This window comes from Benincasa hispida, chromosome 11, assembly GCF_027475165.1.
Source record: "Benincasa hispida cultivar pf3 chromosome 11, pf3_genome.v1.1, whole genome shotgun sequence".
NCBI classification, from domain to species: domain Eukaryota; kingdom Viridiplantae; phylum Streptophyta; class Magnoliopsida; order Cucurbitales; family Cucurbitaceae; genus Benincasa; species Benincasa hispida.
This window is the reverse complement of record NC_143488.1, coordinates 7,979,263-8,051,351: the sequence shown is the minus strand read 5'-3', so window position 1 is coordinate 8,051,351 and position 72,089 is coordinate 7,979,263. Positions and strand designations below refer to the sequence as shown.

General features: G+C 32.0%; 6 protein-coding genes across 9 annotated transcripts; 3 read left to right on the top strand and 3 right to left on the bottom strand.

The window, feature by feature from the left end:
• Positions 1-3,286: 3,286 nt before the first annotated feature.
• On the bottom strand, positions 3,287-6,810 carry LOC120068991 (Ribosomal L28 family). Its single transcript, XM_039020633.2, has 3 exons — positions 6,510-6,810; positions 5,189-5,632; positions 3,287-3,978 (listed from the first exon to the last, which is right to left on the bottom strand). Exons 2-3 carry the CDS (start codon positions 5,383-5,385, stop codon positions 3,513-3,515), a joined length of 663 nt encoding a protein of 220 aa, XP_038876561.1. The 5' UTR covers positions 5,386-5,632; positions 6,510-6,810; the 3' UTR covers positions 3,287-3,512.
• Positions 6,811-20,243: 13,433 nt separating this feature from the next.
• Positions 20,244-24,392, top strand: CLPP4 (CLP protease P4). Its single transcript, XM_039020683.2, has 2 exons — positions 20,244-20,849; positions 23,652-24,392. Exons 1-2 carry the CDS (start codon positions 20,449-20,451, stop codon positions 24,133-24,135), a joined length of 885 nt encoding a protein of 294 aa, XP_038876611.1. The 5' UTR covers positions 20,244-20,448; the 3' UTR covers positions 24,136-24,392.
• A 6,047-nt stretch (positions 24,393-30,439) lies between these two features.
• On the top strand, positions 30,440-38,826 carry LOC120068998 (protein CYCLOPS-like). 3 transcript variants are annotated; one of them, XM_039020643.2, is made up of 12 exons: positions 30,440-30,778; positions 31,348-31,811; positions 32,709-32,761; positions 33,723-33,845; positions 34,019-34,067; positions 34,146-34,198; positions 34,874-35,547; positions 35,782-35,825; positions 35,934-35,979; positions 36,855-36,903; positions 37,229-37,357; positions 38,496-38,826. In XM_039020643.2, the coding sequence occupies exons 2-12, from the start codon at positions 31,626-31,628 to the stop codon at positions 38,617-38,619; spliced, it is 1,530 nt and encodes a 509-aa protein (XP_038876571.1). In that variant the 5' UTR covers positions 30,440-30,778; positions 31,348-31,625; the 3' UTR covers positions 38,620-38,826. The 3 variants fall into 3 exon arrangements, with proteins under 3 accessions (XP_038876571.1, XP_038876570.1, XP_090162720.1); XM_039020642.2 differs by having other exon boundaries at positions 30,443-30,778; positions 31,217-31,811; XM_090306594.1 differs by lacking the exon at positions 30,440-30,778 and having other exon boundaries at positions 31,100-31,811; positions 33,753-33,845.
• Positions 38,827-42,412: 3,586 nt separating this feature from the next.
• Positions 42,413-47,363, bottom strand: LOC120069002 (exopolysaccharide production negative regulator). Its single transcript, XM_039020653.2, has 5 exons — positions 46,868-47,363; positions 46,156-46,286; positions 44,130-44,255; positions 43,843-43,970; positions 42,413-42,948 (listed from the first exon to the last, which is right to left on the bottom strand). Exons 1-5 carry the CDS (start codon positions 47,079-47,081, stop codon positions 42,636-42,638), a joined length of 912 nt encoding a protein of 303 aa, XP_038876581.1. The 5' UTR covers positions 47,082-47,363; the 3' UTR covers positions 42,413-42,635.
• Positions 47,364-53,420: 6,057 nt separating this feature from the next.
• On the top strand, positions 53,421-57,794 carry LOC150032361 (replication protein A 70 kDa DNA-binding subunit A-like). The gene is made up of 2 exons (XM_090307432.1): positions 53,421-53,947; positions 55,129-57,794. Exons 1-2 carry the CDS (start codon positions 53,652-53,654, stop codon positions 57,410-57,412), a joined length of 2,580 nt encoding a protein of 859 aa, XP_090163558.1. The 5' UTR covers positions 53,421-53,651; the 3' UTR covers positions 57,413-57,794.
• A 1,165-nt stretch (positions 57,795-58,959) lies between these two features.
• On the bottom strand, positions 58,960-62,788 carry LOC120091115 (uncharacterized). 2 transcript variants are annotated; one of them, XM_039048955.2, is made up of 4 exons: positions 62,343-62,788; positions 60,977-61,141; positions 60,604-60,891; positions 58,960-59,823 (listed from the first exon to the last, which is right to left on the bottom strand). In XM_039048955.2, the coding sequence occupies exons 2-4, from the start codon at positions 61,115-61,117 to the stop codon at positions 59,176-59,178; spliced, it is 1,077 nt and encodes a 358-aa protein (XP_038904883.1). In that variant the 5' UTR covers positions 61,118-61,141; positions 62,343-62,788; the 3' UTR covers positions 58,960-59,175. The 2 variants fall into 2 exon arrangements, with proteins under 2 accessions (XP_038904883.1, XP_038904884.1); XM_039048956.2 differs by having other exon boundaries at positions 62,174-62,478.
• Between the last annotated feature and the right edge of the window lie 9,301 nt (positions 62,789-72,089).

Below are 72,089 nucleotides of genomic sequence, written 5' to 3'. Positions count from 1 at the left end.
CAAAAGTTATTAAACGAGATTTAAATATTGAAGTTGATGTTTATTTAGTTCCTAAACTTTTGAAATTTTTTAAAATTTACGAATCTACCAAACACAAATTTGAAATTTTTGGGTTCCATAAAACAAAATTCAAAATTATATCTAATATATCAATTAATTAAAAAAATGAAATTGTGGAAGATTTATTAGACACAAAAATACAAAATTGAAAGTTAAGGGATCTATTTAACACTAAATTTAATGTTTAGAAACATGTTAAACACTTATGAGATTCAAGACTAAATAAATAGAAATCTTAAAATTTATGGACTAAATTTGTAGTTTAACCTAATTAAAATTATATATATTGAGTTAAATTACAAGTTTAGTTTATTAATTTTTAAAGTTAAATATAATATGCCTTCAAATTTACAAATTTATGTCTAACGTTATTGAAGTTTGAAAATGTTCAAAATGTTTGTGATTTGACGGGTCATTTTAATAAAAATTTAATCGAATCGATCATTTTTTGTTTTTTCCAAATATAAACTAAATATGTCGAATTTAAATTAAACATCCTAACCAAAGTAATATATCACTTAAATAGGCTTTTTTTTTTTTTAGGTGGAAAAATTAGAGCAAAGTCGATATTTAGAAAATTGCGAAACTAAATGATATATTTTTTTAAAAAAATGAAGTAACTAAAATAAGTACCTTAAAAATCATAAAGCTAAAATGATTAAAATATAGGGAAAAGATAGAATTAGAATATTAGAAATTTAATTCCAAGAAATAGCAACTTTAAATTTTGAAATTACAATGGAATTTCCTAGTAGTCAACCAAATATGAAATGCGGGCGCTATGATAATTTAATTATAACGTGTTTCTTTTGTAAGACGTGACCCAAAAAAATAAAATAAATAAAATAAAAAGCTTGTTGTCTAAGTAACAAACATTTTATCGGTTTCCTTATATATATATTATTTAATGGGACATCTAAATGACGTATAATTTAATGATTTCCCTAAAAAAAAAGAAAAAGTACATAAATTTTAATGGTTGTCTAAATAACCACAATTTAAGGAAAAATACTGACTAATATTTTGTAGGGAGGTCAATCTAGACTCACCATCTTTACTAAAATATTTGGTGCAAAATATTAATTAAACTTTTAAACTCTTATAAATGAATCAATTTTGATTCTATAAATCATTAGAATATAAAGTTGATAATTGTCGAATATTTAATAGATCTTAAAAAAAAACAATTTAATAGTTTATAGTTACATCAAAGAAAAGTAAAAATATATTTTAATGGTTGTCTTTAACAAATATTTTAATGTTCTCAGAGAAAATCAAAATCAATATTTTGGTTAAGTTGTTAGACAGGAATTATGTGCTGAGATAATTGGATGGTGTTTGTATAAGATGGATATTATAGACTATTCAATACTCATATAATTTACTCAATCTTCGACTCGAAAGTGAAAGAGAAAAGAGGGAGAAGATTAAAAAAAAAAAAAACAATGAATCTTCAACTTTTAAGAAGGAAAATTATATCAATTATTGTTGAATTAAACTTTTTTTTTTTTTTTTAAATAAACTACTTAATTAGTTCCTACGCTCTAAAGTGTAGGGTCTCGTTTGAAATTACAAAAAAGTCTTATTTGGGATTGGGATTGCAACCACAAAAAACAATTATAGGAAAATATTAACCAATCTAACCTGTTCGGCAAACCAAACTATTAAGAACATTTTTTTGAAGTGATTCTAATATAGTAAAAAAAAATACTTTTATCATTTTTAAAATCATTAAGAAAAATGTTTATAATGATTCAAAACCATTATAAAAATTGTATTGAAAAGTGTAAAGTAAAATATTAAATTGATTTTGAGTGACTAAAGTAGTTTTTAGAATTATTTTAATAATTTCAAAATCACTCTCAAATATACTCTTTTTAATTTATTCTAACATGCAAAAATTCTTAGAGGTAAGCTTTTAGATTTTAACTTTTTATCAATCTCAAATTTATCATTCCATATTAATTTATTTTATCACATCTATTCTCAAATTTTAATGGTTTTGATTCCTTATAGCAATTGTTTAAAAAAAACATTTACCAAATAATCAAGAGTAAATAAAATTAATTGTCATTCAATCATATAAATTTTCAAATAATTATATTAAGTTATAATTTGTTCTAACATTCAGCTTTTAGATTTTATCTATTCACAAATCTCAAATTTATCCTTCCATATTAATTTATTTTATCACTATCTATTCTCAAATTTTAAGGGATTTGATTTCTTATAACAATTTTTTTAAAAATAAACATTTACCACATAATTAAGAGTAAATAAAATTAATTGTCATTCAATCATATAAATTTTCAAATAATTATATTTAAGTTATAATCTAAATATCAATATAAAAATCATTAAAATGATAATTCAGATAATTAAAATCCTATTTGGTAACCATTTCATTTTTTGTTTTTAGTTTTGAAATTTAGGTCTATTTCCTCCCCATTTTTTTACAATGATTTGCATCTTTTTAAGTACAATGATTGAATTCGTAACAAATTTTCAAAAATAAAACAAGTTTTTAAAAGCTACTTTTTTTGTTTTCAGATGTTGACTTGGTTTTTTAAACTAATGATAAAAAGTGGACAACAAAAGAAGAAATTTGGCGGTAGAAGTAGTATCTATAGATTTAATTTTCAAAAATAAAAAAATAAAAACCAAATGATTATCAAACAAAACCGAAATTTATCGTAGCTCCTATATAAATTACCTTCGTTTAGAAATTCCTCAATTTTGATACATTCGTTAACGACACCATTAGTATTAAACAAAACCTAAATTTATCGTAGCTCCTATATAAGTTACCTTCGTTTAGAAATTGCTCAATTTTGATACATTCGTTAACGACACCATTTGTATTATTATACTTAAGTTTTAAATGTTTCTATTTAAAAAATTGTTGCACCAACATTAGAGGAACATTAATGAAAAGACCAAAAATAATATTCGATCTTGAGACCTAAGAATCAAAAAATAATATACGGTAAACTTGGTTGTCTGAAGTATCCCTTTTTATCCACGAGACTAAGAATTATGCACAAGATCAATGTCTCTTTTATCCATGTTCGTCGTTGGAACAATATTCTAGCCCACTCTTTGACGTCCAAGATGTTGGAAAAGTAAGCTTCTGCTCTGCATTTTCCTCTTTACCTGGTGTGGTTTGAATCTTTTCTTTCTTCTGATGTAGTTCTTGAATTGGTTTATTGTTTGTCTCCTAAAAAAATTTGCCACAAACTTCAAATCTCAAATCTTATTGAACAATACTTAGTTTTAAGATTTCACATCTTAATTTCCGAAAACAATTCTCATTTCTAACTGTTTACATTAAACAAAATACAAATAAGCTACAAAAGGTTATAGTGAAAAATGAGGAAACAAATCCTTGGAAAGAGATGAGAAAAAGTCGAGGCTTAAGCTCCCAAGTTGAGAAAAAAGTCATCTATAAATAATTAAGCGTTGGCAACCTTCTGCTGATGACCATCATCGCCATGGGAACCTCCTTCAGAACTTGCAGCTTCCTCACTAGATCCATGGCGGTCTTCTTGGCCCTCTTTGATCTGATCGTGTTTGGTCGAACTGCCATACATCTGTCTTCTTGCCTCCTTTCGCGCTGCCCTTTCAGTTAATTTCAGTTCTCTAAAGCCCTGTTCAAATTTAGCTTCGTCCTCTGGCGAGAAGAAAACGACCTCCATCTGCCCAAGTTCTTCATACATCTTCTCGATCTTTGTCTTCCAAAACAGCCCAATTTCAGTGTCCATTTTGTGGTATGGAGTTTTCAGCAGATACTCGTCAATTCCACCAGCCTTGTCGATGCATCTAAGGGCATGAGTGGTGACTTTAACTCGAATATGGCGGTCTAGAATATAACTGAAAAGTCGCTTCTCTTGGACGTTTGGTTTCCAACTCCTCCTTGACCTATAGTCACCAGCATATAAAGGCTAAATGATCCAAAATTGAAAAATGATTTCATGACAATATTAAAACGGTATAAGATCATATGCCAATATGAAGGTTTGTAAGCAAAAGAATTAAAAAAAAAAAAGGCACCCAACCTTTATATGACATAAAGCCAATAATACAAAGGAAGAACATGAAATTAATAATATTGTGCCTCAAATTTCAGAATACAAGAGAGAGAGGCATACCCTAGACATGTAAATATAGACATGTAAATAAAAGGCTACAAAGATTCAACAAAAACCAATATATAGTTTGCACGCAGAACTCAGAAGGAAACACGAGTTTTTGTTATCAGAAACGACTTCTCATTCTCAGGAAGGGAAATAAACTCTCAAAGGAAGAGAAAAAGAGGGAAAAAATCAACAGATAGAAAATACAACCAAATAAAAAACAGAGAACTAATCTAAGGACGATGAGAACTTGCAAACGAATGCTGAAAGCTCCGCTACCAATACAGCAATACCAATAGCTTCTTCAAACCTCTAAAAGAAAATACCAATGGTAAAAGGAAGAATTTTCTGCCAAATTTCCTTGCCGCCTTCACTTGCCATGCCTTTTTGTTTTCAATAAGAAATAATTTCATCAACGGTATGAAATTACAAAAGATAGAATCCCATTAGGGAGATTTACAAAAGACCTCCAATTAAAGGGACTAAAAGAAAAATAAAGAAATTAAAAGGGAGATTTTGTAAAAGCCTTTTGATGGATAACTTGACAAGAAAAAAACAATCGGATCTTCCAAGATAAGAACTACTCTATCACAGATGTTTTTAAGCTATAGTTAACTTGGTAGCTTTTTAGTGCAACTGTTTCCCCTCTTCCATCCCCATAGCTATTCCTCCCTCCTCTCCAATTGGAGAGATCTTTTGTAATCCATCTCATGACACCTACCTTTTTTGTAATTTCATACCATCAATGAAATTGTTTCTTTTCCAAAAAGAAAAATGAGCTCTCTCTCTTTTGGGGTACAATGAGGGTGTGGAAATTTGAATATGCAACACCCCAAAGAAAGAAGGAGTAGATGTAGATGCCTTAACTCATATTGGCAAAGACACTAATGGTCTAGCACCAAAGAATTTGGCAAATCAGTAAAATGCATTCATATTCAGAGAGAATCTCGACAAAAGATTTTTAAGAAAGTAAAGGAAATAAAAGAGGTTCATACTTGTTGCCACCGTCTTCACTGACACGGTTGCCGAATCGGATGTGACGGCCAGCATAAATACCACGGTTTGCTCTATTCATCACTATTTTGCTGTCTGGAATACATTTCTTCAATGAATCCTTCACTCCAGGCGCCAAATTTTTCTCTCCAACTTTCTTCAGTATCTTCTTCATCATTTCCTTTCCTCTAAAGGCCATTATGGACTCTCTCTCTCGTATAATCAACCGTAATCCAAATATACTCCTAAAAAATAGGAACAGAAGTAAAACAATCTGCAAAAACGACCTTGAATTACTGCCAACAAGCTTCTACAGAAAGAAAATCAAGCTCGATGAAATTCCACTATGTATAGGTTGCGGGCTGTATTTTGAGCAGCAGGATTTGAGAAGGAATAAAGTTCTCATCAGCTATTTGTTTTGTTTCAGTCCATGCGTCTGTATATACCTAGGAAGCAACACAAAAATCATCAGGGAAAAAAAAAACTGCGGAAAGGAAAGAAAAATCCATCAGCTGAAAGGGAAAATATGAGAAATATCCGGTCGAATCAGTCGGAAATCGGAAAATGATGCCATTCACTCAGTTACTATTTTTTTTTATAGGAAACATTCAGAATAATTTCATATATGAAATTACAAAAAGACGTAAAGGTCGTGAATGGTTACATAATCGTAGTCCATTGCATAATAAGAGACGTAAGATTGTAATCACAAAAGTGTGGGGTTAATTTACACAAAGTGAGAGCTGTGTACAAGTGATGATCAAAGAATTGTGAGAAATTTGATACTTTTTCTTCAAAGATCCTATTGTTTCGCTCGTTCCAAATGAGTCAAAGGAAAGCTTTGATGATGAAAGTCCTAAATATCTTCCTTTTAGCTTTGAATGGATGGCCAATAAACAAGGAATTCAATAAGGTGAGAGGGTCTTTAGGAAAGACCATTTGATAGTTGAAGTAATGTAGCATTCTTTCCCAAAAAGATTGAGCGAAATCACAAAAGACCAATAGATGCATAATAGATTCACAACATTGATTCACTCAGTTACCACTTATCACTATCTACACCTTAATCCCCGGCTAGCTATAGTAACAACATCAGATTCGGCCAAATGATCCAAAGTGCAAATCATACTCAAATCCAGAAAAACAGATCAAATTCAACAGAAAACAATCAAAACAGAAATGAATAAAAACCAAGGATCCATTTCCGTTCCAACGAATCACAATAAGAAAGTAATGAAAGCCAGAAACAATAATCTGAAATTCAGATTAGAGGAAGTATGTATTGAGAAAGTGCAGGAGCAATTGGAATTTCAGATATGGTACCTTAGCCCTCTTCGGAATCCCTGAATATGGAAGGATTTCAAATATTTGATGAAGGAAAACAAAAAAAAAAAAAAAGACGAAGACAAGTAACTCTGATTGCTCGGAGAGGCAAGAGAGTGTGAAAGGGAGGGAGCGTCGGAGATTTCGTCGGGAGGCTGAAACAGCGGCGGCTGAGAGTGAGAGGTGAACGGCGAGCGGCGGAGGTGGAGTGCAGTGGCTGGTAATAGAACGGAATGGAGTGGCAAGACGGGAAATAGGGTTTAGGAAGCAAGAAAAACTTAAGATTTAAATCTTATTTTGTATGATAAATGTTCTATTTTGGTCTCTTAATTTTAAAAAATATTCGTTTTAATTTCTAAATTTTAAATATTATTTTTTAGTATCTTAAACTTTAAAAAATGTTGGTTTTAGTTTTTAAATTTTGAATATTGTTTTACTTCGATTTCTAAATTTTTAAAAATATTTGTTTTAGTCTATTTTTAAAAAATATTTATTTTGATTCCTAATATATTAAGATTTTGTTAACCTTTTAATAAAATGTTGAGGTAACTTGTATTTTTTTATGACTAGATTACCAAATAAGTTAACTATACTAAAAAAACTAGTTTTAATTTTGAATAAGAAGGTAAAGCAAGAAAATTTAAAAGACATTTTTAATTCAAAATGTTGAAGAAATAACATAATTTTAATAGATTGACCAAAATAAACACCTTAAAAGTTAAGGGACTAAAACGTACAATTTTTAAAGTTTAGGGACCAAAATAAGCAATATTCAAAGTTTATGGAATAAAAATTTGATTTAAACCAAACATTTATTCTTATTCTTATTATTATTAAAAAAAAAAGTAACTCTAACTTGGTTTTCTTACAAAAATACCCTTAAATTTTCAAATGTTTAAAAAAAATACCCTCAAACTTTTTTAAAGAGTTCAAACATACTTTACCTTTATTTTTGGATAGAAATCATTAAAGTTTTGTTCTAAAACACCATGATTTTTCAAATGTTTCAAAAATATCTTAACTTTAAATATATATATTCCTCCACCATTAGTCTATGAACATAAATCATTAATACACTGATGCAAAAAATAACTTTAAATTTTTTATTAAAAAAAAGGTTAAAAAAGCTCATACAATGGTAATCAATTTGTTGAAGTTTTAAGTTCAAAACGAACGAATTTCAAAACAAATTATGTAAATATCCTAATTTCTTTTCTCATATAGATACCCTCAATTTTCTCTTAATTATTTGATTTTTGACTTACACAAATTTTCTTAGCAACCAAAATTGTAATTTAAAATATAAAATCTAACAAAATCTCACCAAATTTCAAAATCAAAATATTCTCTTAAAATATACCAAAACGATAAATAATCAAATGAAAAGAAAAAATATATATTCTATTAACAAACAGGTACTGAAAAGGGAATTGGAGAAAATTATGAAAAATAGTGAAGTATGATGGTATTAACGGAGAGTGCGGATATTTTTTTTTTAAAGTTTAAGGGTATTTTTAAAATTTTTGAAAGTTCAGATATATTTTTTTACGCAAAGAACTAACTGTTTCTATCTAAAACTAATGATAAGGATATTTGTTAACTCATTTTGGGCATTTTAGAAGTTTATGAGTATTTTTTAAAACTTTTAAGGATATTTTTTTTACGCAAAATATAAAATTTAGGGATATTTTGTATAATTTAACAAGCAAAATAAGTAGACAAATAGATTCATCTTAAAGTTAAATCTCTAAGAGAATCAAGATTTCTCTACCAAGAGATAGTAGAGACTAAAACTCAACATCTGAATAAATTATTTAGGAAATAAATTATTTAGTTCAATGATAATTGGTATGAAATTCTTTGTCGTGATCCTTATCTAAAGTAGTTATACTTTAAAAAAAATGGGGCATTAATGCTATTTTGTACAATTTCGTTCGGTTAGATGACAATACCAATCAACAAGTAGACATTTTCCTTGCAAATTTCCGCAAAGAGATTTTTCATTTGTGGGTTGTGTAAATACGTGTGTTTACTTGAAAAGCTTTTTACAAATTGTTTTATATATTGTCAACCTCATCATTGGATTGGGTCGGGCTAGACCGGCCTAGTCCAAAGAATCAAAGGTCCAAGTTTGGCTCAAGCCTAAGCCCTATGGATCTTAAACATTGATTGGGCCATACTTGGGCTAGCCCAACCTCACCTCTTAAACATAGGCCCATAGTTCAGGACCTTGCTCAATAGGCCAATATTGGATTTGGCTCAAATTGGCCCTTTCGATAGTACTCAAATTGGCCCTTCAAATATATTACATTATTAATTTTTTTTGTAAATTTAAAATTTATCTTGAGGTGACTTATTTACAGAGCATGGATCCTTCGTCGTTCTTCAACTTTTTCAATTTTTCTTTAATGATTTTTACTTTCCAACTCCCACTCACCTTCAAAGTGGACAATATCATACCATACGATTTATGTCCGAACTAGACAATATCATATCATTGCGGAGATAGTTTGAGAGTCTTGTCCCTATCATATATATATATATATATATATATATTATATATATATATATATATATATATATATATTTTGTTACATTGTATTAAGCTTTTGGGCCAGCCTGACGAGCCAATCCAAATACATTGTGTGCCAACCCAATTTTAAAAAGATAGATTCATGTCCAATCCAATTTATGAAAAGACTATATTGGGTCAGGCCGATCAACCGTTGAATTTGGTTGGGCTTGGGCTAGACTTGGATCGACCTTTGGACTTTAGGTTGATTGTATTGATAATTTTAACATGAAAATCAAATGTCTACTATATTAGTAAGTTTAATATGAAATTGTTATTTTGTTCATCTATTGTTCATTAGAATTGTTTGGTATTAGGCTAAAATCACCTTATTTTATGTTTTTTCCCCCTCTTAATGAAGTGTTTGTAGGCATAAGGCTCTGCACTATTCAATAATAATGTTGTAAAGATTTAGGTTCAAAGTCGGAGTGTCGTCGGCATCAATGGGCATTGTTAGACGGCTTTTAAGTATTGTTGCGCTTTTGTGCGAGTCGTTTTCAATATTTTTTAATAATCAATAACGATGATATTTTTTAAGGATTAAATAAAATATGATTTTAAACACGATGTGGGCCCACAAAATCAGAGTATTGTCGTGCTTTTGTGGGAGGATTTGATTTGTAGCTAATATGAGAAGTTAGCAATGAACAAATTGATGATGATGAAATCGACGATGAAGAAACCGACTGTGAGAAATCAACGATGAAATCAAAACACACAATCCTATAACAAATATTCACATCAACAGTAAGTACATATAAATTATTTAAAATGTTAATTTCCAAATTTGGTTCATTGGTTTATAGAAAAGTTAGTTTTTCATCTTATAATTTCATAAATTTGGTATGGACTATTCATGCGATTTTACCAGTCCATTTGAGATGGGATTGGGAAAGCAAGGATGTAAAAAAGAAGGATTTTTTTTTAAAAAAAATATATTAATATACTTATTATTATTTTTTAAAAAAAAAAAAAAAAAACTTATGTATATGTTTTCTGTCCATTTTATACTTATCGAAAAAATGGACAATTTTTTTAAAATTCTAATGTTAATTATAATTAGTATTAAAAATTTACATTTTCTTCCTAATAAGTAATAAATGTGTGTTTTATAAAATAACAATTAATATTTAAAAAAAAAATTACATTTCCTTTATGGTAAGTTTACCGAAAAATTGAATTTGGCAATAAATGTTGTTGTTGTGTGTGCTTTAAAAAAAAAAGTGTAAATCATATATATATTTTTTAATTAATCAGTTAAATTTCACTTAGACCAATTCTACGTTAAAAAAAATTAATAACAAAATCCAATTCCCAATGTTTTAATTTAATTTTTCTTGCCAATTCCAAATTTTTCTGTTAGTTTAAGTTAATTATATTTACACTTAAATTTTCGGGAATTTCTGCAAGATGATATGGTTTTTTTTTTTTTTTTTTCAGTTTTTAAATTTTCATTTACCATTTTTAGTTTTGAGATGAAAAAAAGAAATCTCACAAAACTTTTGTAAAAATTGGAATTTAGTGAATTTCTCCCCATTTTTAAATTCTTAAGGAAAATTTCATGTAAGATTTTATTTTACAAATTGAAGTTGAGTTTGAAAAGTTGTATAGAAAAAAATAAAATGAAAAACACAAAATCACATAAAATAAAATAAGATATATTTTCACCATGTGGAATCCTACACCCAAAATCACAAAATGTAAGAAAGAGATTAGAAAATGTAGTTTTAAAAAAATAGGTTAGTTTTATAAGATGAAAATTTTTTACGTTAAAAATAATCATTTTTGAATAGTAGTGTTATGAATTCTTATAGAAACTAGTATTGATGGTGGGTGGTGGCTAGTCAGTGACCAAGCCAGAATTTCATATAATGTTAAAAATTTAGTGCATGTACTTCTAAATTTATTTCATTATATGGTTCTTAAACTTTAAGAAGTTATGTTATGTTCCTAATCCAAAATTTTTATTGTATTTGATAGATTCTATTGGTTTCGAGTTTATATCCAAGATATCTCTTACATATATTCGAAAAGGTTAAAATCAATTGTTATATAGGAAAAAAATGATTCGAAGCATAATGAAAAATAAAATATAGATTTCAATAATTAAAAAAAATGATTTCGAGTATAACGAAGAAGAGAGGAAAAAAAACATAAAACTTATCCGGAGAATGGAACATCGATGTTTGTATAAATTATTTAAAATAACCAAAGTGAATTTAGTTCAACAATAATTAGTATGACTTGTTTTGAGAGAGATGTTTGTAGAGATGTCCACAAGGCAGGGTAGGGACGGGGACGGGGAAGGCTTCCCTACCCTTATTTCAATCTCATCCCTACGAAATTTTCCACGGAGATTCTCCGAGGTGAGAAAATTTTCCGTTTGTATTTTTTAAATTTATTCATTTTCAAACTTGTATTTTTATTCTCAACATTGATACAATTTTATATATTAAATGAATCATCTTCAATATTTTTTTTATTTTAAAAATACTATAAAATTTATTGATAAAACAATAATATTTTATATGTAAAGATATAATAATATATATAGTTTTTTTTTCATTGAGGTGGGTGTTGAATCGACCCCATCACGCAACGGAAGAGTTCAGGATCCATAAGCATTCTAATAGATTAATTTTGGCATAAAAGAAACATGCTAAAACAGAGTTTAATGGGTTTCATGAATATACCTTAGTCGAACCGTTGAAATCTCTATTTCCAGCTGAAATCTCCAAATCAACCACCACAAGATCTTCCCTACTATCCCCTTGGTGCTCTAGATTGAGTTGTAAGACTCAAAATAAGCTGGAATTAAAGGGAATATGGAGAAAGCTCACTGAACCAACCCATTGAAGAACACCTTCTTCATCCGAATTTTTTAGCAAAAATTCAATCGGTTCATCATTTAATTCTTCACTCCAATCTCTTCAATATATTGCAGAATATCATGCAAAGAGATGTGTTACATGGAATGCAACTCGTGCTTGGAGTAAATCAAGGAAGAGATGGTGGGTTTCTAGTGAGCAAGTTGAAGATAAACTTGAAAAACCATTTTTCAAGTTCGTGTAATTTTTCAATTTCCAAAAATCCAATGATTTTAAAATCATATTTTATTTCTAAAATCAAAATTTATTAATTTTACCAATAAATTTCATAAATTAATTTTCTAATAAAATTAACAAATAATTATTTAAACAATTATAATTAATTGAATATCAAATATCAAATTAATTTTTACACAAATTCATCTTCATATATTTAAATCATATTTAAATATATTTTCTCCATTTTCATTTGATTCTAATTTGAACGTTTCAAATTAACTTATCACGCTACTCTAGAGCTAATCCATTTATGAGCTAGTAGGGGATCTCATGAACCTACAGATCATGAGCTCCAATGATCATAAACTCATTAGACCGATCTAACCCCTATTCGTTAACTAATGGGTCACTCCACTAAAGCCCATAGTTGAACTCCCCTCACTGTAGATATATTATGACCATTCGATATAACCATGATTAATAAGTTAACCCTTCACAGGTTGTTCATAATAATGGCTGAGTCAAATCTCTGTTTTACACCCGAAATTACCTTTTGTTCTTTAAGTCCCCACTGATCCCCTAATGAACAATTGTTCTATGATCCAATCCAAAATCGAGTCCTTCTCATGCCACATGAGAGGGCGGGATCCCTTGTTCAAGCCCTAGAATCAGCACTTAAGGGAACAACCTTTCTACTATTCCTAAAACGGGTAGGAGTGAATTCCCTCTTGCATTCTATGTCCCCAACTATCTATCCAGTCTTACCCCTGAAATGTCAGTCTTATTGAGCCGGCGCTGTTGAACCAACCCTCACCTATGTAAATCTATGGGCAATCCCGAATAAACAGGATTTCATAGTTAGCTCAAGATTAAGGTCAAGTTACCTAGTCATCGCTTTAAAACAGTCAGTTTTAAACAGTAAACAATGTTATAAAGTAAGAGTGACTCATTTCGTGGTCCGATCTTGTACAAAATTTGTTGCACAAAGACACCTCCACTCCTCATGTCTAACATGAACAAATTAAGATCACTTCATTTGTAGTATTTAATAACTCCTTGTAACAACTACAGAGCAGACCGCATCCAATAGTGTTACCAGAATAAGGTACCCAATCTTATCCATATACTATAAATCATTTTGACTATTTATTCGAATCTGATCCACATTTATGTCTCCACATAAAGTTCAAGTACTCATCCAATATTCAAGAGACTTTTAGGTTTACTATATTTTTATTCAAGTAATAAATCTATTCAATAACACCTTTATTGAATTATCAGAATAAGTTCCAGTGTTTACATACCACGAGTTTTATGACATAAAACCCAACAAACTCCCATTTGGACTAAAACTCTAGTGGTAACTTATATTTCTGATATACAAGATTGAGTTTCTGAGTTTTATAGAGAAATACAATAAATTAGGGCATCTCATACCCATCTTTTACCATTCGGTATCTCTATATCCGATATTTCTCCCACTTGCTCTAGGTTATCTAGTATTCCTAGTCCTACTAGGTAATTCTCGAACACTTTAGCCGAGAGAATTATTGTAAACATTGTTAGTATACAATAGACTTGTGAATAAAACTATATGGGGATGGTATCTTAATATCAATAATGGCCAGGAAGCACACTTTCTTCCCACGACATTAAGGTACTTAACTCTTTGAGCAAGATGCATCTGACCCGTCTCAACAACTCTTTATTAATAGTCAGATCTATAAATCTTTAAACTTTCTATACTTTGATCTTAGCCATTTAAATATCTGAATATTTACAAATGGGCTTTAACAATTTGATTCTTAATAGAGGTTGCTTGAACAAATATAATTTTTTAAAATTAACATTTCATTTATCCCAAAAATATATACAATTTGTTCTTTACAAGATTTTAATAGTTAAAAACAAGTAGCAACTTCTCCCACTGGATGAACTGAGCAAATGGTCCCAGGGTCAAGTTAGCCCGGTTACCTTTCTCTGCTCTCTTCTCGCAAGATACTAAGGGTAGTGTCTTCTCCAGTGTCCTTCTTCGCTATAGTGGAAACATTTTTCTTTGCGGCGTTATCTTTGCCTTTCTTTCCAGTAGGTATCTTCTTCCCTTTGCCCTTTGCCCTTCTTCACAAGAATACTCTTACTCTTCGAAGATGAGGCAACTTCAAGCTTAGAGGATATTCCTCACTTCTCGACAGTAGTAACATTTCCTTCTGACACTAGACTCTTTGTTCTCAACATTGTCTGGTAAGCCTGTAGCTCATTCAGCAGAGTAGTCAAATTTTATTCATTGATGCATTCAAAATTGCAGAAAACTCTTCATAAGAGATTATAGAATAAAACCAACTTGACTTCTCTCGTTCATAACAATACCGTTTACTTCTACCACATTAAAGTGGACCATCATGTCCAGGACATGTTCACGAATATTTGTCCTCACTTTAATGCGACTGTTGTAAACATGTTTAATGACATCCCTCGCAGAGATTTCATAATCTCTTTGGGTTTAATGACATCCCTCGCAGAGATTTCATAATCTCTTTGGTAGTACTCATATCCCCATACTTTTTTTGTAAACACATCAAATAAGCTGGCGAGGATATAAGCACAGACTATATCATTAGCCTTGACCCATCTATCACATACATCCCGAACATTTCAGTTTGTGTTAGAGCTGGGAATGAGAGGACAATCCTCAGTTAAGACAAACCGCAAATCGTTTATCACAAGTATCGTGTTCAAATTTGATTTCCAATTCACATAATTATCCCCCAATGAATTTATCTAACGCCAATACTTGTATTAATGAACTTGTTATTATGAAATTTAAATCCAATCAAGTTTTAGCAATTTTAATCATTTATCTAAGATTATTCTTTTGCAACGATACTACATCAAGACTTTATTGACTAAATACTACCTCCAAAATCTCATATTCCGATTGTCATTTAGGTACCACTTTTGGTCAGACATTATTAACACTTAATAATTCTGTAAGTGTAGACCTGCCATTTTTGGATCTTATAGAATGGTATGAGTATCACTCCAAAATAGAAAACAATACCCAAGATGGAACTATAAAACCCTATTCATTTTAGGGAAGCCTGGGTTGTACCAAATCCTATGTTATAACCCTCCGTAGGGATAGTTGTTGTTAAACGACTAACAAAGGGCCGCTTAAAGCTAACCAGCAGACGCAACATAAGAATCTCACGGTTCAGACTAATGGAGGAGACCGTAGGATCTGTTGACACATTTCCTTCACCCACTTACTATGAACTACTTCCTCCATTCACCTTGGTATTGACGCATACATCTACTCTCCGTAGGAAAGTCACTTCCAGGGTGACACGAAGCGTCATATGAATCTCACGGTGTGAACTATGTGGAGACGTGGCAGTTGAAATTGTACACTGGATTTCTGTTTGAACAACTTTCCCTTATTCACCATAGTTTAAATTTAAGCTAAAAATACTCTTTTAAGGGAGGTCACTCCCAGGGTAACACGAAATACACCTTAAATCCATACTGTGAACTCTTAGGGATGCGAAAGCTAAGAATAATATACCGCGTATGTTATTAATCTCCCGCTAAAGTTTTCTAATAACTCTATCATATAGAAGTTATTCACTACCACTGAAGTGTTCAAATGTTTGGGTAACCTTGTACTTAGGTTCTTTTCCGGCTAATAAAAATAACACTAAGTCTATTGTGGTTTATCCATGTATAACTCTTATAAATGGACTTAAACCTACGATGTCTAGGTGATAAACGCTTTTATTACCTCACATCGCTCACAAATACTCATAAAACTGGTTACCACTCATAAAATTGGTTACCATCGCTCAATTATTCAACCATAATCACCATGTAGGAGGTGTTCCGTAGACCGTCAACTTAAATACTCCCAATCTTCGACAAGATTATATATCGGTTAAGTTTGTAACCCTAGTTTTACAAGTTTAACGACCTATTTTAACTAATTAAAACAAGTGGTTAACCTACGTGAGCATGCAGCTATTATTCGTTATGGATTTTAAATGTCTAACCCAATTTTATAACAGTTTATAAAACTTTAGACATGCTAAACATCCACAACGTACAGACATTCAATATCTAATATAACATTTATATTAAATACAAGAAACCCTAACATGCATACTATATATTATAATAAATTATAACATACTTTCAATGCATGTTGCATGCTTCCTACGGTGGGATTTTAAATCTAAATGGCATACTACATGCACATATAAGATTATTATTATTATTATTTTATTATAACATACATCCAATGCATAAATAATTAAACACGGACTGATATGGTTTTAATTTTGATAAAAACAAGCAAGCAAAAGCCTAACCATTACAAAAACAGCTTCAACACCGCTTGAACGAACCCGAACCATCTGAACCGGACCAACCACAAACCATTTGAAGCTGAACCGTACCATACCTCAAGAGAACCGGCCGAACCAGCTTCTCTTGCTCTCGCCCAAAATCTCACTAAGTCTGATCGTTTAGCATTGACGACCATCGTCATGCATTTGGCTTGATTGTTTAGTGTTTGCTTGATCGTTTAGCAACCAACGCCTATCGTTTAACAAAGCTACACGATCGTGTAGTGTTCGCCTTCTATCGTATAGTGTCATCGTCTAGCGTTGGAGGACGATACACGATCGCTTAGTGTCAAACAATATCACATAGCTCCATCGTTTTAGCATGGACAATCTACTACATGATCGTTTAGCTCCCATCGTTTAGCACCGCGTCTTGATCGTTTATCGCGCGCCCGAGGTAAGTGATCGCCTAGTGCTATCGCATAGCAATCGACGCATCGCCCAGCTGCCGCTCAAAGGTAAACGATCGCTCAATGCTATCGCTTAGCATTTCAACGTATCACTTAGTTGCCACGCATAAGTAAACGATCACTTTATGCTATCGCTTAGCATTTGAATGCATCGTTTAGATACCACATGGAGGTAAACGATCGTTTAATGCCATTACATAGCAACTTAATGCATTGTTTAGCTCCCGATCAAAGGTAAACGATCGTGATAAGTGATCGCTCAGCGCCATCGCATAGCTTTTCACCGCATCGCTTAGCTCCCTCCCGAAGCTACATGATCGTGTAGTGCCATCGCTTAGCTACTAGAGCTCAACGACAATATGAACAGAGGTTGATCATCTAGAATATGCAACTCGACCCTTTCGCTTGTTTCTTCGAATTACAGCTTAATTTCAACTCTAATGACTCCAAAAAAATTGCAGACTCTTGAGAAGACATTAAAACTCATTAAACGAGAGCCAATTACAAATTTAAACAAGAAATCAAAGTGAAATTAAAGGCCAAAACTTAGAAAATCATATTAGTACAACAATTTCATATTTTTATATAAAACACCCACCAAACTAAAATTAATCTAAATTGAATGCTTATAAGATGCTCTGATACCACTTGTTGGATCTACATCATCACGCAATGGAAGAGTTCAGGATCCATAAGCATTCTAATTGATTAATTTTGACATAAAAGAAACATGCTAAAACAGAGTTTAATGGGTTTTATGAGCATACATTGGCCAAACCATTGAAATCTCTATTTCCAGCTGCAAAATCCTCCAAATCCTTGTGTAGACCACCACAAGATCTTCCCTACTATCCTCTTGGTGCTTTAGATTGAGTTGTGAGACTCAAAATAAGCTGGAATCAAAGGTAGTATGGAGAAAGCTCACTAAACCAACCCATTAAAGAACACCTTCTTCATCTGAATTTTTCAGCAAAAATTCAATCGATTCATCACTCAGCTCATGGTGGGTTCCTAGTGAGAAAGTTGAAGATGAACTTGAAAAACCATTTTTCAAGTTTGTGTAATTTTTCAATTTCCAAAAATTCAAAATTGATTTTAAAATCATATTTTATTTCTAAAATCAAAATTTATTAATTTTACAAATTAATTTTCTAATAAAATTCATAAATACTTATTTAAACAATTTAAACAATTCTAATTAATTTAATATCCGATATTAAATTAATTTTTACACAAATTCATCTTCATATATTTAAATATATATTTTCTCTAATTCCATTTGATACTAATTTGAACGTTTCAAATTAACTTATCACGCTAGCTACTTTAGAGCTAACCCATTTTCGAGCTAGTAGGGGGACCTCATGGACCTACAGATCATGGACTCCAACGATCCGAGATTAATCGGCTAAACTCATTAGACCAATCTAACCCCCATTCATTAACTAATGAGTCACTCCACTAAAGTCCATAGTTGAACTCCCCTCACTGTAGATATATTATGTCCATTCGATATAACCATGATTAGTAAGTTAACCCTTCACAGGTTGTTCGTAATAACGGTTGGGTCAAATCTTTACTTTATCCAAGAAATTACCTATTGTTTCTTAAGTCCCCACTGATCCCCTAATGAACAATTATTCTGTGATCCAATCCAAAACCGAGTCCCTCTCATGCCAAATGAGAGGGTGGGATCCCTTGTTCAAGCTCCACAATCAGCACTTAAGGGAATAACCTCTCTACTATCCCTAAAGCGGGCAGAAGTGAATTCCCTCTTGTATCCTGTGTCCTCAACTATCTATCTAGTCTTACCCCTGAAATGACAGTCTTATTGAGCCGACGCTGTCGAGTCAACCCTCACCTATGCAAATATAAGGGCAATCCCGAATAAACAGGAGTTCATAGTTAGCTCAGGATTAAGGTCAAGTTACCTAGGTCTTCGCTTTGAAACGGTCAGTCTTAAATAGTAAACAACTTTATAAAGTAAGAATGACTCATTTCATGGTCCGATCTTGTACAAACTCTTTTGCACAAGGACACCCCCACTTCTCATGTCTAACATGAATGAATTAGGATCACTTCGTTTGTAACACTTTACAACTCATTGTAACAACTACAGAGCATGCCACATCCAATGGTGTTACCAGAATAAGGTATTCAACCTTATCCATATACTATAGATCATTTTGATTATTTACTCGAATCTGATCCACCTTTATGTCTCCACACAAAGTTCAAGTACTCATCCAATAGTCAATGGACTTTTAGGTTTATTGGATTTCTATTCAAGCAATAGATCTATTCAATAACACCTTTATTGAATTATCATAATAAGTTTTATGTTTATATACCACGAGTTTTAGGACATAAAACCCAACAGTGGGGTTGGTGGAAAATCAGGACAGGGAATGTAATCTTCATCTTCGTCCCCAGTTAGTCAACGAGGATAAATTTCCCCCTCTACTTTTTCCATTTGATTCTCTGTCTCTTATGGGATGGGCCCTTGTGGGTATGGGCATCTTTAGGAAAATTGGCACCGATAGGGGCCATCTCAAAATTTGGTATCATTTTTCAATTTGCTCGATTTTTGACCAGCTGATGTTATCATCCTGTAAATTTACCACTTCAACCTTTTCTCTTCTTTCTTCTTCCTTCTCTTTTGCATTTTTTTTTAAATTTTTTTTTTGTCTTTCTTCTTTCTTCTTTTTTATTTTTTTCTTTTGTGGTGATTTCTTCTATTTATGACACCCTTTGTTTTTCAGCAATTTCCCTTTTTTCTTTTTCGGCGATTTATGTTTATGTCACTCCCTTTCTTTTCTTTTCTTTTTTCTTTTTCGTTTTTCCGGCAAGATTTCCTTCCCACCCTCATTTTCTTTAGTTGCCCTCCTTTTCCAGTGATTTATTCTGTTTATGTCGACGTCTTCTTCTTCTCGAATCAAAGATGTAAGTTGGAGCGTAAATTAGAACGAGAGAAAAAAGCGAGAGTGAGACCAAGAAACGAGAGTGAGAATTCAAATGAATGAAAAAACTAAAAGAAAAAAACTACAAATTTGGCTAGGAAGAAGCGTGAGGAAGAATTCAAAAGAAGGAAAAAATGAAGGAGAGCAATATGAATTGGGGAACAAGATGAAGGAACAAAAGGAAAGAGTGAGAAATTTGGGTTGCGTTTGGTCTCACGCACGTTTTGAGGTTAAAACAGTACTTCACACGTGACCGACGTAAGTAAAAGATCAAATTTCAAGTATTTTCTAGAGTGAAGCCAAATTTTAAGTAGCCCCTAAATAGGGACATCCATACAGAATTTCCACATCTCTTGCCTGTTTGACGCACTATTGTACTTAAAAAATTTGGGGCATTAGTGCTATTTTGATAAACGCATGGGTGGATTATTGAAATTTCCAAATTTCCCATAATTTTTGCAATCTGTATTTCTCACCCAACCAAATCCCCAAAGTAATCGTCCCTTCGCTTCTTCCTGGTTTCAGAGCTGAAGCAGAGCAGTGCTGTATATCCATGGAGCTTCTTTCACGCTGTTCTACTCTTCTTCCTCACGCTTCCTCTATCGGCCTTCCCACTTCTCATGGAAAACCATCAAATTTCCTCCCAAAGCTCAAATCCACTCTCTCTTTTCCTTCGGCTTCATCAGTCCTCAAAACAACCGCTCCAAAACCCTCCAGAACCCCAGCTCCGCCGTGCTCCGTCCTTATGACGGCTCCACAGACGCCGGATGCTGCCCGTAGAGGCGCTGAGACTGACGCCATGGGGTTGCTTCTGAGGGAGAGGATTGTCTTCTTGGGGAACAGCATCGATGACTTTGTGGCCGATGCTATTATCAGTCAGCTCTTGCTCTTGGATGCTCAGGACTCTACTAAAGATATTAGACTCTTCATTAATTCCGCTGGTGGCTCTCTCAGGTATTCACGAGCTGATTTTCTGTGCATAATGTAGTTGGTGTAGCTATGGAATATGTGATTAGGGCTCAGTTTTATTCTTTCCAAACGATTTAGGTAATTTGATTTCTATGAATATGCGATTTATGCGTAATTTTCTGTAGAGTTTTCTTCACCTGCATTGCGAACAGTTAGCCTACTAGTTGGTGCATTCATTCCCGTGACGATTCTTGTTCTAAAGTTGACATTGATAAAACAAGAGATTTCTTTGATCAGTACCCTTTTAAAGAATGGCAATGGTTGGAAGTTAGGACTTGGGAGCAGGACAGACACCTTGCTTCATCCTTACCGTCTTAGCTTTATTTTCCAAACATTTTCTGTATTTCAAAATGCTAAAAAATTTTCTCGAGTGGGGCAGTCTGAACTTGGGATTTTCAGCTCAGAAGAAACCCCTTTGGTTTGATAGAGAGCCATAAGAATGGTTGACCTTTATTCGAAAGATGGAAAGCATTAGCTAGATCTTACTATCTTAGTAAAGATAAATTTTGTTGGAAGTTTGAAACATTTGGCTTGTATCCACTTGCAAATCTTCCAATCTCCAGCTGAATAATAGAGAAGGTGGGTTGGATGAACCCTTTTTATCTTCGGTTTCGAGAGGAAAAGACAGAGTTCTTCATTTGGACTATGGCTTACAAGAGCCTAAACACTTGTGATTCAATTAAAAAGAAGAATCAAACCATGGCTTTATCTCCTTCTGTTTGCCGTTCTTATCTAATGAAGAAATCCTGGACCAGGAATATGTAGCACAAAAGATTTACTTGTGAAAACCTCATTTTATTTGTTCTAGACAAGAAACAATTTCATTGATGAAATGAGATGATACAGAAAGAAACTCATTAAAAAAGATTACGAAAGATTTCTTCAGTTGGATATGAAAGAATTTAAGCTGTATATATTAAAAGTATCCATATTTTTACTCTTATAAAGCACCAAAAAAAGAGAGGCTTATAGGACTTCGAGTAGGGAGCTTATTTGTCTTGAAAAATTCTTGAGTTCCTTTCATTCCAGATCTTCCAAATTCCCACCCTCGGAATGAAGGACCAAAGGTTATTCTTTGTTGACTTGTATGATAATCTATCAGCCGCAAATTTAGCCAACGAAAAGCCCCATTTTCTATAGGGACCAATTTCCCAAAATCAGTACTCCTTTGGGAAAGGTGTAATACTCCTCCAAGCAAGTATGCATGTTGGCCAAATCAAAATTCTTTTCAACAATTAAACATCCAGACCTTCTTGTCCGTGCCCTATGACCTCAATGGCAGGTGATAAAGCATAGATGTGGTAGAAGTTGAAGATACCAAAGGTTCTCCCTCATTACTAAAGTACGGTAGTAGTGCATCTATTATCAGTCTCTCCCTTTTCCTTTGTCGTATATTCTGAATAGCGTGCTAGGGGTTGTGAAATAGAATTTAGAAGTAGGAGAGTTTAAGTGTCTCTAATTCTCAACCCACTGAATTCAGAATGTACATTTTCAAAACATCTACATATTAATTGGTGTCAAGTTTTACTTTGCGCATTGTGCTGGATGTGTATAACACTTGGTCCTACACAATACAGATATATCTTGAAACCATGTAATCTATATATATAATATGCAACCAATCATTTACAACTAATTTTATGCATTGGAATCAGAACTGAATATTTCTTTTAAAACTTCAATGGAGAAATGTAATGGGTGCATTGTGTCTATGGTTAGAGATGAGTGTATTTGTGTACTCTACTTTACTACATGAATGGGAAGATTAGCCAACTGTGAGAATATCATATCTTACCTGATTGTTAATTGATTTATGTTTTATTCTTGTTTCTGTGGTTTGCATGGCCTTCATGTACACTAGGAAATCTTCTAGAGTAATTTAATTTAGACTTCCGTTGTTTATGGATAACCTTTTCATTATCTTCTCTTTGCATCTTTGATGCGCTACCACTTTCTAATGGTTAATCTATCATTCACTACCAAACCATCATTTTTCAAAATGTACATTGATATGTAACTTAAGGATTCTCGTGAGACTTGAGAGGTGTCAGCAGAAGAAATTAAGTACTTTGCTTAACTCAGTTCATATGTCAGGAAATGTTATGTTTTTAAGTTCTGCATCTATTATCCTCATGTTGATTAAGAAACACACCTTCCAACTATCCCATAATCCAAACCCTGTCTTCCAATTGTCTATCAAACAGATTCCTTCCCAGTCCAATGTTCCCCAAGTTTGGGTGTCTCAAGCAATCACTATTACCTCTCCTTTTGTACTAGCAATGGATTAGATATTATGAAATATCTGACTCAAAGGTGAAATCAAACCAGTTATCTTCCTAGATTCTAAGCCCATTTCCCATCTTATAAAGAAAGCCTTTCCGAAGAACCCATATATTTAGCTAGATCAGGCCAGGGGCAAAAGGCAGACTTAGCTTACATTGTTTTATTTGTTTTCAGAGTACCAGGACTTGAAATTTTAGAAGTGGGAGTGCCATATTCATGACTCATGGGTATATGAATTCTCTTGTCATTGTTTATTTGAAGCTGGAAGTATCGATTACTAGGCCTTTTAAATATGTAAATATGTATATTTATGTTTTTCCCTCTTCGGTCTTGAGAATTTAGGTTAGGAGGATATTCGGCTTTCGATGAGCGACACCTGATCTTATCTATGTTTGCATCATATTCATCATCATTTTGAAAGTGGATGGTCTTCTTAGTTAATATTTGGTGTTTGGTTGCAGTACATTAACCTTGACTGATTTCTTTCTACGTTGTTTTCATTAGTGCTACCATGGCTATCTACGACGTGGTACAACTCGTTAGGGCCGATGTCTCCACTATTGCACTAGGCATTGCAGCCTCAACAGCTTCCATAATCCTCGGTGGTGGCACTAAAGGAAAGCGTCTCGCAATGCCTAATGCGCGTATTATGGTTCATCAACCTCTTGGAGGGGCAAGTGGGCAAGCAATAGATGTGGAAATTCAAGCACGCGAAATCATGCATAACAAGAACAACGTTACAAGAATCATCTCCGAATTCACTGGTCATCCATTTGAAAAGGTCCAAAAAGATATTGACAGGGATCGTTATATGTCGCCCATAGAAGCTGTAGAATATGGATTGATTGATGGAGTGATCGACAAAGACAGCATTATACCTCTCATGCCAGTGCCAGAAAGAGTGAAAGCAAGTTTAAACTATGAAGAAATTAGTAAAGATCCCACAAAATTCTTGAACCCAGATGTCCCTGACGACGAGATATATTAGTTTCGGGTGTTTCGGCAAACCTTTCTCTAGGCTTTTGATTTATATGATTTTACATATAGGGATCTTATGTGTAAGCAAAGTCATGGTAGGTGGAAACCAGAAATGCTGGAACTTGATGAGCTAAACAGCTTTAGAGTATCAACTTTTGGCAAGCTGTCTCTACTTACCAGAGGTTAAAAGGTATTGGGTATTTGGACTCTTTTTTGTCTCTGACATTTTCAAATGAGCATTCTGAGGAAGGAAAAATTGGTTGTGTATTCGCGGTGTGTATTTCATACCTTTGATCATCTCTTTCTCCCATAGGTCTTTATTTTTTTTTCCCCCCGAACTTTCCTAGAAGTAACAATACAAGTTGGTAACAATTTAATCTTTATCCTTTCAAATTTGTAATGATTTAGTCTTTGAACTTTAATAAGTAACAATTTAATCCTTACAATTTGTAATATCCGGTCTTTATCATTTTTCTAAAATATCAGAGTTAAGTGTTAAATTTCAATACGAACGAATTTGATTTTTGACAGTTTATTAATTTACACAAGTAAGAAATTTTATTAAATCATATTAATATATTTTACGGCTAAATCGATATAAAATTGTAAAGTACAATGCTAAATCATTCTTTATAGAGGTTTATGGATTAAGTTATTATAGAATTGAAAATACAAGGACTAAATCGTTAGAAATTAAAATATAGGGAATAAATTGATATTTCCATAAATGTTTAGAGACTAAAGTGTTTTTTAATTTTTGTTTAGAGAATAATATTTTGTTGGTCTCTAGGTTTTGGCTCTAGTTTCTATTTGGTCCATAGGTTTTAAAATATTACACATTTAGTTCTTAAGTTTTGAATTTTGTTTTAATTTAATTCTCGAGTTTCAAAATGTTACAATTTTACTTCAGAGATTTGAGTTTTGTTTCAATTTGGTCATTGGATTTGAAGATTTACATTTTTAACCCTAGATTTTCATATATAGTTACTTTCAATCATTGACATCAATTTCTATTAATTAATTAAAAATAATTAGAAATGAAATTTTAAATTTAATTTTAAAAGTAATAAAAATAGTTAAATTTAATTAACTATAATTCTTTTAACGATGTTCAATTTATCAACAAAAATTAACTAATATGAGTATTTAGTGAAAAATTGATGTTAAAAGTGTAAATCTTGAGACATAGGAATCATGAAACAAAATTTAAATATCAAGGGTAAAATGGTAGCATTTTGAAACCTAGAATCTAAATTAAAACTAAATTCAAAACTTAAGAATAAAATGTGTAATATTTTGAAATCTAAGACTAAATTAAAACCAAACTCAAAACTTAAGAATTAAATGTATAATATTTTGAAACCTAGGACTAAATAGAAATTAGACCTAAAACCTAAGATAAAAAAGATATGTTTCTTTTTTTTTAGTTCAACACAACATCAAGCATTTAGTGGATCTGAACAATTGGCTTTTTAATTGAGGATATTTATCTTAACTAGTTGAACTATATTCAGGTGAGGCTCGTTGAATATCATTCAAAAGCGGTTTATTCTATTTAACATTAGTTTCAAAACCCAAACCTTTTGGCTTGAATTATATTTCCCCTCTCTTTGCTATTTTATTTTTGGTTCTTCAATTCAATTCAGAGTCTCAGGTAATTCCTCAACCTTATTCTGTCTCTAAATTGAGCGTCAAATTGAACCGAATATATCTAATATTTTGGGTAGGGTTGTGATAATTTTTGAAAGGTGAAACATGTTTTTAGTTGATTAAAAATATTTTCTAAAACTTTCACAGTGAATTAATTTTTTTTTTAAAAAGTCCTTAAAGGTGGAGTAGTGAAAAATAAAGAGTTATGGTGTGTAAAGAGTTGATAAGATATAAAATTAATATTCTTTTAATAATAGGACCCGCCAACTCCTAGAACGAAACAAAAAATGAAGTTCACAACTCTTATCTCGCAACTCCTACTTCACAAACGATCACGTATAATTTAAAATAACAATTTTTAAGAGATTTGACAAAGAAGAAATCAAAATTGAGCATTTTGAAATTTTATTGTTCAATTTTGAAATTTGGAAACTATACACTATAAGAAAAAGATACTTTTTCATTGCCTAAAACCGTGGGCAATTGGCTGAATATACATCAAGAATGGACTCTCCTGACAATTCCAAATGCGTCGACATTCTCGTTGGAAAAAACACACATGGAGAGCATCTCCGACGTAAAAAATGTTATCGTCCGGAAAACTCCATTTTTCTTGACGTTCTACAAAGTTGGGAGAAATACTATCTTGAGGTTGTATCATGCTCATCGACAGTAAAATTCATGTAATACATGCCTTTATTCTAGGGGTTATCTCTCGACGGCTAACGCAAAGCCAAAGATATGTCAGAATAGAAGCTTTTTATTGACGGTTGTAATTATCGTCAACAGACTTTTAAGGCAATATGTCTTGACGATATTTGTATTGTCATTGAGAGATTATTTATTTCCTTTTTTTAATGTATTATTTTTATTTTTATTTTTATTTTTTTAAAAAAAAAACTTATTTTTGTAACCTGAATTTTGACTAAAAATAATAATCGAGTCAAACAAAATATTTTACCTAACATTCAAATCAACTAAATTTGTTCATAACATTCTTGTTTCCGTAAGAGTAGAGAAGGTTGGCATATAGTAGCTAGAGAAATATAAATAAAATTACAAAATATTTCTATAAGTCGTACATCGTTGACACTTGACATTATAAATATTAGCTTGTTACTCCAAAAGTACCTCCAAATATCAAAATTACCTAAAATTTTGTTAAGTGGAGTAATTACCACTATTATTATTAAAATTATCGATAAATAAGATTAAACTTACCAAAAACTTTCTTTAAAACTAATTTCAAACATAACTTTCAACTCATCTAACTTTAACCTATTCAAACTCCATTAACATAAACTAATCTTAAACACAATATTTAATTTATACAAACTTCATGAACACTCACAAACATAATAATTACCTCAAACTTAATGTGTATATATATTTATATATATTAAACCCACATCCACTCAGATTGATAGTCAGTTCGATTTTGTCGGTTCTGAAGTCAACTAAGAATCAAATCAAACCAATCAGTTTTGCAAAGAAAGATCTAAACCAATGTCCAATAAAAAAAAAACCATTGAATTAGTTTTATTTTGATATGTTTATTATCAGTTTGGTTTTCATTTTCCTTTTTTATTCCATTTTTTTTATTACCATTTGTTTTGAATTGGTCCTTTTTGCTAACTTAAAATTAAAATTGGGTCTATTTCTTTTTTCATAAATTGAAATTTGGCCTTTTTTTCTTGACACTTTTCTAAATAAAAAACATACCAGATCCATAATAATTGTTTCTTTTTTCCTAAACAACAAATATACATTCACCATAAGAATTAAAATACTAAAAGATAGTTTATTTGTAAAGGTATATATACCATTGGATCGGTTTCGTTTTGATTGGTTTTTCAAATAAAAAATCGATTCGAACCGATACTTTTTGGCGTTCTCCAAATACAAATCAAGATGTCTAATTCCATACTAAAAGACCAAACCAAATCATTGGATCAGTTTGGATTGATTTGGTTTTTCAGTTTTTTGTTGCACTCCTATCACCCATCCCCACTCTAACTTCCATGAATGAAACAAATTATACCAAAACTTAATTCAACTCACTCGTTGTATACATAAAAGCAATTCAATCTTTTACAAACCAAGAGCAACATCTCTCGTACTTTTGTGTGTGACTAACTCAAAATTCTCTCCTTTTAATTGGTTGATATTGTTTGTTATTCTTTTGTATTATATTTTAAAGTTTGGGCAAATGGGTGTTAAGTTTGTGTATTCCGTCGAAGTGTTGGGCCTAGATGACTTTTTGAAATATATGGACTAATGAAAAATTAAATTCAAAGGTCAAAAGTAAAAGTGTAACATTTTAAAATCTATGAACCAAGCTAAACTCAAAATCCATAAATAAAAAATATATATTTTTTTAAATCTTTAGGTTGCTATTTCTCATATTTTATCCTCAACAACTAGTCTTAGAATTCAGAATTTTGTAGTTGAGTCTGATTCTTCCATTCTTGGTGAAGGCTATCACGGGCTCTTTTTCTTTCTGAAATGAAATTAGAGGCGATTTATGAAGCACGAGCCTTTCTTCAACCGCTCTCCTCATTCTCAATTACTCATACTCCTTGAACTTGTATTTCGTTATTCCATTCTTTAGCTTTGTTTGTGATGAGATTGAACTACTTTAGATTTCAATCAATTTCGACTTATCTTATATAAGTATTGCAATTTTAATCCTTCGTTCATTTCATATATCAACCAGTAATTTTAATCTCAAAAAATGTAAAATTCTTCCTAAATTCATTAATTTAAATAAAATAAATTTTACAATAAATAAAGTTGACCAATTTAAAAGTTTATATGGAATAACATTCTCAAATTTCATAAAAATTATCAATATCATTGTTTTTTCTTTTCTGAATTAGCTTTAATGTTATTATTTCCTGAATAAAAATTATCAATATCATTTTTTCTAATTTATTATTATTATTTTCTGACAATCTAGTTTATTGTTTTCAAACCATCCAATTGATCAAATTTTCAATTTTTATACTATGTGATAAATGTATTCAAGTGAACCCCAATAATCCCAACGTAATCCAACGTATCATCTCAAATTAAATGACAAATTTTACCTTTTCCAAATTAATATATTTTGATGTGAGAGGGAGTTAGTCAATCAATCACGTCAATCTTTATGATTTTATATATAATAAGGATGAAAGAGAGGCGACGGCCTAATCAAAAATTTGTTGATATTGACTATTAGATTTATATAAATTCGCATTAAAATATCATTCTGGTTTTCTATTTTAAAATTAGTTCAATTTTATTTTTTTTTTAAATTTTAATTATCTAATTTTAGACTTTGTATTTTTACTAAATTTAATCATCACGACTAGTTTATTATTGATATTTTTTTTTAAAAAAAAAATTGTCATTTATTTACATTTTTATTATAAATTTTGAAATATATTCATATATTACATTTTTTTACATGAGAATTAAGTCTATAAATAGTAAATATTTCTTCAATCTCTAATTTTTTGCTTTGTTATCTATTTTTTATTTAAGTTTTTAAAAATCAAGCTAAATTTTTAACTAAAACAAATTGAGAACGTATTTTTGTTTTTTGAAATTTGGCTAAGAATTCAACTCTTCTACTTAAAATATGCAAAACATTATAATGTATTGCGAGGAAATATGCTTAATATTTAAAAAATCAAATAGTTACTAGCCGAAGCCTAAATAATCTATTAGACACCTTTAAAATTTAGAAACTTAAAAATTCAAGTAAATTAATTTTTGTCCCTAAACTTTCATAGGAGTAATGATTTAGTCTCTAAACTTTGATTTAATCGTCTACTTTCAAACGTGTAATAATTTTGTCCTTCAACGATTTAATCCCAAAATTTGCAACAACTCTTAGTAAAACAAATCTCCTCAAACTCCATCATCAATTTTCATTAGACTTAATCTTCATGATTATAAACAAACTTAACTTTAATTAGCTGATCAATATATAATTATATATATGTAAGAAATTTTATCTTAGTAGTATTTTTCAAATTAAAATCTACGAACTAAATTATTGTTTATATAAGTCTTTACCATTAAAATCTACGAACTAAATTATTGTTTATATAAGAGTCTTTACAATTAAAAGTCAACCAACGAACTAAAAATGATTTTTTTTTTAAAGTTAGGAGTACTATTAGAAATTAAAGGAAGTTGTAGATATATAAAATAGACCCAAAATATTAGTATATACAACACAATATAATTTATTATTTTTTTTTTTTTACCGATATAGCAAAATTTCGATCTAATTTTTGGAGTCTAATAGACGTTAGCGATGAACCTGTGACTCATAAATTTACCATTATTTAAATTCTTGTTATATGCTTAATTCTTAATCTAAAAGTTCTAGTTATTGCTATTAGAAAAAATTAGAAAAATGTTAAAAAAAAATGTCAAACTATTTACATAAATTAAAAAAAAAATACTGACAAACATTGATAAATTCTATTGACGTCTATCACATAATATAAATGATAAACTTCTATTAGTTGATAGTCTACGTGTCTTTATAAAAAAATGATTAAATTTTGCTATTTGCATAAATAGTTTTCTCAATTTTTCTATATTTTAAAAACCCCCTAGAAATTATCCATTATTGTTTTCTTTTTTATTCAAAAGCTTCACTTGCCGCCATGCTTCAACTCATCAACTGTTTACTCGAGAGGAGACGAAGACCAAGAATTCCTTCATCCAGAGGAGCAAAAGGCGATGTTGAAGATTTGTTTAAAGAATTCATTAACAATGGAAAATCCAAGACCTCAATCGAAGGACAATGTGAAGAATCTGAACGAGAAACCGCGTAATTCGCTCATTGATCGAAGGCATCGGCTTCTTTCTGGCCCTCGAACTGCCTTCTTCTAAAACAAACGCTTTATCATGAAAGCGCCATTTCAACAGCTTCATATTTGAATATACAAACCCTTGATATTGGTCATTTTCATGTCGTCATCACGATCTGGCTCTATCTCGTGAGTATTCTCAATTTCTTCAGTATACTTTTCTGCTTATATTATTGTATTGATGGAATAAGTCCGCTTCTGCTTGTTTGATTGAGGGATTAAATATTGTGGGTATTGCTTTTCAACTACAACTACGCCCAATAGGGAAGAAATTGCGTCTTATAATATATGTAAAATGACAAATAATGACATTGGAATCTTCAACAAAACCTAATATTAATTGACGCCTCAAATCTTTTTAAATCATATCTATGTGCCTACTATTTGCTGGAGAAATTTGAATGAGCAATAATATATGCTTTTTCAGCATCCCCAAATGCACACATTTTGATTACGTCTGTTGTTAGTTCTTACCGGCCTAGCTGGTTGTGATATTGCTTGGACGGTATTGTGGAGTTTGGTTGTCAACTCTCGATTCATATGAAGTCAATCTTTGTGGTTTGGCAGGCTTGGGGAAGTTCTCAACTCCTTGTCACTATTGTGGAGACATGTTCAATCATAATTTTTGGTTGAATAATTGCTCCTTTTTGTGTTTGTGATATTCGACTTGTAGTCTCAAGTGCTGATATTCTTCTTAGGATATTAGAGTCTGGCTTGAAGGGTTTCCAATTATTCTTCTGGGTAGAAAGAGTTGAAGCATCTTGGAAAGGATGATTATTTCTTACGATATGTGCTCTTCAAGAAAAGTTTTGGGGTTCTCAGAAGAGCAAACTGAATACCCTACCCCAAATTTATGAAATTTCAAAGGGTAGCCTCCGCAAATGATCCTTTTTAAGCCCTTTTTTTATATGTAGAACTTAGGCTTCTTTCTGTCTCAAAAAGATTCAAACATTGGAGTAAATATATTATCATAAAGATGGAAGGAAGGAGTGTATCAGAATTATATAGAAACGCAAGTGAGGAGCTATTTCTTAAATCATGGGTGGAAAACTCGATCGGAATGTCAACACCAACCATGGAGATGATGGGATTTAAAAATCTTTCTCAGAGCTTCCGTACAGATAGTGAGGAACTTTTCAAAAGCTGGCTAACAAATGGAGAGGCAAGCAGCTCTATTACCTTTTTGTCTTTGTTTACTTGTGGTTGAAAGTAAAGATAAAGCTTAATATGTTCAAGAATTATCATTTCAAGAAATTTAATCTGCTTGAGAATTGTTGATATTATAGTTACTGTTTATTAAGTTTTACTGGGTCCAACGAATGGCATGGAAATGATAAAAGTTTGGGTCATCCCCCTGGATGGAATTTTTTGTATGTAGTCATCTTAATGCAGTGTCTTTTCCTATTAAACTATGGTCTAGTACTTCCAATTATAATATTTCCTCTGGAAAAAATTTCATAATGGAAGGGCTCTCAGTTGTAGTTTGCCCTGTTCACACTTTTAAACAAATTTGCAAAGAAAAGAAACCTCGTTGAAAAGAGACAAATCAGCAAATGATAAATTGATAATATCAGATATTCTGGTGGGCATAATTCATGAATGACCCAACTCTTGATTTTCAAGATCATATTTGTGATATTTCATGTGTCAGAAAAACCAAAATGAGCTGTTGGATAATTGACTCTTGATGCAACTTCATGTTCATGCTTCCTAGCCTAATGGAAATAAGTCTGATGTTAGAAGAAATCTGGACAGATCAGTATTTATGGAGACATGATACTTATGTTGTAATATTTTTTTTTCTTCAATCAAAGAAGTGTAGCTGTCTGTCTCCAGACAATTCAGTTAAATTTATTTGGATTATATTGATAAGCTGGTACAATATCTGCCACCGTTGAGTAAGAAACATTAACATTAACCATTCAACTTTGTTAGTATAACACACTAACATTTCTATATCTTTTCATTATGCTTGATTGATCTTTTTCTTGACTGTAACTTACATCACGTATCCCGGGAACTTGTATGAATATTTTTGTTGATACATTTCTTTTTTCAGAATGTCAACAACTTATCAGGCCCCCCTTATCGCACTCGACAGGCATCAAGAAGGTTGGTATGTTAAATTAGTACAGCTACAACAAAAGGCTTATGAGGGTGAATATGTTAGATGCCTTGTCTTGATCATGATCGGTTCTCAATTGCCCAATCAAATATCAGCAGCAGTTATTAGTTTTATTTGTTTTATCCTCGTATCTCAATATTTTTTCTCCTTTTGTTTTTTCGCATTTTCTCTATCATCTTGAAGATTATTATATCTTTGAACATTAGTGTCTTTTCATTTTATCAATGAAAAGTTATGTTTTTTTTTTTTTTTTTAAAAATAGTAATTAGTTTTAATTGGATGTTTGGTACTGATAGTTGCAAATAAGGTCAAAACAGAAGCATCTGTTTGTTTTGGACAATGAGTAGAACTTATTTTCTCTTTATGGTCCGGGCTGATCTGCATAATGATCTTCATGAACCCCTTTATGGATCAATTGATAGATACGATTGGATTTCCCAGGCACAGTACTGTGCAAACTTATTACTTAGTCGACGTAAAAGTATGGAGTTCAATAGACTCTGGCACATGGAACTTTTTTTGGGATCAAATGTGATAGACTCACTAAAGTATAAGTTCTAAATATAAAATCAGAAAAGAAAATGGGAGTTCCAAATAGTACAAATTAACATTGTTGTGTGTAAATTTTTATATTTCCTTTTGGTAAAATCATTATAAGATCGATTTTTTTAAAAAATTTCCACCAAGATCATAGTGGGTATACGCACATGTCAATAGTTTATTGTCTTAGAGAAAGGGGTTGTGTTATCAAGGTATGTTTCATTTTTCAAGTGTAATTGTCTATCAATTATGATGATAATTAAGTTGCACCATTCAAGTTTTAAAAGAGCGTCCTTGCTTGGAGATGTGGCTCTCATCATCTTCCATTATCTTTGCCCAAACTATAAACTTCAATAAATCTTATCAGTACTTCCATCTCTTTTATTATTATTTTTATTATATTTGCAGGATTTCATCTGAGATTGTTGATCTGTCTAGTCCTCAGTATGTGGGAAAGCATCAGAAGAGAATAAGCAATGAAGGTGCATCCACGGTTGATGAAGTCCCAGGAGTTCATCAACAAGCGTTCAGGTTTGCTTTTCAATTTTCTGAACCACAGCTCTTGTGCTATTGGTAATATTTCATGGGAGTTTGTTTGTACCTCAAATTAGTCGAGGTACAAATGAATTCCCATGAAATATTTCAGCCTCCCTCCTTTGTCTGTTGGATGATTTATATGTTTTGACTTTTTGAACTTCTTCCAGGAATGTTGTGGAAAGTGAAGTGCAAGGTAGTAACCTATATCTTGCTAAGGTTTGTTTATCTTCTCTTCAAAACATAAGTTATAAAAAATCACAATCTTTTAATATCTCAGTATTTTTTTTTTTGCAGGCATGGTTCCATAGTTCTCAACCCATGACAAGAAGTCGATCATCTGAGCTAAGGTAATCACAGTATGGACTAATCTTTCACCATGATGATATTGAACGTTTTTTTTAGATATATATGTCATCTTTAAAGCACTCGAGAATAAATTTTTTTAGATTATTTCAAGTTTTTTCCCTTAACAGAAATTACCGGAACTTGATTTCCAAATCCAAATTGAAATTGTAAATTTATTTATTTTTTTGGTTAAGAAACATAACTTTCAAGAGAGAGAATATGAGAAAGGAGAGATGAGATAGCCCCACACATCAACTGGTAACAAAAAAGAAGTCTAATTGGTGTAGATTTGAGTTAGGCTAAAAAAAATGAAGATGAAGACCAAGTAGAAGCAAAACCGACTAAATCCCCAAAAAATTGTCCCGATTAGTTTCTTGATCATGAAAGTTCTTGCATTTCTTTTTCTTTTCTTTTTTCAAATCATAATCTCCAAAGAAGGGCATACACACCAGTGGACCAAAGGATATTTGCCTGAGTCTTTTCAAATTCAACGATTTCACAATGGAAATGGGAATGTTCCATTCATGTGAACCCATTTTTTGAATAAAAATTTGTCGTGCCGGACATTTTGTCATTGCAAGCTCATGATGAAATAAACGTGTTTTTAAGTTTCAATTATGTGGGTGAGCTCTTATACTTGTCTGTTTTTCATTGCCTTATTTTTTAATGGTGTCTAGGAGGAGGTATGCTGCAATGCAAAACAATCAAACCTTATTTGGTATGGAGTCCATGTATGACTTGTCTGGGCATGGAGTCAATGCCATGAAACTAGATATTACAAATTCGCTGAGCTTCAATGACCTTTCTACTTGTGAGATTCCAAACCAGCCTGCAACATTTGTATCCCCATCCAATTCATCGTCATCAATATTCAATGCATCTAACATGTATGATGTAGATAAAATTTCTTCTGTTGTGAATATGCTAAAGGGCACATTAGAACGGAAGAAGCTAAATAACCAGATTGATAAAGAGGCGCTGGAGGATAGTTCAAACGCACATTTTTGTGCTCAAGAAACTATTGGCAACCCTAGTTTCAATAGAAGTAGTGACAATTATATACATCAAATACCAAACTGTCTTCATGAATTCTCTTCTGTTCAAGTCAAGGATAATAGATCAGTAGATCTTGGTTTTGAAGCTTTTGTAAATCCTGTAAATCCCATCCAGTCAGGCAGAGTTTCTCAAGAACCTTCTCAAAGTGAATCTTCTGCAGCAGCAGCAGTAGTTTCATCTGGATTTGAACCATGTGATGGTCCTAGCAATTCAACTCAAACTCATAGCAACGGTGAGAGCTCAAGGAAACAAGTTGCAGGCAGTCGAGGTTTAGAAAATGGATCTCGATCTAAAGGTAGCCAATCTGTACAATGATATAGGTTGTGTTTTTCTGTTGTTGGCGATTTCTATTCTAACCTCGTTGGCCTTGTACATGGATGCATGTCTGGTGATAATTTTAGATTTTCCCTAGCTCATGCCAATGGTTAGGAAGGTTCTTGATTGGCAAAGCTATTTTTCCTTGCTCAAGGAAATGAGTTTTTATTTTTTATTTTTATTTTCAAGTCAAGTTCATTCTATGGAACTGCAGATTTCAGAGAGAGAATAATAGACAACCTAAAAGATGATAGAAAGGTGCGCTCTCTTTCAACCAGGTTAAAACTTTACAAATTAAGCTATTTTTGTTACAAGTTTTTAGTCATAATAAGCTTCGTTTGCTGTCTATTTTGTCATTTATTGCAGAGGGGGAGTCTAGTTCGTTATGGGTCCGTAACATCAGCTGCTTCAGGTAATTACTTATGTTTTAAACTACAATGAAATATACCTTTGATTTCTGATCCTCTGGGACATCCAATAAACTGGAAATCCAATAAAATTGGAATGATACATAGAAGACTAGCCTTGCACAAGGATAAACCTATGCATTTCCAATCATAGGCCTCAAGATAAGGAAAATTCTTATAAATAGAAAAATCCCAAAAATATTTATACTTCATAACAAAAAGTTCCAAAAGTCTAGCACTTTTGGAACATTTTTCTATAAAGTGTAAATAATTTTAAATATATATTTTTTTTATATTTAAAAAGGCCCCCTCAGATAATGGGCAAAGGAGTTTCTTTTTTCTTTTCTTGTCTTTTCTAAAAAAATCAAACTTTGATTAAGAAGCATGAAAAGATATACTTGGATATACAGAATAACAGCACAAGAAGAGCCTCAACCTACAAAAAGACTTCAGACCAAAAAAAAAACACCTAACTGATAATTACAAAAGACCATAGATCACCGCTCACCAGGAAGTATTAAACCTAATATTTTTCCAAAGAATGTCCCAAGAGTCCAAGACGGTCACCCCCTCTAAACATCCTATTTTTTTCCAGCCAAACACAGCACAAGATTACAAATGAGTCCTAATGTAACATTCTAAACTAATTATAATCTACTGGCTGATGTAGTCTTCCGTTTAGTAATGTCTAGAGACGTTCATAGTACAATCACCTTCTTGGGAACAACTTGTAGAAAACATGGATTACTTCACGATAATATGCTTAACCTTTATTTCTCTCTAAGTTTATTGTTGCTTAATATTTTACTGAATGTTCTAAGGTTGTAATTGATTAATAATGTAAGCAAAATACCTTCCATAACCATTGAAATTCTGGCAGTGGACAAAGGGGATCCCACAAAGAAACGCCGGGTGGAGCGATCACGAAAGTATGTTAAAGATCTCTTCATATTGGGGACGGTATTCGTTTTCTACCTATTTTGTAATATAGAATTTCAATCTCTGTCGCTAGTTTTCTACGGGTGTGAAAATTGTTAGTGCAGTTAGGCAAAATGATGCTTAGATTTGGGTGTTATCATGAGACTAGAGCAAGAAACTTGCTGTGCTTATGACGACAAAGTTCAATTCTCGAAATTGATTAGATGCAAATTTAGTTTAGTACTCATCAATTTAGGGAAAGTGATAGGTTATTTTATTATTGCGTATTTGTGTGCCAATCTTAACTCAACTCATTCTCAAACACTGGAAGTGCAGAATGGCAGAGGCGAAGGAAAGAAATATGACACCAACTATTCCGTCAGATATGCAATCAGTTCTGAAGCGGTGTGAGACTCTTGAGAAGGAAGTGCGATCATTAAAACTCAATTTGTCCTTTATGAATAGGTAACAACACCAATTATATTAACTAGGTTTCAACAGAATACTAGAGGTATTTAAGCCCTTCTACTTTTGTATTTGAAAAGAAAAAAAAATCAATTTATATCCCGTAAATCAAAACTCCAAATTAATTATTGTATGAGTTAAATTCTTGAAATTTCATTCATTTCATTATATGAATGAAATTGTTTTTTTTTTCTAAATAAAATTCAGAACTTGTACTAGTGAATCAATTTAGACCTTTTGATAAGTTCCATTTTAAAATCACTAATACACAATTTTCACACCTGTATAAGACTCCTCTAAATGCAAAGATTAATGAAATATTATAGAGAAATGCTGGAATCAAATGATATGCAGCGGCTTTTGTTAATATAAGTTGTTTTTTTTCCCTTTCTTCTTCCTCTATTTTTCTTTCCTTATTCAGGATATTGAGAGAAGATTGATTATATTTAGGTGGTTGAGTTAATTTTAATTCAACTCAAGTGAAAATAGTTATAAATTACCAAAGGAGGACCTAAATTAATTCCCTTATGAAAGTTTTGAGGGCTTAAATTGATACAATTATTAGATTGAAGCATTAATCAATACAATATCAAAATTTTGTAGTAGATATATATATTTTTCCATTTATAATGTTGTCGAGCTTTTGTAAGCCCGATAAGGATCTCATGTTTTATGACAATAACACGTCAAAGTTGGGACGATACACTTTTCCGTAATAAATTACATCCACAGACAGCTCAGAACCATACTACAAATGAATATATATTTAAATGTATCTGAAAATTTTTATTTTGCATGGAGTAATATCATCACTTGAATTTGTTTGGAATGATTTTTTTTGGAAAAAAAATGTTTTTTAGCACATAGAAACTCAATCTAGACCAACTCTTTCCGTGAAGTATGTAGTAATTTGGTTATACTTGGTGAAGACTTGAGTTCTGATGTATCAACTGTTATAAAAGCTTATATAGCATGATGATATTCTGTTTGCTGAAAGGAATAGCTAACTGTTGAAATTCTCCTGTGATTCTGATTTCTACAACATTTTCAAGAAATTGACTTCATTCATCTTATCTCTTGCTTTTGATTTTTCTGAATTATAAAGATTTAAGGACCAAGTTCTTGATACTGAATACAGGAAGGATTCTGAGCAGACTAAGCAGATAGAGGATCTTCAGAAGCAGAATGAGGATTTGGCAGATGAAAAAGAACGCCTACTTGAAGAGATTGAGAGGATTCTTTCAGAATCTGGAAGAATGTAAGAATTCATATCGACACTTTATGGGATTGAGACCCTTATGTTAATCAAATTATGTTAAGGCTACGCTTAACTATAAGCAAAACTTCAGGAAGGGTCTAACAATTAATTGCATTAGTAGTTTTGGGACATAACAACTCCTTGTACTTGTAACTCTCAAAAACTTCACAAACATAGTAAATTGGTTATTTGATACTTGAGTGTTGAGACATATTTGATTGTCCAAAACATTGTATGACCAAAGATAAGTACAGGCAGGTGAGTGTATTTTTTTTCAATCGGCTAGCATATTGTAAAGCTCATAATTTATGAATTGTGTTCTGAGTCAGTGGTTTTGGCTTATATTGGATTGTTCGACTCCCAAAGTCGTTGAACAGTTGAGCAGATGTCATAAATCATTGGTTAAAAAAAGGACTTGTTTGGTAGGGAATTGTTGCGTTTCTAAAAGATGCGATGAATGTTGTGTTGTGCCCTAATTCCTAAATCAGATGAATGTGTTGCTCTAAATGCAATGTTTTCTCTAACAAAACTCAAATGGAAGCCTAATTAGAGCATTCTCAATGAGATATGAGGTCGATCATAGGGACATACGACTAAATGATGATGAACTAATTGTTTGATCTTGATGCAATAGGTTGTTGATGAAAGTGTGCGATGAAAGTGATGTTTACTAATTAATAGAGTACTTACACTAATGGTGGAATGGATGATGATATGGATATGATGACAATTACATGTACTAAATGAAGCAATATGCATTGAGAATGGATAAATATCAATGTTTAAATAGGATTAAAGAAAGGTTCACTAACATTTTCTTAAACAGTGCATAAGTCATGCGTTCATGCGATAAACTCACCAAATAATAAATTTCACCTCTCAATGTTTTGAGCCACAGTGTCCTATTTCTAAGATGGATGAGTTTTGATTGCAATTGGTTAACTTTGTCTCTAAAGTTACCTCTATTCTTGTTTAATGAGTTCCATAATCTCATACTTTCTCAAGTAGGTGATTATTAACTATTTAGACCAATCTTTCAATTTGATCTCAATTTCCTACTTAGACCAATCTCTTGATTTGATCTTAGTGCTCATTTTGCATGCATTAAACAAGATGAATGTCTACTTATGCATAATTTAGTAAAAAATGTTAGTTTATCTTTCTCAACCCATTAAGAATTAACTTCTCATGTTTATGAAAAGAGATAAGGTGGAAAGAATAGGGAAGAAAGTGCATTCATATTAAGATGGAAGTGTTTTTCAATCCCTAAAAACTTAATACAAATAAAGATGGTGAAAAGAATGTAAGGAAAACTAGAATTGATAATGTCAAGCCCGACACAATATCTTGCTCCCTTTGGCCTCAAGTGGTGGCTGCTTCACTTAGGTTGCAATGGTGTGAAGGTCTCTCTCTCCTTTTTCAGAGAAGAACTCCAAGCTTTTCACCTAGAATTCTTCAAAGAAAAGTTCGAAGAAGTGGTGGTTATGGTGGATTTAGAGTGGAAGTTTGACAAAGTTCCGACCTCTTTCGATGGTAGAAAAATCTGTGTTTTCTTCCATCTTCAAAGGGCTATTTATAGGTGTCGAAAGGAAGGTTCCTAGTCTCTCTCTAATGATTATGCTAACACCTCACATTAAATTCCATACCCTGTTGCCGTCTGCTTCGCATCAGAGATCCATTGACTTTGCTACGAACGTCTCATATTAACTACCAACTTGTTAGGTTGAGTTGACTTCCACTGCTCACGCGTTTATTGTATTCTATTTGTTGTATTTCATCTCATCTCATGGCTGTAACTTATTTCTTTTATTGGTTTCTTCTTCATTTCATTTGAATCATGCATCTAAAAGTCACAAATTTTATACTTTTCAAGGATTATTGGTTTTATAAACACATATTGCAAAATATGATTGTTTGCATAAGAAGGCAAAATAATTTGTATTTCTACGAGTTATTAGGAATATGAAAACATAAATTTGAAGTCAATAGATTCAATAAAAATAGAGTTATATTTATGTTTTCATATATATGTTTGGTAGCATATTCATAAATTTGATTTTAATTTAAACAATTGTTTAAGATGTGTTTGATACTATATTTATTAATTATAAAACTAGTACTTATAATTACTCACTAAATATTAATTGACAACAATTCTTTTTTAGTACTGAAAAAAATTGTACAATTATTAATTTGTAATATTATGACTTTGTTTGATATTGGTTTTTTTTGTTTCTATACCATCTACATTTCTTATAGTGATTTGCATTTTTCTTAAAAACAACTTTTTGAAAGCCACTTTGTTAGTTCTCAAAATTTGGCTTGGTTTTTTAAACCATTGATGAAAAGTAGATAACGAAGAAAGAAATTTGGACGTAAAAGTAGTGTTCATAGACTTAATTTTCAAAAACAAAAATCAAGAACAAAATAATTACCAAATGAGGCCTATATAATTTAAAAATTAATTACTTAATATATATTTTAGCTTTTAAAAAATGAATTGAGTTCATAACGTGACATTGTATTTCTATATATTTTTATCTTAATACGATTCTACATTTTAAAATTTAAAATTCAAAATCTAAATACAATGAAAACATAAAAATGTTACTTTCAAAATTTACGTTGTTCAAATCGTAAAATTCGAAAACAATTTTCAGAAATAGAATTTGGATTGTGTATCGAACACATATTTGTTGAATTCAGTGAACCTGAAAACATATAACATAATTTATGTTTGCAAAAGATTTTTGTACCAATGGTAATTTTGAAACATTTAGTGTGTGTTTGACTTAAGGAGTTTAAATGTAAGAGTTGGAAAGTAGGATTTGTGAACTCTATTCTTTATTTGGTCCAAGGAGTTGATGGGTCTCATTACTAAAAAAACATTAATTTTATATCTTATCAACTCCCAACGCTGTGTATCCCAAAAGTTCAAAACTCCCTAAATTTCATAACTTCTTACTCTCATTACTTACAAATGCACGTGCACATGTGGACAACCCAAGGTTTTGGTTAATTAGTAAAGTTCAATTGATTTGACCTTTTTTTTTTCATTTAGAGATTTAAATCTCTCACTTTTACGTTGGGATCAATGTTTTTTAAAACTCGAGGCACGATAAAGTGCAATAGTCTTCTGGAGCTTAAGTACAAGGTACAGGTTGTTTTTCGTGAGACGCACTATATATAAAAGTGCTAGATAAAGAAGAGAGCATAGTTGAAAGTGAAATATAAAGATAAAGACCCCTAAGTACCAAGAAATTTTTTGCATTTACACTTAGTAAATTTTATGTTTTTATTTAATAAGAAAAATGAAAACTCCTAATTATAACTATATTTTAAAAATAATGAAAAAGTCCCGAGGCTTTACGAAAGACGCACACATGAGATTCACAAAATATCTGGAGGACTTTTGTGTTTAGACTCGATTACTTTTCACAAAGTTATGCTAATTAGTTCAAATCGAGTATAAATGTGTTTAATTGGAATCTTTCCAATGAATAAATATAAAAAAATATATATATAATAAATAAAATAAATAATGCAGTTTCTTTCCACCTTCATTCCTTGCATTTATATTTAATGTAAAGTGAACACCAGCCCATGAACCAAACAAACAAATCCCTATGGCATACATGATTATATAATAGGAACTAGGTCCTCAAACAAAGTTATTGCTCTCCTAGTAAAAACCGTTATCCATACTTTCCATTTTGGAAAGAGATTGTTACCTTGAACTCATGAAATAATAGCAAACCCAGTCCAGAAAACTTGAGAATAGTTTCTGTAATCGTGTGTAAGGTAAATCCATATTCTTCTTCTTGTATCAAATTTTCACATATAAGAAGTTACAACGTTATCTCATCAATAAGGACATCATACATATTTCTACAAACAGCCGTAATTTGGTAATTTCTAACCAACCAGTTACCCGGTATCGTATCGATCCACTGGAAAAAGGCTACATTTACTTTCTGTTGTCTCAAATTTTGACACTCCACGATCCAAACTTTCATTTGATCAATTTGAGGACCACAGTCTACTTTTTAGAATATTGAAAATCTCAGGAAGGCTAAGCCTTTTTCCATATTGGATAATTAACCAACCTACAAAGGAGAAGTATGCTACCAGAAAACAAGCACGATTCAGGTGGTTAAAAAATCTTACTGTGAAATACCTTAGCATCCAAGGAATCAGTGGCTGTAGAATCCTTAAGACAGTAATGGTGATCAACGAAGTCAAGAAACCAGTCACGAGTCCAGCCAACATATCCCACCTCCAAAATATAGCTCTTTCCTTGTTAGAATACCAAGATAGCAATATTTTTGTGCACCTGTAAACCAATAGAAAGACAATCATTTCTTTTTAGATAAATGAATGTCACCGCAAATCCCAGTTAGATTCAAACATGATATACTTTATAGTTATTGGTATTTCATTACTAGACCAAGAGAATACAAATGTGTTCAAATATAAAAGATAAGGGAATCAAGTAGTTGAGGTATTTGGAGTCCTCCCTCCGAGTATACTAACTTAGGTCCTAATCCGACAAAACAATTGCCTGCCTCCATTCCTCCCCACTCACTCTATTTATAATTAGTCTCCACAAACAACTCCTTAGTTAAATACTAATGTACCCTTAATAATATTCCCGCTTCTAGCCCAATTTCATTCCCATCATGCTACTAAACCATCTGGAACTTTTTCTTAGGAACTCTAAGTCATTGTACGTGATACAGAAACATAAGTGTAAGTTAATATATTGCTAAATCTTCCGGCTGATTATACCAAAAGAAAACATCATCAGCAGTTAGATTATGTAACACCCCGGATAGGAGCAAGAATTTCACATTTTACCGAGTTTCTAAATGTATCAAGATTTCGACATGGAAGAAAAGGATTATTAACACTAGATGTCAATCGTTATATGAAGGGTGAAAACTACGGTAAGAGATGCGATAAACCATGAGTTCTTCAGTTCAATGGTGCATATTCTTCCAAATGTTAATAGAGATGTGATCGTGGTTAATCTAGCAAGTCAACTAGAAAGATCCAACAAGCCCAAACTCGTCCTAATATCCAAGATGAAAAGAGACAATATATATATATATATATATATATATATAAGAAGTCATTACTATCTGCAAAAATTAACAAGTTATTCCTTTTTTCCAAGCCACAAGAAGTAACATAATTCGGACTGGAAAATGTTGGTAAAAGAACTTACAGGAAGTAGTATCTTTTAATCATCTCAATTTTTGTAGGTTCTTGAGCTTGACAACTGGAAAAGCCATCATAGTCTAAGCTCACTTTGGAAATGCCAGATGAGTACCAGCAGTCATATGTTTCATTCACCTAGTCAAAGAACGACATAAGAAGTATCTTAGAAGTAAATAAAACAGAAACTGGTTAAGATGGTGAATACCTTATCTGCGTCCTTTGTAAACAGAATAATCTAAGGACTTCAATCTATGCAGTAAAATCAATCATGGGTGAGATCCATTGCTAGTGCACCTTGAATTTATATTTAGCCAACCATGCAGCACCAAAATTAGGCCTGCATTTATGAGGAAGAGCCTCATTTGGAGCCTCTGCCAAAGCAACCCGAGACTTGCCAGAAAAATGATCCTTCATTTCAACCTAAAATTGTGAAAGAAGAAGAATAAATAAAGAAGAGTAGGGGACGGGCTTACTTAAAAAAGATCTATTCTATAGGTTGTACACCTGTGTTCTTGAATTCTAAGAAGGGCAGGGACAAATACATTAAAAAAATTATTGAAAAAAATTATAATAGTACCAAATCAGGATAAACAGTAATATAGTACCAAATTTAGAGGTGTTTGATACTAGGTGCGACAAAAACTGAGAGAAGCAACATACAAGCATTCAACACTCATCATGTCAACAACTTTGGATCACATGGTTCCTAAAGAAGAATGCAAGGACTAACACTGGCTTAATCTTGCTTACATCAAACTTGCAATTTTAGGAACTCCATTCTGATCATCTCGCTGATGTCTCCTTTCTGATCTTACTTCAGACTTTTCATTGGTATACTTTAACTATCATATAACACGATTTGAGCGTGGAGGATATGCATGGAGAATTGAATTAGTAATAAAAAAACGCTTGTTGGTCACTATCAGACATTCAGAGGTTTTGTATTTCCTTTTCTTTTAATTTGCAAGGAACAAAGAATTGATTGAATTACTGAACCTACAAATGGAAGACCCAAGGAACCCATAAGTTTAAAAAAAAAAAAAAAAAAAGAAGAAGAGTGCTCAAGCATTTGGAAAGAGTGCTCAAGAAGAAGAAACAACGACAATAATATCCCAAATTTACCGCCTATGACACCTTGGAGAGTCCTTCTTTCTACCCAAAACTCCAAAAAAAAGGTGCACTAACTGCATTCAACCAACGCTTTTGCGTTCTGAGTTAGGTTTTGACAGAAAAACAACAGATGTAGGCCTAATCAAGTAAAAAATAAAATGATCGTATTGATCCCAAAAGTATCAAGCCTCCACCAAATATTAAGAGTATAGGCATATTAAGAAGAAGCAATACACCAATTCATTAGCCACCCAACAATTTTCCTAGAAAAGTGAACTCGAGTCTTCCTTGAAGAAAGAGACTCAAGAATTTTTTGAAAATGCCTTAAAACAGGACAAGGACCATACTTAATCGCACTGACCTCATGCCACAGAAAGTTTGATTCCACATGGGATCATTACAACGATCATTACAACCATTTAGCTAGCAGAACCTTGTAAAAAAGTCTCAGATTACTTAGACCCAACCCATCTTGATCAATCAACCATGAGACTACCTCCCACCTAATTGGACGAGCATCCCCTCCCTCATTCAACTCTTTCCAATAGAAAATTGCTCATAGTTTTCTCAAAGTTGAAAACAGAGACAATGTTTAACACAATCAGAAAGTAAGTCGGTATCCCATCCCATTGAGTACAATTTGGATAAATATCATCCTCCCCCCCTTGAATAAAAAGGTTTTTACTAGAAGCAAACGCCTTTCATAGTTGAGTATCATTAAAGCAATAATGTGTAAAGTGTATAATTTTTTAAAATTATATTTATTGGATGTATCTTTGCGGTGTCCATGTCCTAGTTTCTTAAAAATGGGACATAATCATGTCATTGTTGTGTCATATCTAAGTCCCATGTTGTGTCCATAATTCATTGCTTCCCAAAAATGTTCAAAGACTTCTAAAGGAACTAAATCCATAATATTGCTCAATAAATATTGTAAAATGACATGTAAAGCAAATGCAACCCTATAATTAAAGAATAAGGTATCAATTAGCAATCTATATATCAAAAAAAAAAATCAGAATTCATTGATGAGTCGTGGGCATGAAAAGAAGAAACACAAATCTTCAACATGGTTAGAAATTTACGTCATTGTATGATGTCTCATAAACAAATTCATAATAGCACAAGGTTATTGCCAGAAGATAAGTATTAAGTTGTGTATTGAAGCAAAAATGCCAAAGAGATATAGCTGAGAATAAATCATTTTAACCTTGAACACTGACGCCCAGTAGTAATCATAACGACATCTAAACTTATTTCTTTCATAGGGATAGAAAACATTCTTGGCTTTATAATTCAGTAGCCCAAGTTCACAAACCTTAGATGACCTAAGGTCCACACCTGCCAAAAGAAAAATCACTCAGAATAGGTGGTGAAGCCAACTGCCTCTTTTCATAGAAGACTAAAAGAATAACGAAATACCATGAATATGAAATGAGAGCTGACAGCAGTTAAAACCCCAAGTTTATTATGAATCAAAATATCTAAACTCTAAACAATTTCTAATACTTCCCCTAATCGAGAAGATAATGTTGCACTTTCAGAATACCGTCGTTTCTGTTATATGGTCATTGATATCTGACTTAGTTTTTAGATTATCCAGAAAACGGAGTCAATTCTAAGATAAGTTTGTACATATATTACTCCATCCGCTAACTCGATAACGAGATTCATTGTTTACAAAATAAAATAATAGTTATATCCATAGTCACGAGATTCACGAGAAGATATATAGACCAACCTTAGAACAGTCTACAAATCATTCTGTGATTATAAACACCTAGATGATAGAACCTACTATTTCAATGTCAGATAGTCTCAGACTCAGTATTCAGCAGGACGTCCTCGTCACTTCCAAAACCAAAACTATCAAAATTGATTTGAAAACAAACTAAAATAGAAGATGCAAAAGAAAAACTCACTGCTGGAAACAATCTTGCACTGAGAGCGCAAAGAAATGGGACTTGTAATTGACGAATTGGCGACAAAAATTGCAACTAAACTCAACGATAGAGTCACAAAAAAAAATGAAACTACTGGAAGCAAAAGCGCGGCACACCATCGCATAGTTAAAGCTAGAAAACCTCCCTTCGTCGTCCTCTCAGAGGTAGAGACCTCATCGTCCTCAGAATCCATCAGAGTACTGAAATTGAAAGCTAATCACTCCGATTTCTGTGATGTACGGCACAAAGTTCTAAGTTGTGAAGAGACGATAGCTCCGGCCACCGGAAACATCTATCCGGTGATCGGAGTCCCTTTGACCAGGTGAAAGATTAGATTTTATTTTGCAGAAGAGAGGGGAGACGATCGACTCTTTTCTTTTCTTGTTTTCTTTTTTCTTTTTTCTTCTTTTTCTTTTTTGGACTTTATGAATGTTTGGACAATGTATTAGAACTTTAAAAAGATTTATAATTCCATGGCGACAGGCCACGTGGCCTTTTCATATTTATAGCGAAAATTTTTCGATGGTTAATAAATAAAATGAAATTTTAGTTTCATTTCCAATTATATTTTTTCAAACTATTTTGAGTTTGATTTCAATTTAGTTGGGATATTTCAAAATATTACAATTTTATTTTTAAAATTTAAGTTTTGTTTTAACTTGACCCTAGATTTTATCATTTATATTTTTAACCTGATTTTTTCACTAATTTTAAATAATTATGAAGTAAAAATTTAAAATTACTTTTAATAGTGATGAAAAATAGTTAAACTTAGGTCACATCTAACTTAGTGAAAAGGTAATAAATCAATAGCAATGTGAAAAGTAGGTCTCGTTTGATTACTTTTGGTATTGTTTACTCGTGTTCGGTATTCGTATGACACATGGGCCCACTTTAAAATCTATAATAAAAAACGCAAATTGATTGACGAGTGGAGTGTGCTCAATCTAATGCATGTAGAAATTATGTCAATCATTACCATGACTGTTATAATTATCATTATTGTGACTATTATATAGGAAAAATTATGAATTTTGACATATTTACTATTACCGTTTCTATTACCATTAATGTTTGACCTTCGTATATAACAATAACAGTAAATGTAATAAAATTCATAATTTTAAGTAAACGAAATCAAAGGCAATCCAAATATATTTGCGATTCAAACTTATTACAATTTATCCATCAATGAAATTTCATTACGATTGCACCAATTTTTATTATGGTTTGGTAAATGTGACCTTGATTAATTATAATTCTTTTAACTTTTAAAATTTATTTAAATAAATATTAAACTGAAAATTTGATATTTAGTAAAAAAAAAAAGATTAAGAGCGTAAATCTCAACCTATAAACCAAATTAAAACGAAATTTAAACCAAATCTCAACCTATAAACCAAATTAAAACGAAATTTAAACCTCTTTAACATTTTGAAACATATATTCAAAAAAAGAAAGCAACCAAACGACACCCATTGATCCAAATTACTTGTCTTTATCGAGACTAATTGAAATCAAATACAAAATCTGATGACTAAAAGTGTAACGTTTTGAAACATATGAACCCAATGAAAACCATATTGAAAGGCGGAAACTTAGAGACAAAAAAGATATTGTTTTCTTCTAAAAAATAAGGTTGAAATATCACTTTAGCCAATACTTTGATTTCGAAATTTGTTAAGTTGTAGTTGGTGTATTTTCAATTATCTAATTTTAGTCCCCTACTTTTAATAAATCTCAAATTTAGTCTATCAAAATTAATTTATAGCAAAATTAATTAATAATAATAATTTTCATGTATAAAAATACAATATGTGAATATGTTTTCAAATTTTCTTGTAAAAATGTTATTAAATATTTTATATATAAAAAAAATCAACAATAAACTAGTATTGGAGACTAAATTTAAGATTTATTGAAATATATCGACTAAAATTGGATAATTGAAAGTAAAGAAACTGATATATAATAACTTTCAAGGTATATGAACTAAAATAATATTTTAACTTTGTTCAATTCCAGTTTATACACTTTAAAATGTCCAATTTTAGTACATTTACTAATATAAACATATATTTAGTTCCTAGGGTTTGTTGTTTATTTTTTCAAAAATTTTGGGTTATTTATTAGCATTTTCACGATAAATTTTGAAAATATATCTACATATTATATTTAAGATTATTATTATTTATTACATATTGTATTTAAAATTATTGTTATAATTTAGCCAATTTTGATTAAAATGAACTCTAATGACTAAGTTTAAGCTTTATTGAAAGATGTGTTATAAAATTGCTAGCCTTGCCTTGACCATTTCTATAAGCTGACTTGTATGGATGATGCGGAGGTCTACATCATCACATCCATTTAAATATTTTAACGCTATTGATGTGGAGTAGGGTTGGCAACGGGGTCGGGGCGGGCCGGGAGAGGGTCCCCATCCCCGGCCCTATAGGGGAAATTTCCCATCCTTGCCCCTGTCCCCGCCATTTGAAAGCGGGGACGGGGGCGGAGATTCCCCTTCGGGGAAACGGGTCCTGCAGGACCCCATTCCCCGTTTTCCACGGGGATTTTTTATTTTTTTCTTTTAAATTTTTAAGTTTGAACTTGACTTTTGGACTTAAATTTAGAATTTATATATTCAATATTGGGCTTACAACACTATAAGTCTATAGTATACATTATAAACATACATATAAATAAGTTATTTTTTATATTATAAATATATATTTATAAAATATTAAAAATATAACTATATAAAATTGGGGTCGGGGTCGGGACGGGGCCCCGAAAAATTTTTCCAGTTTGACCCCATCCCCGATCAAACCGAAGATTCCCCGCCCCAATCTAGGGCCCCACAGGGAATTTTGCCAACCCTAATGTGGAGTCTATGTTTGGGAATTTGTTTGTAGTACTATAGGATTATCATACTTTAGTTGTTCACACTATAAATTTACCTTTATAATTATTTATATATCCCACATATTTGTTAGTGAATCTCATCCTAATTTTAAACATGCATTAACGTGACCTACAATAAATGAAGATAGTATGAAAATTTATCTATATTATCGTAGTATAAAAGATTTCCTCTATTTTATAAAGCTTTTAGAAGACCTTGTGGTCTTCTGTTTTCAGGTTGAGCCCATTAGTCATAGAATTCAGTTGAGAATTCTTCATGACATGAGCAGAAGATTTGTGTGAGAGGATGGATGAGTGGTTGTATTTCTTATCATTACAAGTAAAGAAGGAGAAGCTTACTACATTAGACGTAGATTTCTTTTTGGGATTCAATCACTATGAACTCTAATACATTATTTTATAAAAAATACTTAGGTGTATATCGAAGAGTACCTATTTTTATACATTTATCAGATTGTCCAATCATAATATGTCATATGGTAAATCTTATTTTTCTCTCTGTTTTTTTTTTAAAAATATTTCAATTGTACAAAGATGATAACCCAAGTATTACCTTATTTTATTTGTTCTCTATTGCTTATTTTTTATCATCTAATTCGTAATTTAGAATTATCTTTTAAGTTCATTCAAGTGTGATTTTACAAACTCAATATCTTGTTTGCTTAATTGTTTTGTCTATGTAGGTTTAAATTTGAACAAGTTTTAAATCACATAGACCAAAACAGTATTTTAATCTAAAATGTAAATTTATGATTTATTTTTAGAGATATAGATTTTCTTTCATCTTCCAATTTTCTAATTAGTTATTAAATTGTAAATTTAGTTTTTTAAACCTTCGATGTTGTATCTATGTTAATTTATGAACTTTTGAAAGCATTTTAAACTTTGTACCTAATAAGTTATTGATTCATTCGGTAGTTTTTCGGATCTGTGAATTTACTAGACACAAAATTAAAACATTGGAGTTTTATTAGATATAAGATTCAAATTTTTATTTAATAAATTAATTATTTTTTAAAATAAAAAATAAATGTTAGACATGACATGAAAATTCATGGACTTAATAAATACAAATTCAAATTTCAAAAGATTAAACTTGTAATTAAACTTATTAATAAATACTTAACAAATATTTTAAAATATTATAGTTTCAACGAAACAATAATTCTTTTCTCATTTTGTGCTCGTGTTAGAAATCAAGTTGCTCACGTAGGATCTAAAGGCAACACTAGAGGGGTGAATAGGGTTGACTACAAATTTTTAAAAAATAATTTTATCTTCAAACAATGCTCAATAAAGTTAACCCACTAATTTGATTAAAGAAAATTTATGCAAGACAAAACTTAAATCATGCAAGCTATAATAACTTCAAATTTAAAGACAATTTAATCAAGGATAAAGTTAAATAGCACACTAAAAATTAAATCATGCAATTATAAAATATTAAAAAATAACTAAGACAAGAAGCAAAAAATTGAAAACCATAAATAAAAGAGAGAGGAAGAGAAAACACCGGGAATTATAGTGGTTTGGCAAATTGCCTACTCCACTTTCCAAGACTCCTTCTTGGGTATTTCACTCAGTAGTCCTCTTGCAGGTGAGGACTAAACCGACACACGACTCTCTTTTTCTTAGGCTAAAGAGAAACCCAAGATCCTTTTTATTGGTTCAGGATCAAACCAATTTCTTTTTCTCATAACTCAAGATGTACTCACATCTTAATACAATTCCCAAAAATTAAAAGAAAACCTCACAATATTACCTCTTGAAGGCTAAATACACAAGTTGAGCACTCAGAAAAAAAAACTCACAAAAAAAACTCTAGACTAATTTATGAGCAAGGAGGACAAGAATTTGAGAGTAGAGAGAATTGAGAGCTTAAGACTTAATAGCTTTTGGTGTATGAATGAAGAGTAAAATCAAGTTGAATTTATAGACGAGGAGATAAATTTTGGCAATTGGATATGATTGCAAATGAAGGGTGAAGATTGAATAAAAATAGAAAAGGAAAGGATTTGTAATTAAGAGAGAAATTGAAAATGAAAAGGATTTGTAATTAAAAGATGAATTAAAAAATTGGAATTATTGAGATTTGGAAAATAAAAAAGATTTGAAGGATGACAATTTAGGAAGGAGATCAAATTTGAAAAGGCTGAAATTTGGTGAGAATTTGGAGAAAATTGGATCATGAAATTAAAGGAAAACAAGAGAATAAAAATGAAAATAAAAAATAGTCGGATGATATGAGCACCAAGCGCACAGGGGAGGAGATTGAGCGTCACGCGCCGCATTCTGTGAAGAAACCGCAGGCACGTGCAGTGCACGCACGCGTCCGCACGTGAAGTTGGGTGATCGCCACCTGTCATTATCTCATTCGTCCACGACCGCCACGTCACTGCCACGTCATGTGCAACGTCAACAAAAAGTGATCGGTTTGAGTGTCACGTCACCCGCCACGTCAGTTGCCACATCATCAATATTTGACCGTTTGTGTGCCACGTGTCACTGCCACGTTGGATTTCATATCCAATCTCCTTTTGCTTATAACTTTCTCGTTTGAACTCCGATTTGAGCGATTCAAATTGCGTTGGAATCGTCTTTCCGAGCTCTACAAGATAGTAACTCCGAAATTCTGAAAATATTAGTACAAAAAATCTGAGTTTGTTATCATCAAAATATTTGATTTGATTGAAGCCTTAAAGCTAATAGCTCATTCTATAGCTTGTTATCCTACCAGTTTGTCGAATTATTTTGTTTCCGCCCATTCAAAAGATTTCTTAATTACTAATTTCTCAAGTTAGATTTGTGAAATATTATTGGTGACCTTTTTTTTAACCATCTTATGTTTTCATTGCCTCAAAGTTCAACAAAAAGCTCAATTTAGTGTCGTCTTTCTTCATTTCGAGTGGTGGGCTTATTTTTTTTAATCATCTATTAAGAGTGATAACTAAGAGGTTAATCCATACTAAAAATTACAAATAACTTCTAAAGTATAAAAACATCTCTAATGTATTGGTTTCAATTATAATCATAAATTTTATACGATTTCATTTCCTTTTATCTTCTCTAAAAACAATTTTGAAAAGTTTTTGCTACTAAAATCATAGACACATATATATAGTTTATACATTGTTCAAATGAACAAAATCTAAACACAAACGATAAGTATATTAGTGGATTCAAGTTAGCAAATATATATATATATATATATATATAAAATTAAGAATATTGTGTTGAAAGGAAGAAAATAACATGTATGGTTCACATATGTACTATATGTCTCTTCTGTTTATTTATTTTTCAATATATTTAGATAATTTATTTAAATAAGTATATTTAAAATTTTTTGTCTATGAATTCAACCACAAAGACCTACCCGAATTGTTTTGAAAATAATTTTCAAATTTTTTAGATTTATTATTTTTATTTTAAAAAATTCAAGGAATAATTGAAACAAACTTCATAGATGGAGGCATTCGTATAATTTAGCCTTAAATTTATATTCTAGCTTTTACACGTGGCAGTGTGACACGTGGAATCACGATTGAGTTGAGATGCGTATCGTGGAAGCTGAAGGGATACAATTGGAATTTTCATAAAAGGCCATAACAATAATAGATTTTCGCGGTTTTCATCGCAAATTCATGGCGCTCCCCCATTTTCTTTCTAGGGTTTTAAATTTCTGTAACTGATACTCTCTCGTTTTCCCCCAATCTTCTTCTTCCTGTCGATTCCACATTCTCGGATTCAATTCCCATTTCTCCGATTGAATTTTCATCTTCTAAGAACGAACTAAGTTCTTCGTTGGGGACTTCGAGTTTCGTAACCATTTCTTGAAATGGCAGCGTCAATGGCGCCGTCTAAGCTGACGGAAGGAGCAGTGATGGTGATATGCAAGCGGGAATCGTCTGCAGAGACGTTTCAGCCGATTCTACAAGTAATTGACTTAAAACTGGTTAACACTTCGCAACAATCGGGCAGCGAGAGGTTCAGATTGTTGGTTTCTGATGGAACCCATTTCCAGCAAGGAATGCTGGGCACTCAGCTCAATGAACTGGTTAAGTCCGGGAAGTTACAGAAAGGTTCCATCGTTCGACTGCGGCAGTATGTTTGTAACCCCGTTCAAGAACGCCTGTAAGTTTTTCTGGTTAACTGAATCTGTTAATTTCGATATTTGTTTGCTTTTTTGGATAGAAGATAGTTTGGAATCGATGTGTAGTGTAAAGAGATGGAAATTAGTATTCCTTTATTTAAGTTTCGAAATTTGATTACTGGGAACTACTTGAGTGCAGATTGTGTGTATATTTGGAGTTTACCTCTCTCTTCATTTTTGCCCCTTTCTCTCTTTCGTTTTCTGTTGATAAGAGATAAGTCACATTATTTATGAAAAATAGGAGTAAAGCAGATAAGAAATCTCTCACGGTTGATTTCTTTGCATTATATCCTGTGGTTTTTAACTTTCAAAGCTAGGGACTAGGTGAAGAATTTGGATTTCGTGAGTTATTTCTCTAATTTTGGAGAAGAGACATCGAAAGAGAGAAGGAAAATTTACTGAATAACCATCCCAGAGTACAAAAAATCTACATTGTATGATCGTCATTATAGTTCAGAAAACCACCCCCAAATTTCTACTGCTTCACTGATCAAGATCGTCCTTAAGTTTTTGGGGAAAACAACGTTGGAATGAAAAACGTTAAGCAGGGAGTAAAAGGCTCACTTGTCTTCACAAAACTTGATTCTCAATCCATTTCATAGCTTGTGCAAGGGTCCTCCAGTGTCGTGAATTTAAACATAGTAGATCAAGGGCCCCTTGACGTACCTACTAAGAATTTTTCTAGTGTAGCGACCCTATTGTATGCCTGCCATCTTTTCAATCTTCTCAAGTAAATCTCCGGTTCCATTCTTAAAGGAAAGCACCATTTTAATTTCTAGTTTCCAACCCAAATGAGTCATTCTGGTTTTATTATTTTGTTGTTTTTTGATGTCTAATGTTGTTCAATTGTTAGTGTACAATTTGCCTGAAGGGTTCCATCAGCATTCCTTATATTAAGGTCTTAACGGTTGTTTATTCAACTGAGTCTACAAAAAAGCACATGCATCAAGGTCATTTTATTGCTTCCTCCTTTTAAATCTACCGAATTTGCCTTTGAAGAGATGATATATATATATATATATATATATGTATGTATGTATGTATGTATATATGCATATTGTTCATGTTGGTGCTCTCTTACTCTTCTTCATATTAAATTTCCTTTTTTTAAGGGGGGTTATTATTTTACAAGCTCCATATAACTTGTTAATTCCAATCACAGGATTATAATTGTCATTGAGTTGGATGTGATAGAGGAAATGTGTGGAATTATTGGTGAGCCCGTATCAGCAACAAAATCGGCAACAGGTGCATTTATTGGAAACTCCCTATCATCTGGGGGGGCCCTGGGGGCTTCACCTGGCAGTGGAATGATTGGTAAGGTGAATGTATCTAGTGCATCTCTTGAACAGCCTAAAGTGAATCAATCACATGTACCGCATATGGGATCTTATTCTAACCCTCCTGAGACCGGAAGATTCTCTGCATCAGTTGTGCCTCCTCCTTATCCTAAGACAGATCCTGGAACAAGGTTTAACGGGCCATCTCCTTTAACTGGATCATATGGTAATCAGAAGATGGCATATCACAACAGTGGATCAGATATTCCCAGGCCACCTCTAAATTCTTATCCCTGTCCTCAGCCAACATATCAACAGCCACCTTCATTGTACAGTAACAGAGGACCAGTGGCGAAAAATGAAGCTGCCCCAAGGATAATGCCTATTTCTGCTCTGAACCCTTACCAAGGAAGGTGGACAATAAAGGCTCGAGTTACTTCAAAAGGAGAACTCAGACACTACAATAATCCTCGTGGTGATGGGAAAGTGTTTTCATTTGATTTACTTGATGCATACCGTGGAGAAATACGTGTAACATGCTTCAATACAGTAGCTGACCAGTTTTACAACCAGATTGAATCTGGTAAAGTCTACTTCATTTCTAAAGGAAGCTTGAAACCTGCTCAAAAGAACTATAACCATCTCAAAAATGACTACGAAATAGTTCTTGAAAACACATCAACAATCCAACCTTGCTTTGAGGATGACCAATCAATCCCGCAGCAGCAGTTTCATTTCCATCAGATTAGTGAGATTGAGGGCATGGACAGCAACAGTGTTGTTGATGTAATTGGTGTTGTTTCTTCCATTAATCCTGCAACTTCTCTAATGAGAAAAAATGGTACTGAGACTCAGAAGAGATCCCTTCAGTTGAAAGATATGTCTGGCCGAAGTGTTGAATTGACTCTTTGGGGAAACTTCTGTCAAGCGGAAGGGCAAAGATTGCAAAATATGTGTGACTCGGGGTTGTTTCCAGTTTTGGCTGTGAAATCTAGTAGAGTAAGCGACTTCAATGGGAAGGCAGTGGGAACCATTTCAACAAGTCAGCTTTTTGTAGAGCCAGATTTCCCTGAGGCTCGTACGCTGAGAGAGTGGTTTGAGAAGGAAGGGAGGAGTACTCCTTCTGTCTCTTTATCCAGGGAAGTTGCCAGTGTGGGCAGAACAGATGCCCGTAAGACCATATCTCAAATTAAAGATGAGAGGTTAGGAACCTCTGAAAAGCCAGATTGGATCACGGTTAGTGCAACTGTTTCATTTATTAAGGTTGACAATTTCTGTTACACAGCATGTCCTATAATGATTGGGGACCGACAATGTAGCAAAAAGGTTACAAATAATGGAGATGGAAAATGGAGATGTGACAGGTGTGATGAGTCTGTTGACGAATGTGACTACAGGTACATACTGCAGCTGCAAATACAGGATCATACTGGCTTGACTTGGGTAACTGCATTTCAAGAAGGTGGTGAGGAGATCATGGGCATACCTGCAAAAAGATTGTATTATTTGAAATACGAAGAGCAAGATGATGAGAAATTTGCAGAAATCATCCGTAAGGTTCTTTTTACAAAATTTATAATGAAGTTGAAAATAAAGGAAGAGACTTTTAGCGATGAACAGAGAGTAAGATCAACAGTGGTGAAAGCAGAAAGCATTAATTTTTCGATGGAGTCCAGGTTTCTTCTAGATTTGATGGAAAAACACAGAGCAGAGAACAATAGTTCTGTTACCCCAAAGGCAGAAAGCGCCATACACAATCTTGGATTTCATGACCCTGCATCTGTGAATATTGGTGGTGGACAGTTCGTGTCACCTATTCGAAATATTACCAATGTCGGCAGAGAATATGGTACACCCAACCAAGGTATTCAGTATGGGAACCAGTACAGCAGCTCTAGGCCTTCTCAATCCACACCACTTAACTCGAGCACATACTGCAACAGCTGTGGAGGCTCTGGCCACAGCTCAATGAACTGCCCGAGTATCATGAGCGGTCCTGTGCTCTCTGTTGGAGGGGGGATGTACTCAAGTCGATCTTCTGGCCCTTCTGGTGGTGCCTCTGGTGAATGCTTCAAATGCCATCAAACTGGGCATTGGGCTAGGGATTGCCCTGGTTTGGCCACTGTCCCTCCAGCTTACGGTAACAGTGGCTTCACGGCTAGATAATGCTCAGGGAAGTTCCTAAATTCTTTGAATCCCTAGTTTCATTTTTTTCACTTTCATTAGAAAAGATGTTGCAGGAGTAGCGCCGAGGTGGAAAGCGTGGACTTAGCTAGCTTTTTGGGGCCTGAGTTCCTGAAATTTTCTTGTACAGCTTTTGCTTGGAAATTATGTTTTGCATCTTAGTCTATTTGTAATCATAGTTTGGAGTCTACTTACCTTTGTAGTAATTTTCCTTTGATGGCTGCGTTTATATTTTGCTAAGTTAATGTATCTTTGTACAGTGTTTTAGTTTTCTTTTGCACGTATTTTTTCTCAAGTTTCTCTATGGTATATAGTGTAGTTGGTCTATTGATCAAATAAATAGTTTGTGAAAGTTTTTTGTTTACTTTGTGCAGTTTCGTCAAAAGCTTAATTCATAAACGGCTGATCCCTATTATTATTTTGACAAGAAAGTATCTTTTAATGTATGAAATTCACAAGAAAGCTATAGAATCCAAGGTATTACAATAGGCATTCTCCCTTGTTTATAAGGGAAGCATTTGAGAATGAAGCGAAAAGATAGAGAACTTTTATACCAGGATATAACAGATGACAAAGTGGCAATTTCAAAATAGCTAGGTAGTGCTTGGACTGCACTTATCCTTGTCCAGTCCAGATAATTGTCCAATAAGAAATTGTCAAATTGTCATGTGACAATTCTGTTCTAAAATTATTTATTTATTTATTTATTATTATTTTTTTTTTGTGCGTACAAGTGTACATAATAATTGCTCAACCAGTGATCCTTGCTCTGGAAGACTTTTTTGTTTCTTTCTTTCCATAAGATCCTAAAAAAGCTTTTGAGCAACCATAGATCTTTGGCATTCTTGAAAGGGTGACCTAAGAGAATGGATGTAAGGTGGCACCAAATTTCATTTGAAAGCACCGCAAAATTTACTCCAAAAATTTCAGACAAACGTGTAATGTTGGAAAAGCTGTTCATCATTAGGCCGGCACATGATACACCATTGAATAGATAAGGCCATGTTCAACATACCTTGATCTCTATTAAACATTGCAGTTTAAATTTTCAAGATCATCTAAATAAAATTATTCTTACTCTTAAAATTAACAGCAAACTAATCATGATGAAAAGTATTACGGCAGTCTAGATTTTTAACTGATGCTGATACAATTAGTTTGGAGTTTTAAACTGATACAACCTTAAATCTATTATCTTTTTCCAAATATTTTTTAAATACTTGACCAATTTACTAGTCTTCTCCGTGATGATTTTGAATGAAAAATGCCTGTAGTACGAGGAAAAGCACCCTCGAACATAGCTCAAAGTAAACAAGAACACTTGGACCTAAAAAAATTTGATCAATCTGAGTTGAAAATACAAAGATTGAAAGAGCTCTTATGATAACACAAGATCTTCTCAACAAATCATACACGGAAATTCACTATATATCAGTGCACAATAATTACGGTCTATTTCATTCCATAATCGCCATCTTGTAGGGGCTCTGTAAAAGGCAACATGAACTGGGATTACATTACAAGATCGGTTTTCACATTCAACCAGTCTTTAATAAGGATTTTTCATTTATGTTTAGCTAAAGGGTAACTTTTCAAAAGCGTAATGCATAACATTATATGATAGCCAGCCATGACAAAGGTTGAATATCTATTAAATCTACATTTCATAACAAGTCCAGTCCCATTAACAATATCAATGGCACTTCATTTATTTCGTAATATGCTTGTATCTATACGAAGTCACCTTACGAGCATACATTTGCCGGTGAAGACGTTTGCCTACCATCCTTTCGGAGAGGATCAAACACCATTCTTTCTACACCACAACGACCACCTACTATGGCATCCACCTGGGTTAACTCATAGCTTGGAGTAGACTCTAGTGCTGGTATAACTGTTGTTGCCTTTCCCTTCTCGGCAATAGCTTTCAATCGCATACGTTCAGCCCTCGAGCCGATAACCTGCCCTAGTACAGAAGCAGCTATGGTCATCGCCATGGCTGTCTTTGGCATCAAGACAGATTTCCGAAGCATGGCAATAAAGGGTACAGCTGCATGAATTGCCACAAACCATGAAAATGAAAACTTCTGAGTGTGTTCTCTCCATATACCAAGAGGAACGTTTGCTGCCATGCCTAAGGCCGCAATGACAAGCATTTTTGAAGGAAGGGGCTGAGGACGCAGATTTTTTACAAATGCTGTACGAGCGAGGGCAGCACGAGCAGCAACTATAGCAGGCGGGCACTTAAGCTTCATACCAGGTGGTAGCTGAAAAGCTGTTGCAACAAGTGGGAGAACTCCGCTAACAGCTCTAAAAGACTTAGCAATTGGACAGTTTCCTGTTTCCAACCATTCATTTCCCAGAGCCTCGTGCTTGGATGAACTTTCTTTTTTCTGGAAAACATGCAAGAAACAAAAATGAACTAAATACAGAAAGAAGGCCAATGAGCAACGGCTTACCAACTTCAATCATGCACGCAACTGTAATACAAACTGAAACTAGAACTGATCTTAAGATTGTTGTGTTTGGAATAAGAAACATCTGCAATTGATTTGATTAAACAATTTTGTTTGGACTGTTTGCGAGAAACGAAAAGAAAATACGAATTTTACAAATATAACCATTTTCATCTTTTTATAAAAAGGGGGCAGGCAAGAAGAGAACACTTTAAAATCTTAATTTGTGAATGAAAAATGAAACCTAGTGAAATTAAATTAATAATTGACTAAGAAATCTTTTTTTGTTTTGATGAGATAATTTTCTTTAAAATCTGGTATACTTTGACCATTTCAACGGATGACAAACGAAAATTCTCATTTCCAATCCAATGGGATTTAGGACCCTTCAAATCCCAAGGAAACAGACAGGGCAAATGTCTTCCAAACATCATATTATCAGACTATCTCCTCCACATGTGACGTTTCACAAGTTCAAGTCCCATATTTTCTAGCTTTCCTTCATAAACATGCTAGATTCAAGATATTCATGCATTGTCAAATTCTTGTTCTTTTTTAGCAATAGAATTGAACGTCAATCACATTTTCGTAAGCAAATTAAATTAAATTCTGAAATTCAGTCTCCACGTAAGTAGGCATCCCATAGAAAAAGTACTATGGATGATCCAACTTTGTGTCCCAAGTTTAAAGGTTAAGAAGAATGCACATCTAGTCTACCTTTGACGAATGATCATTCTTGTTGGATGCCTCAGACTTTTGTTTCTTCCATTTCTCAGAGAAGTTACCGAAGCTGAATGGCCCTCCTGGTCCAAAAGCTGACAGACTGATGGTTGCAGCTTTTGCTGCCAAGGGGTTGAAATGAGGAGCCGTCTCTGGTTCTGACGATATTTTCTCAAAGCCGGTTCTCTCAGATAGTGGGACAACTCCATCTTTACCATGAAAGAGCTTAAATGCTGTGTCAAAATTAGGACCATCCTCAAAAATTGGCCCTTTCGCTCCCCGAACCTGAAATTACAAAATCATATAATGAATTTTCTAAAACAGATCTGCCATTGCACATGTGTAGGGGTAGAGCAGATAAGGAAGCTACCGGTAAGGTGAAACTCAAGGTGGAGAAGGAAAAGCAGGTTGGTTTATTGATATTTCTGAGGAAAGGGCATCTTTGAATGTCCATTTCATTAGAGTAGCACTCAGATCCCTCATCATTCATTCCTCTTAATATAAACTCCATTACTGTTTCTTAATAAGAGTTTTCCTGCAAAAATATAGGGTTTAGAAACAAAAGGGGATAAAAAGTAGAAAGGTCAGATGCCCTCTAGGATAAATGATTATCAACTTCCATATGCTAAGACACAAAAGGAAAAAGCAAGGCACGAGTGAACTTTACAAAAGATAACACCATAAAGATATCAGTTCAAATCGAATCATAGTAGTTTCTCTCCAAATTCAATTTGCTTTGTATACTGTGAGTAATCGATATCTTATATGAACTCCAACTAATCTCACAAGATAAAGGTCCCATACATACGCCGAACTTCCCTCCCCCACCCCCTGGGAGTTTGATCCTACCCCAAAGTCACTTTACTTATTATTATTGTTATTATTACTATTATTATTTTGGTGTCCATGAATGTCTGAACCAACTTACGTGCACCTCGACTAATCTTACCAACCTGCCTGACTTTACAATATTTGGGTGTCAAAGAAACTCGTAGAATATAAAATCTTAGATACGTGACTGCCATGGATTGAACCCATGACCTCTTTACCTTTCATCAAGGTCATGCCTCATATTTACCACTAAGCAAATCCATGATGGTTACGTCACTTTACTTAATTCACACGCCCCAGTTCCTCCTCAGATATTAGATGTTAGAAATACATGCTTTTAAATTTCGAGGTATAACCACCCTCACAAGGAAGCCAGTGCTGAATCAAACTCGTTAAAACAAAAAGAACACATCATAAAGATGATTCTCCGTCAATCTTCGACAACCGGAGTCCAGCTATTTCGAAGAGAGATTGACAATTATAACCGATTACCAATAAACAGTCTATATCATTACACCCAAATGAGAGATGATCCTGAACACCTAATCTCTAATTAAACTTTTCAAATCACTAACCAAGCACAGGAAATAAAATCTACAAAACTGAAAAGAAATGCATCGATCGGCAAGAACAAGAAGAAAGCCCATATGAATTTCTCCAGCAGTAAAATCAATTATACATCATGCTCCCGCAACGGGAGAGTAATTCGCATAAAATAGCATAGAAACACACTCACTGAAATTTCAGAAACAGGGGTATTTAGAAAGCAAGTATCTGATTACATGTAACCCTACAAATCGGATTTTCTTTTGAGCTTGAAGATGAAGAAACTACAAAATTGACATTGAAAGACATCGAAAATGAAGGAAAGAAAGATCAGAAGCGTTTGAGGGAGAGAAAATGACCGAAGAAAGTGAGTATCGGCGAGTGATTGAAGCCGGAAAATCGCAGCCAAGAAGAGAGAAGGAGCAGGTTCAGACGTGTGGTGGCCACAAACACGAACTTCAACGTATTTTTCTCTGTTCCAGAATGGCTGCCTACGGCTAACCACTCCCCCAATAAATTTGCCAATAATTGTTCGAATAATCGTCCCCGTACGACGCCGTTTCAATGTGGGCACGATGGAAATTTTGTGGATAAATATCATATATTTTTATATGAATGACCTTCTCAAGAGTGATTGATGACTCGTTCCCACAAACAAATTAAAATCTAATTTTTATTGAATCATGGATGATCATCTCTATCATAGTCCTAATGTGATGGTCATTTTATCCCGATTTGTATAATTTGTTGTGTTTTTCAAAAATTTTAGGTAAGAAAAATTAGTATAGCTCAACTGACATAAACTAAATTTTATTGAACAGATTTTATTGCTTATGAGTTGGTCATCTATGAGCGAAATTTTGGATGTTCAGTAATTTGATTTGACAACCACCTTCTATGGATAGATTCTTGACTTTTTATTGATTCGCATGGTCAATAAATTTATTGTATAAAAAATTAGAAATAAAAAACAATTACCCTAAGTTTAAAATATCGAATATTTTTGGAAAAATTATAAGAAGAAAAATTCATTAAAAGGATAATTAGAATATATTTTCTTCAACAGGTTTTTTAAAAATATTTATCTATGAGTTTTTAAAACAAGCTGAAATATTTATTATTTATATTATATTCAGTAGTATTTTGTTAATTTATTTTCTAAAATCTTTTATGAAATAATGAAATGTTGATTTGATCTTCATATCGATATTTAGTCAATAGATACACTGATAGAAAATGTTGACATATCAATGAAAATTTAATCTTACTATTACCTACCTCGACTCATCGTTTGTCACAATAGTAGTATTTAAGAATAATGTAGAGTTCATTAAGTAAATTAATATATCATTTTGTGACGTGATAAAATATGTGTGAGAAAAAGTACATACTAATGCAGTATTGTGCATTTTCTTCCACATTATTTTTAAAATATATTATTATGGACAAGTAATAGAGGAAAGTAGTATGGAAAATAGTAAAATACTACAATAGTACTATATTTTTTCTCAAAATTGATCTACTCGATAATATTGGAATAAACTGTCATGACTAATCTAAAAGTTGGCGTGTATCAAATTTTATCTCATGACTTCTTAAAATAGATAAGCGTTACAATTTTTAACTTGAACTTTAGGAAATAATAAAATATATGCTTCATGGTACGTGTATGGTGGAGAAATCGTTGAAAAAGATCTTTTAATTTGAATTTTTGAATAGAATAGTGTCAAATAAATGTTGCAATTTTTAACTTGAAACTTTAAAAAATAATATAATCGATGCTTCATGTTACATGTTCGATGGAGAATTGTTGAAAAAGATCTTTTAATTTGAACTTTTGAATAGAATAGTGTCAAATGAAATAATATAGAAATTTTTTCATACTATTGTAAGTAGTATTATTTTCTTTCAAATTTTGTATGTTAGATAATATTGGAATAAAGTGTTATTACGCATCTAAAAGTTGAGGTCTATCAAATTTTATCTTATTGTACTTTACCATAGATAAATCTTGTGATTTTTAACTTTTTAACCTTTTAAAAAAAATAATATAATCTATACCATATAGTAGGTGTTTAGTTGGAGAAATCGTTAGAAAATATATTTTGTGTCAAATGAATCGTAAAACATATCCGATTTAAATTTGATATGAACAATAAAAAGAAAAGTAGAGAATTGGTATATTAATTGAAAATTGCAAGTTTTAGTAAAGTTTGTTAATATCTGATTTTGTATGTTATTCAAATTTAATTTTATGTAAAAACTTTTTTTTCATTAAATTTGTGATTTTTTTTATATATATATATATTTACTTTTCTTTTTAAAAGTTAAAATTAGCTTGAGAAAATAGGCTAAGAAGAAAAGTCGACTTGTACTCAAATGGACTCAAGATTGACCTAAGTATAATATTATCATTTTTAACATGTTCAAATGTTCGCTTTAATATTTAAATTAATCCGCTAAAAAAAAATTGGTGTAATATTGACAAACATTTTAGGTGTAACATCTATAGAACAACACAATATATAAAAAACTTTGCACATTTTTTTTAGTTCAACAATTGCAAGTTGAAGATCGAATCATCTATATTTGGGATAGTAATCAATGTTGTATCCATTAACCTATTCTCGAATGGACAGTGGCATAATTTAAAGAAAGATGGAACCAAATTGATATGCTTGAATAAACCAAATAAATGATGTCTAAATCAAATCAAATCAAATTGACCTAAAATAGTATAATTTGTTTTCATTCAAATTTTCTTCCTATTCTAACCAAATAAAGCCTCTCTCTCTATATAAAATTATATAATATTTATTAATTATTGTGGAATTGAATATTATTAAACCGATTAAGATAGGCATATCATGAATCAAGATGTTAAGAGTATAGAATCCTCTACCCCCACTTGTTGAACGAAAAAATAGTTATTAAATATTAAAAGTTTAAATTAGACACCGTAAAATAAGTGATACAATCCTTAAAATATTAGATTGTAGATGGTGTTTTAACAAAATAAAAATTTATAGATCAAATAATTTTATTGTTATTTTAATTTTAAAAATTCACAATTTTTCATGTGACTTAAAAAAATTTATCTTTAAACTTTCAATGTTACATGTAATAAGTGTTTGAAATTTTAATGTATCTCAAATTTTCACAAACTAGACAACATGAGTGTAGTTCAACTGACATAATGTTCGTAATTTTGAGGTTAAAAGTTCGATTCATACGATACCTTTGTAAAAGAAAAATAATAATAATAATAATCAGAAAGTAATAATCTCTCTCTTATATATGTATATATATCATACACGTAACTTTATTGACCTAAAATTCACCCAAAACAAAATTTGTATCAATTAAGTTCATTAATTTTCCTCATATATGAGCATTAAGGTGTTACATCATCTCGACCAATAAAATAAAGCTATAGAATCAAATTTTCACCCCACAGATTGTTAACTTAAGAAAATGTTTGTTAATACTATATATATATATACACATAAGATCAACTCAACTCTTAATTTAACCTGAAATTTTAATCAAATCTCCATAATTCTATTGAATCCACCTAAATATATTTTTTAAAAAAGAAATATATCAAATTTCTTGAGTTTTTTTTTTCCTAAAAAAAAGTGTATCAATTTTAATATTAAGCTCCGTACTAATTTTATTTTTTGTTTTTGTTTTTAAAAATTAACTTTATGAACACTACTTCCACCTTCGATTTTTTTTCTTAATTTAATTTTCATCGATGGTTTAAAAAATAAGTCAAATTTTAAAAATTAAAACACATAGCTTTCAAAAAGTTATTTTTATTTTTGAAATTTGGCTAAAAATGTAACCATTATACTTAAAGAAAGATGTATATCATTATAAGAAATATAGATGAAATGAACTGAATTTTTAAAAATGAAAAGATAACTAAACGAGATCTAAATTTATAACATCATCCTATTGCATTTGCAACCTTACGACTTTACCTTAGGGCAAGTTTTCTTTCTAGAAATCATTAGGGAAAAAAAGATATGCTTACGTGCGTCAATTGAAATATAAAACACATTTGATATGAAATTGATAAAATTTAGACAAAGTTCGACAGATGCAAACAAAAAATAACGTTAGGTTATAGCTAGTTTTTCTTTTACGTTGAATTGTAATTTATAGTTTTTCAAAAAAATAAAATTTATTCATTACGCTATAATAGTTTTATCGAATTATGTGAATTAAGTTCTAATTATAAGCAATCTAAATTCTATTTAACATAAAAGTTTTTGAGTTTTTATTTTATTTTATTTATTTATTGTTAAAATTAAGACGTGAATTAACAACAATTAAATTAAGAACTACGAGCGATATTTATTTATTGTTAAAATTAATATGTGAATTAACCACCATTAAATTAAGAATTAAAAATAGAGTTTAATTTAATGACATTGAAAATTTAAGATAAATATTAGATTAAATTTTGATCTCTATAGTTTGGAGAAAGTTAGAATTTAGTCTCTATCATTTATAATTATAATTTAATATCAACGGTATCGATATGTGTGGACTAGATATGAGAATTTTACCAAACCATAAAAACTATTTATGACCCTTTATAGACCATAAAGACTAAATTTTAATTTTTAAAATCAAATTAAATTCTAACTATTTTTTTTTATACCTAAGAACAAAGTTTGTAATTATACATAAAGATTAATACAAGTTATCAAAGTTTATAGGTTAAAATTATTTTCTTTTCAATATTTTCAACATTAGCGAAGTTTGATAGTTATCTTGTATGGCATAGTTTCTTATGAGGTGTACATTTGTTTGTTTTTAGCCTCCCTCTCAAAAAAAAAAAAAAAAAAAAAAAAAAACGAAAAAAAAACGAAAAAAAGAAAAAAAAAAGAAAAAGAAAATAACAATAGTAATAACAAAAAGAAAAAATAATAATAATAGAAGGGTGGCACGTGATAAACGTTTTCCATTGAAATTCATGTTTGTAGTGCAACAATTTCACATAAAGAAGTTTAATTCGACGATAATTAATATATACTATTTTTCTTGAGGTTAGAGATTTGATCTTCCTTTTCGTAATTGTTGTAATAAAATTTTTTTTTCAATTCTTTTAAAATAAAAAGTTAAATTACTATTCTGATCATGATATTTGGACTGTTTTATTTTTGTCTTTGTACTTTTAATAAAGAGAAATTCTTATATATAAAAAAATTTAAACAATATTTATACTTTATAATAAAAAATTCTAAAAGTGTTTGTACTTTTGAAATTTTTTTGCTATAAAGTATAAATATTTTTAAATATTTTTTATATTGAAAAAGCCCCTTCTGATTTAAATATGATTTATAGTTAATTGTTGATATTTAAAAAATAATTATACTAAAGGCTTTTATTAGCATTCATTTTGTAATTTTTGAAAAATATATTCATAAAGTGTTTTTTTTTTCTGGCATGACATTTATTACTATTAATATTTAACCAATTTTCAATAAAATTGGATTGTGAATGACTAAATTTTGTCATGACTAAATTTAAGATTTGTGAATATGGACTAAGATTTGAACTATTGAAATTATAGAGACTAAAATAGAATGAAATTCAAAGTAAAATGATCAATATGATATTTGAATCAAAATAGATTTACGATTTTTTAAAATGCAAGAATTTATAATTTAAGAAAAGAAAAAGTATGGCAATGATATTTATTGTTTTTAAGTACAACAAATGGAAATATGAGGATTTAAAAATTCAATCTCAAGAAGGGCAAGTGATGAAGTAAGAAAACTATGTGTTGAAGTATTGTTTGTAAATCTAGTTTTAAATAATTGAAAAAAAGCAAAAAACAAAAAACAAAAATTGAAAAAACAGGGCCTTATCGACTAGTAGTTTAACCCAAATAATACTAAATATATTAGATCTCATGTGATGAGTATTTGTTTGTTGTTTCTTGTTTTTTAAAATTTAGCTTATAAATACTATTTCTATCCTTTTTTTTTTTTTCGTCGTATACTTTTTATGGGTGTGTTTTGCCAAATTGAATTTAGCTTAATGGTAATTAATAGGTAATTGACATACATTCAATTGATTTAAAGTTTGATCTCTCGTTCTAATTGTTGGATTTGGTGTTTTAAATCTCATATATCTTGTAGTTTATAAATACAAATCATATATCTAATAAAATAAGAGATATTTTATTAACATTTAAACTGCATTAATTCATTTCAATAAACTACGATCCAAGGTTGTTTTTTGAAACTTAAAACATGCATGTGGTTGACATACAAGTGGATCATGTTTAAATAATAACCTAAATGGTCTGTAGTAGATAGATAAGGTTGGGTACCTTACCTTGGCGACACTACGAATACGACCCGCTTTGTAGTTGTTATAATTTTCGTAAAGTGCTACAAATGATCTGATCCTGATTGTTCACGTGGAGACATGTGAGCGGGGGTATTCAACCTCTCATTGGCCCGTGAGGTGTTAGTTTATAGTTGGACTATAAACTATTTGTTCATTTGAGGAATCAGTGGTATTTAAGAAGTTAGATATAACTACAGGGTTAAAATAGAAATTTGATCCAGTTGTAGTTATGAGCAATTTGTGAAGCGTCGACGCGCTGTTGATTGGTTATATCCTTAGACACAGAAATATATAGAGTGTAGCTTTCAGTCTCTAGTGGAGTGACCGGTAGTTAATGAACATTAATTAGTTTAATTAACTAATCTCATATCATTGAAGCTTCTAATCTATAGGTCCATAAGGTCCTCTTATTAGTTCACTAAAGGATAGTTATAAGGAATGATTTGAATTGTTCAAATCACTTGAAGAAATTTTATATTAATATGATTAATGTATAATATGGTTAATTATAAATCTGATCTATAATCCAAATTATGAAAGAGAGAAATATTTGAATGAGATTCAAATATTAAATTCATGTGAATTAGATTCACGAAGAATTAATTAACGTTAATGTTGGATAGGTGTATGCATATAAATATGTGATGTTTATATGTCAGTTCATTAACTATATATTAAATTGAATTTAATATATGATTATTTAATTTGTATGCCAATTAATTAAATAAGGGTTATTTAATTAATTAGCTTAAAAGGGTGAAAAAGAAAAACTTGAAGAAGGGGTTATCCCTTCTCTATATAAATATATCTTTATAGTCCATTTAAGATAAGATGCTTCATTTGCGAGAAAAAAAACCCAAGCCTCCACCAAATTCCTTCTTACTCTCTTAACAAATTCTCTCTACCTCTTCTTCCTCCAAATGTTAGAGACTATTAGTGAGAATGTCCAGGTGGAAGAGGTCAACAAATCTAACACAACCAACTCACACACAAAGGTGCCAAGTGGGCAAGAAGGCCACGTATAGAAACCTCCCCAATTATTCATTCTATTATAGGTTGTTATATTGATTCTCATTCTCCTCTGATTGGGCCATCTATACAATTTGTTATTCCTGTATTCTTTTGTTTATTATTATTTTATTATCCTTAAATTAGGGCAAAATGCTGTATAAAATAGGCCTCTGTGCCTCTTTGAAATTCAAGGAAATATAGTGAAAGATTTCCAAATCCTCTGTTGTGCATTTCCTATTTTGGTATCAGAGCGCCATGGCAAATGCCATATCTAGGGGACTTGAGCCTGCAAAGTTCAACAATCCACCGTTGAATCAACTTTTGAATTAGATAATAAGCATGAAGCTCGATCGAGCAAATTTCTTGCTGTGGAAAACTCTTGCTTTACCCATTCTTTGAAGCTATAAGCTTAAAGGTCGCCTGTCTGGGAAGAACCCTTGCCCTCTCATGCTTCTCCCAACCCCCCCTGGTGATAACTTGACACCGGATGCAAGCAGTGCAAGTGAAGCTTTAAGTTCTCAGGTGATTCGTGAAGACTCTGTTAGCACCACTACTGAGCGTAGTCTAAATCCTCAATATGAGGCCTGGATAACAGTGGACAAGCTCCTCCTCGGGTGGCTCTACAATTCACTGATGCTAGAGGTAGCTGTGCAGTTGATTGGATTTGGCAATGTAAAAGAACTTTGAGAAGCCATTCAAGAGTTGTTTGGCGTTCAATCCAGAGCTAAGGAGGACTATATGTGTCAGATTTTTCAATAAACTCACAAATGTAGATTTTTCAATAAACTCACAAATGTAACACTAAAATGAGTGAATACTTGCTATTGATGAAATCTCACTCTGATAACTTAGCCTAGGTTGGATGTCCATTTACGACTCAAGCACTGATCTCTCAAGTTTTACTCGGGTTAGATGAAGAGTATAATTTGATAGTTGTGGGCATTCAAGGAAAGCCAAGTATATCGTGGCTAGATATGCAGTCCGAACTCTTGTCATATGAGAAACGCCTAGAACATCAGAATGTTGTGAAAACCAAAACCTCCTTCAATCAGAATATTGTTGTCGATGTAGTGTTCAATTGACCCTCAAATGGATCACGACCTCGGGTAATCAGAATTTTAATCGATACCAGCCCACTGGTAAGAATGGTCAAGGCAACAATGTCTCTAGTAACTACTTTCACATAAGTAATAATAGAGGCAATCGAAGGCGAGGCAGAGGCCATGGGAACAATCGACCAATGTGCCAAGTGTGTGGGAAGTTTGGCCACATAACCTTGGTCTGCTATCATTGATTTGAGAAGGACTTCTCTCCAACGTTCAATCAAGGATGAAGCAGTGGGAATACATCCGGTTCAGTTAACAATCCCACCAATCCAGCTACCTTAATGACTGCATAAAGTAGTCATTTATTCCTCGCAACCCCTGAAACGGTAGCTGATCCTAACTGGTATACTGACAGTGGAGCCACAAATCATGTCACAGCTGATCACTCAAACATTGCTCATCCAGCCGAATATGGAGGTACTGAATTAGTTACTGTAGGAAATGGTGAGAAACTACATATTATTTATATAGGAAATTCTTGTTTGTCTGATGGGAAAATCAACTTTCAACTGAAAAATATTTTATGTGTACCAGATATAGCTAAGAATTTACTCAGTGTCTCCAAACTTGCTAATGATAATGCTATATTTGTTAAGTTTTATGCTGATCATTGTCTTATAAAGGGCAAACATACTGGTTACATGTTACTAAAAGGGGAGCTTAGCGATGGTCTGTATCGTCTGGATGGAGTCAAGATCGTGCACAATGGTGAAGTCTGCCATGAACAATCCTTGCATAAAAATAAGAAGTTTGCAGCCTTTGTCTTATCAGGAATTCAAGTAAATGTTGTAGAATCACGTACTGTCTGGCATAGGCGTTTGGGTCATCTAGCGTCCAAAACATTAGATTATCTACTTAGTCGTTGTAATTTTATTACTAAATCAAATGAAGAGTCGTTATGTGAATCATGCCAATTGGGAAAACCTTATGCGTTACCATTTCCTCTATCTACATCTCGTGCTATACACTGTTTTGACCTCATACACACAAATGTCTTGAGGCCAGCTCTCATAACCTCAACAAATGGCTATAGGTATTATGTTTTGTTTATAGATGATCACAGTCAATACCTATGGATCTATCCTCTTTAGCAGAAAAGTGAAACACTCTCAGACTTTCACCACTTTGTTAAATTTGTACAAACACAGTTCAATACACACATCAAAGTGCTCGAATCTGATAATGGTGGTGAGTACCATCGAGTTCATCAAGCCTACGCTACACTGGGAATTTGAGTTAGAATGACCCGTCCCTACACCTTAACCTAAAATGGAAGGGCTGAGAGGAAGCATAAACATCTAGTAGAAACGGGCCTAATACTCCTTGCACAGGCATCCATGCTTCTTTCATTCTGGTGGGATGCTTTCTCAACGACAGTATATCTGATAAATGGATTACCCACACCTGTTTTACGTGGAATAGCTCCCATTGAACTAATGTTCATACGAAGTTAGATCTGACTGCTTTAAGAATCTTTGGTTGTGCACGTTTCCCTTGTCTGCAACCCTATCAATCCAGCAAATTCCAGTATCACTCTGAAAAGTGTGTTTATCTTGGGCCAAGCCTTTTACACAAGGGATACAAATGTCTTAACATATCTAGCCGGTTATATATATC

Coding starts and splice junctions, on each gene's coding strand:
- LOC120068991 (XM_039020633.2), bottom strand. CDS start 5,385: ATGGCCTTTAGAGGAAAGGAAATGATGAAGAAGATACTGAAGAAAGTT. Junction 3,979..5,188: donor AGTGAAGACGGTGGCAACAA/GTATGAACCTCT, acceptor TGGTGACTATAG/GTCAAGGAGGAGTTGGAAAC.
- LOC120091115 (XM_039048955.2), bottom strand. CDS start 61,117: ATGGAGTTTATATTAAGAGGAATGAATGATGAGGGATCTGAGTGCTAC. Junction 60,892..60,976: donor CCTTGAGTTTCACCTTACCG/GTAGCTTCCTTA, acceptor TTGTAATTTCAG/GTTCGGGGAGCGAAAGGGCC. Junction 59,824..60,603: donor AGAATGATCATTCGTCAAAG/GTAGACTAGATG, acceptor CATGTTTTCCAG/AAAAAAGAAAGTTCATCCAA.
- LOC120068998 (XM_039020643.2), top strand. CDS start 31,626: ATGGAAGGAAGGAGTGTATCAGAATTATATAGAAACGCAAGTGAGGAG. Junction 31,812..32,708: donor GCTGGCTAACAAATGGAGAG/GCAAGCAGCTCT, acceptor TTCTTTTTTCAG/AATGTCAACAACTTATCAGG. Junction 36,904..37,228: donor CGGGTGGAGCGATCACGAAA/GTATGTTAAAGA, acceptor CTGGAAGTGCAG/AATGGCAGAGGCGAAGGAAA.
- LOC150032361 (XM_090307432.1), top strand. CDS start 53,652: ATGGCAGCGTCAATGGCGCCGTCTAAGCTGACGGAAGGAGCAGTGATG. Junction 53,948..55,128: donor AACCCCGTTCAAGAACGCCT/GTAAGTTTTTCT, acceptor TTCCAATCACAG/GATTATAATTGTCATTGAGT.
- LOC120069002 (XM_039020653.2), bottom strand. CDS start 47,081: ATGGATTCTGAGGACGATGAGGTCTCTACCTCTGAGAGGACGACGAAG. Junction 46,287..46,867: donor GTGCAAGATTGTTTCCAGCA/GTGAGTTTTTCT, acceptor TTCTTTTGGCAG/GTGTGGACCTTAGGTCATCT. Junction 44,256..46,155: donor ACTGGGCGTCAGTGTTCAAG/GTTAAAATGATT, acceptor TCACAATTTTAG/GTTGAAATGAAGGATCATTT.
- CLPP4 (XM_039020683.2), top strand. CDS start 20,449: ATGGAGCTTCTTTCACGCTGTTCTACTCTTCTTCCTCACGCTTCCTCT. Junction 20,850..23,651: donor TCCGCTGGTGGCTCTCTCAG/GTATTCACGAGC, acceptor TGTTTTCATTAG/TGCTACCATGGCTATCTACG.